A 72,089-nucleotide genomic window follows, 5' to 3' on the forward strand; every position below is an offset into this window, starting at 1 on the left:
TGAGCTGATAATTTAACTACTTTGGTATATGTCTTCTTATTGATGTGATTATGTAAACTTTCTAAACAATGAAACGCTAGTTTGCCTTTGTAACTCATAGCATCTTTTAACCATTTCAGTTCAGTTCAGTCGCTCAGTCGTGTCCGACTCTTTGCGACCCCATGAATCGCAGCACGCCAGGCCTCCCTGTCCATCACCAACTCCCGGAGTTTACTCAGACTCACGTCTGTCGAGTCAGTGATGCCATCCAGCTATCTCATCCTCTGTCGTCCCCTTCTCCTCCTGCCCCCAATCCCTCCCAGCATCAGAGTCTTTTCCAATGAGTCAACTCTTCACATGAGGTGGCCAAAGTACTGGAGCTTCAGCTTTAGCATCATTCCTTCCAAAGAAATCCCAGGGCTGATCTCCTTCAGAATGGACTGGTTGGATCTCCTTGCAGTCCAAGGGACTCTCAAGAGTCTTCTCCAGCACCACAGTTCAAAAGCATCAATTCTTTGGCGCTCAGCCTTCTTCACAGTCCAACTCTCACATCCATACATGACCCCAGGAAAAACCATAGCCTTGACTAGACGGACCTTAGTTGGCTAAATAACGTCTCTGCTTTTGAATACACTATCTAGGTTAGTCATAACTTTTCTTCCAAGGAGTAAGCGTCTTTTAATTTCATGGCTGCAATCACCATCTGCAGTAATTTTGGAGCCCCCCAAAATAAAGTCTGACACTGTTTCCACTGTTTCCCCATCTATTTCCCATAAAGTGATAGGACCGGATGCCATGATCTTCGTTTTCTGAATGTTGAGCTTTAAGCCAACTTTTTCACTCTCCTCTTTCACTTTCATCAAGAGGCTTTTAAGCTCGTCTTCACTTTCTGCCATAAGGGTGGTGTCATCTGCATATCTGAGGTTATTGATATTTCTCCCAGCAATCTTGATTCCATCTTGTGTTTCTTCCAGGCCAGCGTTTCTCATGATGTACTCTGCATATAAGTTAAATAAGAAGGGTGACAATATACAGCCTTGACGTACTCCTTTACCTATTTGGAACCAGTCTGTTGTTCCATGTCCAGTTCTAACTGCTGTTTCCTGGCCTGCATACAGGTTCCTCAAGAGGCAGGTTAGGTGGTCTGGTATTCCCATCTCTTTCAGAATTTTCCACAGTTTATTGTGATCCACACAGTCAAAGGCTTTGGTATAGCCAATAAAGCAGAAATAGATGTTTTTCTGGAACTCTCTTGCTTTCTCCATGATCCAGCGGATGTTGGCAATTTGATCTCTGGTTCCTCTGCCTTCTCTAAAACCAGCTTGAACATCAGGGAGTTCACGGTTCACGTATTGCTGAAACCTGGCTTGGAGAATTTTGAGCATTACTTTACTAGCATGTGTGATGAGTGCAGTAGTGCGGTAGTTTGAGCATTCTTTGGCATTGCCTTCCTTTGGAATTGGAATGAAAACTGACCTTTTCCAGTCCTGTGGCCACTGCTGAGTTTTCCAAACTTGCTGGCATATTGAGTGCAGCACTTTCACAGCATCATCTTTCAGGATTTGAAACAGCTCAACTGGAATTCCATCACCTCCACTAGCTTTGTTTGTAGTGATGCTTTCCAAGGCCCACTTGACATCACATTCTAAGATGTCTAGCTTTAGATTAGTGATCACACCATCATGATTATCTGGGTCGTGAAGATCTTTTTTGTACAGTTCTTCTGTGCATTCTTGCCACCTCTTCTTAATATCTTCTGCTTCTGTTAGGTCCAGATCATTTCTGTCCTTTATCGAGCTCATCTTTGCATGAAATGTTCCCTTGGTATCTCTAATTTTCTTGAAGAGATCTCTAATCTTTCCCATTCTGTTCTTTTCCTCTATTTCTTTGCATTGAATGCTGAAGAAGGCTTTCTTATCTCTTCTTGCTATTCTTGGAACTCTGCATTCAGATGTTTATATCTTTCCTTTTTTCCTTTGCTTTTCATTTCTCTTCTTTTCACAGCTATTTGTAAGGCCTTCCCAGACAGCCATTTTGCCTTTTTGCATTTCTTTTCCATGGGGATGGTCTTGATCCCTGTCTCCTGTACAATGTCACGAACCTCATTCCATAATTCATCAGGTACTCTATCTATCAGATCTAGGCCCTTAAATCTATTTCTCACTTCCACTGTATAATCACAAGGGATTTGATTTAGGTCATACCTGAATGGTCTAGCGGTTTTCCCTACTTTCTTCAATTTGAGTTTGAATTTGGTAATAAGGAGTTCAGGATCTGAGCCACAGTCAGCTGCTGATCTCATTTTTGTTGACTGTATAGAGCTTCTCCATCTTTGGCTGCAAAGAATATAATCAGTCTGATTTCGGTGTTGACCATCTGGTGATGTCCATGTGTAGAGTCCTCTCTTGTGTTGTTGGAAGAGGGTGTTTGCTATGACCAGTGCATTTTCTTGGCAAAACTCTATTAGTCTTTGCCCTGTTTCATTCTGCATTCCAAGGCCAAATTTGCCTGTTTCTACAGGTGTTTCTTGACTTCCTACTTTTGCATTCCAGTCCCCTATAATGAAAAGGACATCTCTTTTGGATGTTAGTTCTAAAAGGTCTTGTAGGTCTTTATAGAACCGTTCAACTTCAGCTTCTTCAGCGTTACTGGTTGGGGCATAGACTTGGATAACTGTGATATTGAAATGTTTGCCTTGGAGATGAACACCATTTAGGTGATCATTAAGCATTTTTTGAGGGAGAATGAATAAATTAACTAAAGGTATAGAGTATAATGGGCTTCCCTGGTGGCTCAGTGGTAAAGAATTTGCCTGTTAATGCACAATATGCAGTTTTGATTCCTGGGTCAGGAAGATTCCCTGGAAGAAGGAAACAGCAATCCAGTCCAATATTCTTGCCTGGGAAAGCCCATAGAACAGAAGCCTGGTGGGCTACTCTCCATGGGGTCACAGAAGAGTCACACATGGCAGTAACTAAACGACAAAAACAACAGTATGACACAATGCTTCCTCCTCTCCGGAAGTGCTCTGATTCTAGCTGTAAGATCACGTGTGTACAGTGCTGCTGAAGAGGGGTTTCTAGAACAGAAAGCTGAAGCTCCTCCTGAGACTACAAAGCATGAGGAGGGAGTCATGACAGGTGCAGGGACAGCTGCAGAGAAACCTTTCACCCACCTCACAGTTTTTCTTTCTTTTCCCAACAGGATGATGGCAACTCTTGTCTCATCAGCCCAGTCTCCCCTCAGGAACTCATATCAAGTAGGCAGAGACGACCAGTTCAGCAAGGTCTTAGCTCTTAGTCACAAGGGGCTCTCAAGCGCCTTAAGATTAAGGTGAGGAGCCAATCCCTCTTGGAAAGGAGTCTGTTATCACCTTTGAAGCAACTGACTTTCAGAATAATTTTAGAAAATTTGTCTGTCCCACTGTGGGATTTAGCATCTTCTTGAGTTCTGACTGCCTATCAGACATCAGACATGTATATTCCATAAACATGGCAGCTCGATGACAATTTTGGACTTGGTAATGGACCTGTCCCACTCTAGCACTTTTTGACAGCCCTTCGGACAGTGTAACTGGAGATTTTCAGAAACATCCTTCTACTTCCCTGCTTGGTCCTATCAAGGGCTGATCTCTTGGTCATCAGTAAATAGGAGTCTTTATGGTCCCAACCATCTCTGGAAGCTGGCTTGACACCATAATATGCAACTCCATCTTGACCCTAAGATGGTACTGGGAGCCTCACATCTTTAAATTTCACAGCCTTGAATTATGTGTAAGTTAAGGACTGTTTTAGGGAGCTGAACACAATTTAACAATCTATTTCATATCTTCATTTGATCAGAAATGCAAACCTATATCTTCTAAATTAATTTTCTGAACTTTTCTTTTTTTCAGATGAGGTCTGTTTGAAGAAGTATTTTTCCAAGTTGTCACAATTAATTCACATTTATGAAATATTCTCATTGCATTTCTTTCCATAAATAGGCAAAGGAGTGAAATGATCATCATTATTCCAATTTCTCATGACCTTTTCCAAATGTCTTTAAAGATATGTCTCTGTTCTGAGTCTTGATCTGAAATGGGAAACTCCTTTATATTGTCAGTAATAATGGGAACACAAGGGCAAAACTGGCAGTCACAGTCTCTCCCCAGACTTCTAATTAACAAGTGCAAACTTAACCTTTCAAACTTTAAAATCAGTATTTTTCAAACTTTTAAGTAATTGCTTTTCAAACTTTAAAATAGTAGATAAATGTTGGCAATATCTTGATCTTTCTAATATGAAAAATATCTGAAGTAATCTCTATTAAAAACAGAACAAAATCTGTCAACTTATCTAAACCAGTGAATGCAAACTGGCTGACTAATTGAAACAAATTGATCAACATCAAATATTCTATTCAGTTATAAATTATTATTGGTCTTAATAATTAGGGTAATGTATGGAAAGAGCTCACTACTTAAAAAATACTGATAATTATCATTGTAGCATTTTTGGTTTGAACCGTGCATCATGTAGGATCTTAGTTTCCTGACCAGGGATCGAACTCATGTCCCCTGTATTGGCACATGGAGTCTTAACCACTGGACCACCAGGAAAGTCCCTGCAGTATATATTTTAACCTCTCTCCACATGTGGTATCTATAGTTTCTTCGTAAATGAAAAGAACAAATTAAAAAATAAAATCAGAGAATAATGATAGTGAGGAAGTATTTTGAAGACAAAACAGAATTTTTTTCTTTCTAATTTTAAAAAATTTAAGCACAGTCATAATTCTATTTGTTTTTTTTTTTTTTTTTTTTGAGGAGCCTCCATTCTGTTTTCCACAGTGGCTGCAGCAATTTATATTCCCAAAACAGTGTTAACAGGGTTCCCTTTTCTCCAAATCCTTACCAACATCTATTATTTGTTGACATTTTAACAATAACCATATTTACAAGTATAAGGTGTTATCTCACTTTGATTTTGATTTTCATTTCTCTGATGATTAGCTATGCTGAGTGTTTTTCTCATGTGCCTATTGGCCATCTGTGTATCTTCTCTGGAAGAATATTTGTTCAAGCAGACAGGCCTGAATTTTAATCTGTTGTTTTACTGACTAGAAGTGTGACCTTGAGTCTAAGCTTCCTCATCTTCTAATTGATTTAATAACATATATCTTATAGTAGTTGAATGGGGTCATATTTTTTAAAAAGCCCATTATTGTGCCAGTCACATAAAAGCACCTTATAAATGGTACTTATTATGCAATCCCAACTAAATTCCTATAAATATTGCAATGGAAATGGAAAAGACAAAAGTTTTGTTAGTACATTGTATTGTTATGTACACAAAAAGGCAAACTATTAAAGACTGCATTTGAATCAATTTTAATGAGGTGGATGAAACTGGAGCCGATTATACAGAGTGAAGCAAACCAGAAAGAAAAACACCAATACAGTATACTAACACATATATATGGAATTTAGAAAGATGGTAACAATAACCCTGTATGTGAGACAGCAAAAGAGACACAGATATATAGAACAGACTTTTGGACTCTGTGGGAGAGGGAGAGGGTGGGATGATTTGGGAGAATGGCATTGAAACATGTATAATATCACGTAAGAAATGAATCGCCAGTCTAGGTTCAATGCAGGATACAGGATGCTTGGGGCTGGTGCACTGGGATGACCTAGAGAGATGCTATGGGGAGGGAGGTGTGAGGGGGGTTCAGGATTGGGAACTCACGTACACCCATGGTGGATTCATGTTGATGCATGGCAACACCAATACAGTATTGTAAAGTAAAATAAAGTAAAAAAAAAAAAAAAAAAGTGCATATGGGCTGTGTTTCTCACTCATGTTTTCTCAATAGACACTGCTTTCCTTGTGCCCTCTGTTGTCCTTCAAATATGTTGATGAGTAAGAGTTTATTTTAGCAAAGTAACCTTTACTTGAATAAAAGAAAATAAAGGCAATGATCACAAAGAGAAAGCTACATATGTATATTGTGAGTAAAAATATCCTTTGAGAAATCCTTTTATTGAAGCAAGCCACGGCACCCAAGTGCTATGCGTTGTTGCCATTGCTCCCTCTCTCCGTCTCTGACTACTGTTGTTAATGGATAATAGGGATTTTAAATTCCATGACATTAATCTTGAAATAATAGCAGCTCTTGCAGCTGACTTGGTTAAAATAATGTAATCATGCTGAAATTCAGTTTTGTATTCATTTTTATTTGGTTTCTTGAACCACACATACAGAGGTAAACAGAGAGTATATATCAGATGACTTATGATGACTGAGTTTTTTCACTGGAATACTTTTCATAGTTTCTTAGATTCTGCAGATTTTTTTAAAGCTTTTTGGTTAGTTCTTTATGTTAAAGGGAAATAAAATATTAATATTCTGACACTTGTTAAAATGAACGGAAGACTTTATTCAAGACTATCATGACAGGTGTGCTGTGACAGGGGAGAGAGAACACTCACAAAGATAGTTGGGGATTTATACCCAAGGGGCAGAGTAAGGGGGCTGGGTGGGTGGAAAACTCCCAAGAGAAGACCTGAAGGGTAGTGGTTCTTGCTAAAGTGACCCAACAGGATTCTTGCTAAAGGTCGGTCTTATGCATTAAATGGAGAATGAGGAACTTGATCAGATATGGAAAGTGGGAGAATTATTGGTAAACCTGGAGATAAGGTTGAGACCTAGAGGATCCTGCCTACAATTTGGTCAATGAGAGAGTTTTGTCAATAAATGTTGCTGTTTTCAGTCTTTGTCAAATTATTTCAATATCAGAAGATGCTGCTGTTCTGTTCCTTGGTCAGTTGCTTCCTCTATCTCTCTGGTTTTCAGCTATGCTTCTTTGGAAAGAGCATGTTCCATGTAATTGAAGGCCTGCATGAATATACATTTCTCTAGAGGTTGAGTTGCATGCATGCAGGCATGCTAAGTTGCTTCAGTTGGTTCTGACTCTTTGCAACTCTATGGACTGTACCCGCCAGGCTCCACTGTCCATGGGATTCGCCAGGCAAGAATACTGGAGTGGGTTGCCATTCCCTCGTCCAGGAGCTCTTCCTGACCCAGGGATCGAACCTGCGTCTCCTGTGTCTCTTAGCTACTTCCAAATGTCTGAGGGCTTCACCTTTCCAAAGCTATCTTAAACCAAGCCAAAGCCTAAGGTATGTTAGACTACTCCTACAGTGTGAGCTATAGACTACAGAGCAGTACGAAGGCTGATCAACTTCAGGTTCACTTTTAATCTGAGGATGTAGCACTTTTGTGTCTCAGATTATTTGAAGCTGTTGTTCTACTAGAATCTCTCCACCAGTGCAGAATCTTTATATATATATATAGGCTCTGCTGGGTCTTACTTGTTGCGCACTATATCTTCGATCTTCATTACAGAATGTGGATCTTTAGTTGTGGCATGCTAATTCTGAGTTGTGGCATGTGGGATCTAGTTCCCTGACCAGGGATCAAATTGCACCTTCTGAATTAGGAGCATGGAGTCTTAGCCACTGGACCACCAGGGAAGTCCCCCTGCAGATTCTTTGATTTCTGTCCCTTTGCCTCGGTTGACCACCAAAATGAAAATTCAGACATGATAGTATTTGCAAATGTCCTCAGGGCAAATGCAACTTTCCTACTCATTTCTCTCTCTATGATTCCTGACACTTTGACATATAATACCTTCCTTTGGTGGCTCAGATGGTAAACAGTCTGCCTGCAATGTGGGAGACCCAGGTCTGATCCCTGGGTTGGGAAGATATCCTGGAGAAGGAAATGGCAACCCACCGCAATATTCTTGCCTGGAAGACCCCATGGACAGAGGAGACTGGTGGGCTACAATCTGTGAGGAGTTAGACACAACTCAGTGTGAAGATAATTTTTATATTTTATTTAACCATTTTTGCTCTTTCTCAGGGGGCGATTTGGCCCTGATTTTTTGAGGTATGAATTAAAGTGTTTATCTTGGACATTTACAAAAGCTTCTTTTTGTGCTACAAACATTTTATCACGTATTATAACAGGTAGATTTTTATTTGAAATAATTCATTTACGATTGACAATATGTCTGTGATGTATTATTATTTTTATCCTCATTTACAAATAAGAAAAATAGGGCTTATGAAGATTAATTGACTTCAGAGCCATTAAATAACCTGCTCATTGTTCCAAAGTTAGTAAATCTAAGAACCAGATTTCACACTTCATGACCTGATTCTGTCATTATATAAGAATTTTCAGAAAATTTCTAGTTTTTTAATTAGGTAAGGGTGAAGAAATTTGTAGGAGCAAAGAGTGAGAACTGTACCTATGCAGCAACAATTAATCAGTAAGAAGATGCAAAATAAGGAAAATGTCAAGAGTAGTTCAATAATGAACTAGATATTTCTTTTGCTTCCTTGAACTGTAGTATTATTATTCAGTTGTTGAATCCATTTGTGATATTGATTATTGACTGTTAGCTTCAGGACTGTCAATGTCCAAGTCATAACCTTAACACAAGTCTGTCCCTACTTCTTGAAAGAAACCTCTTTCCCAGTAAGACAGTCCTCTTGACTTAAGTGGTATGAGTCTTGCCTTCCTCTTGGGGAGCCAGATGTGATTACTTCGTTTACTCTTAGTTCCTAATCTTGACATTTGACAATGACTTTATTTGTTTCCTCTAATGCTTCATATCACCCATCTTGACACTACATGAAAGCTTGATGGTTTCATTCTCATTAAATTTTGCCCTTAAATGCTTTGGGCTTCCCAGGCGGTGCTAGTGGTGAAGAACCCGCCTACCAATGCAGGAGATGCAAGAGACACAGGTTTGATCCATTGGTCAGGAATATCCCCTGGAGTAGGAAATGGCACCGCATTCCGGTATGCGTGCCTGGAAAATTCCATGGACAGAGTAGCTTGGCAGGCTATAGTCCATGGGGCTGCAAAGAGTCTAATACAACAGAACATCTGTAGATATTATATATATATATGTATATTTAACACATATTAAATACTTTGGACGTTTTTTCACCCATGATCATCCAATCTGTTAAATCCATACCACAAGAGGTAAACAATCCAAAAAGCATTGTCTTAGATTGATTCCCTGGATGAGACATGGGGTGATATGCTGAAGGTTTGGAGGGAGTATGCCCAGGAGATAAGTTTTTAAGGAATTGTGGAAGACAGACCAGGGCAGACGGAGAACCTATCTACTGTGGAGCTGCAGCTGAGTCCTCAGCCCCTATTGGGAGCTGTGGACTTGGATGATCCTTTAGCATTTTCCCAAATTGAGGTTCAGAGGCTTAACTTTTATACTCCCACATAAGCCAGTCATTGAGCATGGCTAGAGTGGGCAAAACCCAGGGTGAGGTGGTTACAGGCAACCAGCTGGGGGGTTTCCTGTGAGGACACAACTGTGATGCATTAGCTGTGACCTGAGTGTCTTGGTTCTGGTGATCCTGGTGCAATTTTCAGAGATCCTCTATAGCAATACAAAATCTAGAAGGAAATTAGCTAACATAGAATAGAAAAATGTATGAGAATTATACCCGGGACATAAGAAGTCCCGGGTATAATTCAGGAATGCATCATTATTATCAGTTGGTATTGTCTGAGTCCTTCATGAGATGCCAACCACGTATAATCCATGGACTTCTTATCCTCATTCACTAACATGTGCTCCCAATGGGCATATAACTCTGCTTCACACTTGAAAGTTACTTGAAATTTCATGTTTTGTTGTGAAACTTTTGTGAATTTTGCATGATTACTGAAAATATTTGTGATTGTTTTAATATAAAAGCAGTGCTTTAAATAGTTTGCCAGTTTAATTATTTAATTTTTCTTCCTCAAATTTTCTAATAAATTACTCATTGCTTATGCTGAGGCTTGGAGTAGACCCTTGACACTCCATTATAAACCTTCACTATACATGAAGGTATAGTGAACAATTCTTCTGAGTTTGAGAAGAATGAATAAGGCAAAATTAACAACGATAGCAGTAAAAATTGGAGTAGCAGTTGTAATGATAATAGTGCCCAACATTTGTACAATGTGCTGGAATTTTCAAAGTGAAAGAGAGTATAGCATAAGGATTATAGAAATAGATTCCAAGTCTAAAGAGACTGTGTTAAAATCCCAGCTCAGACATTTACAAGCTGTGGAAGTCTTAAAAAGTTGCTTAACCTCTCTGGGTCTCATTTTTCTCAGCTTTAAAATGTGGATTCTAAGAAACCCAGATCACCTGGTTGCTTTGGAAAAAGGATGAGTTTATGTCTTTAAAACATTTCAAATAATGCCCCCAGAAGAACACTCTTTAAAGATTTGCTTTGTAAGTAACACTATTTCAAATCCTGTTTCATAATGTTTACAAGTGAACACTATTTAAAAGTTGGCTAAATACATACTTCAACAGATCCTCAAAAGCAAGGTGGTAAGACAAGAAATAGTCATAATTCATGGATGGAAAGAGTAGAGCATAATAGTAGTTAAATTCCTTACACAAGCTCATACAGCTTATCAGTGGAATATTTAAGTAAAGTTTCTGTTCATTAAAATGAATCTCTCTCAGTTTCTTAGAAATCTTGTTTTTGAAATAGCAACTGCAAACCTACTTTGATGAGCCAGGTAGGAAGAAAAGGCTCTACTTTTAAAAATTATGGCAACAGAATTTAGTTTATCACGCAGTTGTCAAAGCAATACTCTAGACACTGAAAACATTTGGCCTACATAATAAATGGTTTATTCAGTTTAATTAACTTCATGGGAGTAGAAGGCTGAGAGAGAAAAAGAAGCATCCTTCTCTACAAAAGAAACACAGAAATAAAAATATTTCTGTGTATTGTATATAGGCTCCCCCAAATCCTTTGTGGCTTAGAATAATAGACTTTCTTTTTTAGAACTGGAGGGAACATTAGACATCTAATACACCAGATTTATAGAATGCCAAATTGAAGTTCAGAAAGGTAAAATAAGTTTTCCAAAATTACGATGTTAATTAGACACAGAGCTGGTATTTAAAATAAGTAATTCTTACTTCTAGGGTATAATATTTCTTCGTTACAGGAATATCAGCTATATTATCTCCAGTTCTTTCCACAAAGGAGACTCTTAAATCAGTCTCAATTTTAGACCTGAATACTCCCACACCTGCAGACCAAGCAGATAACAGCTTCAAAAAAAAGCTAATGCAATTTGCTTTTCCACATTTACAGTCAGATTAAAATATAGGTATAGTTGTTAAAAAAGACATCTTTATTCCTCTGTGCTACACACACTGAAACAAAGTTAGATCATTTACTTTGTCCTCCTTTTTCTTACAGCTTCATGGGCTGACCATACTAATTTTGTTTAAGGAAAGCAATTACTGAAAAGTTCCCTTAGACCTGCAAATTTAATGGCCTATTTCTATAGTGCATGAAAGAAAACTCTTTGTGGAATTATAATGTTAGTGTATTTGAAGTTATCTTAAAAGGGTTTAAAATCTTCTTTCCCTATGAGAAGAATATGGAAGACAGCATCCGGGCTAACTGGTGCTAAGATAAACAATGATTTCCCTCCTTCTAGACATGACTGTCATGCTGTCTCCTTCCATTGCCAACACAAACCTATACCCAATTAAATCTATTTGATTGTATGAATTGACGCTTATGTTTAGTGACTGAGAACTTGAAATAGAAATGATCTTGTTTGGGCAGTGCAGGAGCAGGGGACTAAAAAGGAAGATGTAAAGGATGGAGAAGAAGGATGGATGGAATGTGGAGCCTATTCCAAATTGGTCCCGTAGCTTAGTTTCGAACTGGCTGCATAGGTGATAGAGCGACAGGGGCAAAGACAATATCATAAGGTTGGGACTTTGAAGACTCTGGGCATGAGTGGAGCTGCTTCAGGACCCGAAAGACAAACAGTGACCCAGAGATGTGGAAGTTGGTGGTGTTTCTGAGCTGAACCCAGAGCCAGGAGCCCAGCATCAGGAACCTCCAGAAGTAACCTTCATGGCTGGACAAGGCATTCCCATGATGGGCAATGGGTGCTGTGAGACCCTTCAGATTTGGTCAGTAGCTGACAGGGGAGCCAAACTAGGAGAATAAGGACAGGACAGACACGTGCTGGTAGTTTGATACGTTTGAATGCAAAGGAGGCATACTGTCGTTACTCTTGAATATGACTTGGAGACACTTTGAGAGAGGGCTAACATCCTATTATTTCACAGATGAGAGTACTTGATGCAGTAGCCAATCAAAGTATATATTTCAAGTTACCCAAAGAGATTCCATCATTGCCTTCAGTTACTCTTACAAGTCTCAATAGACTATGTAATCCATCATAGAATAAGAGTTACACAGTCATAATTGGCAAGGAATTATTTTCATATCTGTATATTCACATATTGTATTGCTGATGTTAGTAGCTAGGTGATGTCCAACTCTTTTCGGAACCCCATGGACTATAGCCCACCAGTCTCTTCTGTCCGTGGGATTTCCCAGGATGGAAGATGGAGTGGATGGAGTGGATTGCCATCTCCTTCTCTAGGGGATTTTCTTCAACCGGATTGAACTCACATCTCCTGCATTAGTTGGTGGATTCTTTACCACTGAGCCACTAGGGAAGCCCCCAACATATTGTATACATGCAATTAATACCATCACTTCATGGCAAACCACTCCAGTATTCTTGCCTGGAGAATCTCATGGACAAAGGAGCCTATCGGGCTATAGACCAAAGGGTCACAAAGGGTCAGACATGACTGAGTGACTATACTCAATACCATAAGCTCCAGCTCATTTAGTTTCCCTCAATGAAGGGATATTGCTACAGTGTGTACTTAACTTTTCTTTTCTATAATCACTGTTTTATCAGTTCCAAATTCTCACTACAGTAAATAAGTCCTACTTATTGTAAGCCCAAAGCAGTTTCTTGGTAACTCCCACTCTTGGATCTTACTTCTGCCCTTAGCAGCAATAAACTTACTCTTCTGCATGGTATTTGTGCAAGTATTTGAAGATAGCCCTTGGGTCCACCTCCATCCTGCATTTTCATTTTCCCACTCCATCTTGTTCTTCAACCACACTATATCTGGGGTCCTTACCCTTCACTATCTTAGTCAAGTTTTTCCTTACACTTATTATTTATAGTCTCAATATAGCATTTACACTGAGACTCAAGATTTCAAAGTAAGCTAACCTTAAGGTATTTTCTCCCTTAATAAGAAGAATGCACATCTCTTCTTTCAAAAATAATGACCTTAAATAAATAGAATACTGAATCAGTGAAAGAAGTGGAATTAACAGTAAATTGATTTATAATCTCAGCAGCTGCCTTCTGTGAAAGAGAGTGAATGAAGGGAAGTTTAAAGTGCTTACTGAAAACTTGAAATACATCAATATGCTACTCAGGAAAATCCTGTGGGGTAGGTATTATAACCTCCATACAGAGGAGAAAAACTGAGGTTCGGAGAAGTTTCATAACTTGACCAAAGCACACAGCTGGCATATGAGAGATCCTGAATCAATGTACATATATGTGTTCATATATGAATTCACACACAGGTTTCTCTAACTCTATCTGGTACTTACTTTTCCCAGTTCTTGCTCCTCCAGCCTCAAGGATATTTTAGGAGGGGGGAAAGCCGCTAAGACAGCTCCTTTTATCTTAAATCTCACCTATCCTAATTTAAAAGATAGAAGTAAGAGTCAGTAGATATGGCAGGACAAATTGTCCTCAAGGCATAGTACAGAAGAGCAACAATTCTAAGATGATTAGGGAGTTTTGGGTAGCTCTAGTGGTAAAGAACCTGCCTGCTAATGCAGGAGACGTAAGAGACATGGGTTTGATCCCTGGGTTGGGAAGATACCCTGGAGAAGGAAATGGAACCCCACTCCAGTATTCTGGCCCAGTGAATCCCATGGACAGAGGAGCCTGGTAGGCTGCAGTCCATAGGGTAACAAAGAGTCAGACATGACGGAAGCGACTTAGCACAGCAGACATATTGTGGTAATGGGTGGCAATGGCTCCATATAAAGATCTTGCGGTCAATTTCTATACACAAGTATTTTCACATAAATTTATATCCTCTGTCTTGCACATGTGTAGTTTTTTTTTTGAGGAGATGAGAACCAAATACCAACAATTACTTCAATTCCTATTAGGCGTCAGTATTTTTCCCCCCTCTTTTAAAATGCTTATTTGTCTGGCCTGTTCATTCTTCTAGCCAGTGAATTTATTATTTATGTCAGCATTACATCATCCATATATCTGAGCATTCAGGGTCTTCCTCCAGCCTCTGATCTAAATCTTGAAATGGATGTAATGTAGGGCAGAGAGGTTTTACAGCTTTCTCTACCCTGGCATATACATAATAAAGATCAAAATTGAAACGATGAAAGGCTTCCATGAAAGCATGCTCACTGGAGGAAATCTCTCTAGAGGGACAAACATCAATGTTCCCTTCTACCCTATCTCAAATGCAAAAAAAAACAACAAAAAAAACCAAAAAACCACAATCCCCCATAAACCAAAAAGTGTAGCAAGTAAACTAACCTAATATCATATATTATCATATACATCATGTGTATTATCATATCTAACAAGACTCTTACGAGAAAGGTAATATTAATTTTATATTACTGCTGCTACTGCTACTGCTAAGTTGCTTCAGTCCTGTCCGACTCTGTGCGACCCCATAGACGGCAGCCCACCAGGCTCCCCCATCCCTGGGATTCTCCAGGCAAGAACACTGGAGTGGATTGCCATCTCCTTCTCCAATGCATCAAAGTGAAAAGTGAAAGTGAAGTCACTCAGTCGTCTCCGACCCTCAGCGACCCCATGGACTGCTGCCTTCCAGGCTCCTCCGTCCGTGGGATTTTCCAGGCAAGAGTATTGGAGTGGGGTGCCATTGCCTTCTCCGATATTACTGCTAAGTTAACTAAATTTCATAGAATGTAAACAAATCCTTTGACATCTTTTATCAGACCCTGATTACAAGACTGGTTTCTGATACGAAGTCCATACTCTGAAGCACTACTCTCTCTAAATACTTGTCTAAGTCTTCTGTGTTCCTCAGTTGTGGACAAACTTGTTTTTCTCCTCAGCCTTTCCCTTCACTCTGTCCTGCCAGCATTACCATCACTTTCTAAAAATGAACTCCAGCTACCAATACAAATCTTTGAATATGTTCAGAATTTCTGTATTGGGATCCTTTATGTAAACTCTAAAAACTCCATGGTTTTGATAGCTTGCAGTGAACAGTGTCAAATTCTTGATCTCTGAAGAAGATTTAGCTTTGGGACCAGGGACCAGGCTTGATCACTCAACAGTTTTTGTGTAGCAGAGTTTTATTAAAGTGGAAAAGGGACAGAGAAAATTTCTGACATAGACATCAGAAGGGGGACGGAGGATTCTCCCCTTGCTAGTGTTAGCAAGGGAGTTAGACAGTTTTTTTTTTTTAATTGGTTATTACAATAAATCAAAAGAATGTCTCAAGGTTGTAAGGATCTTACTAGACCCACTCCCACAATATGCATTTTAAGATAACAGGATTAGTCAGAAGGTTTTCAGGAAGGAGAAATGTGTCCTCAAGCAGGATACATTTATTGTTATATAATCCTTACTAAGGAATGTAGAAAAAAATGGTCCTTTAGTCCTCCTTGAGAATTCCAGACCTGTATCTCCTCCTTGACAGCCCCAGACCCTTTTGTCCTCCTCTGGGACCCTGGATTTCTCATCAATCTGCCTAGGAATTGACTCTCTCATTCCCTCCTTTTCTTTTAGGAGAATTATATTGCAAAGGGAAAGGGGTGTCATTTTCATTCCATAACTACTTCCTGCTGTTGAGGGGCTTTGTCCCTAGATTGTTGAGGCAACATATTCTCCTAACCCTCCTGTGGAAGGTCTCTGATACAGGGGCCTCATGTAATAGTTGGAGGAGGCTATGGTACTGGTAGGAGCCTGGACAAATATTTGTAATGTAAAAGGTTTCAGACCATTAGAAACAATTCCAATTACACAGTTACAGATGTAGGGAGCAAAGAGTAAAAACAGAATAATTAGAATTATTACAATTAAGACGGTTTTTACCATGGGGAGGTAGTTAACATTTTTCAAAGTGAGGTGACTGAGGCTTTAGGAGCATCCATAGCCTGAATGATTGTATTCATGTGTTTGGTAAAGTGAGTAACATTAGTACTCTTACCTGGTATATATGTAAAACATCGGGTATGAATAATGGCACAAGTTCTTCCTTGTGCAGCCATTAGAATATCTAAGGCCAATCTGTTTTGTAAAACCACCTTTCTAATTTGTATTTGTTCAGAATTAAGGGCTGAAATCGCTTTTTGAGAATCTTGTACAGCCTGTTGAGCAAAGTTAGTCAGAACATCAACTTGCAGCATAACATCTGCAGTTCCCAGATAGGGAATGAATATTGCAGCTGGATAATCATACCAGTGAAATACAAACCTTGCCCAGTGAGTTTAAGGTGTGGCAGTTTGGTAGGCTTCTCTGGAAGCTCTGAAAATATGAAGTCATGAGTAAAAGTTAGACTTAGGGGGCATCTCCCTATTCAGCCAGGAGGAAGCCACGCCCATAGGTAAGAACCACATATCCAGAACAGCCAATTTGGAGCAAGCCAGTGTGACTGAAGGATCTAGTCTCAATCAGTTCCTGGCCAGGAAAACGGAGGACCTAAACTGGGATTGCAAAACACAAGAATGATCGTATTGTATACTTCTTGAGGCAAAACCCCCAGTTGTTTCCAATCATTATAATCAAGTTGTTGACTAACTTCTGGGGATGGCTCTATTTGTTCCCCACATATGGAAGCATTAGATAGTAGGCATCCCTTTTTAGGAGTTAGCCATATGACCTCATCCCATATTTGATAAACATCAGTTAGAAAACCACCAGATCTAGACCCATTTACTTCCTTATGTGCAGCAAAATAGTCATTAAACCAAGTTAAAATCAAAATTAAAAGTCACATTATGTCCATAGTTAAGGTACAATGTATCATACCAGTCCCTCTTAGGATTGGTAAATGTCATCACAGAGTTGAAGAAAGTCTCTTCCTTGAAGTGGAGAAACCCACCATGGGAAGACTTCAGTTGATGAGTGGGGAGAGTGCTCTGCAGACCCAACAATTGTGTCGATTGTGGACTGTGGCATAGGAATGAGTGCAGGACAGGAAGGCATTGTCCTGAGGGTCAAATGGCAGACTCAGTACTTTTGGAGTCAGCAGAAGCAAGCCCACGTATATTCTCAGGCCCATCTCAGTTTCTGGCTCAGACACTGGCTTGTTTGACTCAAAGGCTGGGTCAGGAGTTAACCTTCAGGTAATGTCTGTTGAGAAGGCTGAAAGCTGAGTCATAGTTAATTTTAAGGCTTCAGGATCTATGACAATATCTGTGCTCAAAAACAGTCTGTCATAGAGACAGTTCTTTCTTCTTAGAGGCAGTTTGAGTCTTCATTAAAGCTATGGGGAGAACTTTAAACCAACTCTCTCGTGTTACCTGAGTTAGCTTATGCAGTTGCCTCCTAATAATGTCATTAGCCTTTTCAACTTTTTCTGAAGATTGGGGTCTCCAGAGACAGTATAAGTAATATTCTATTCCTCGAGCTTTTGACACCCCTTGAGTTATAGCAGCTGTAAAGACAGAGCATTGTCACTTTGAACTTTAGAGTTTAAGATCCCACCTACATCATGAGAAGTCAATGCTATAAGATGTTGCCCATTAGTAAACTTATGATCTTTAGGCATTAGTAAAATGATAGTAACAATTACTCTTGAACAATGTGGTCATAGCCTTTATTTTCAGTAAGGAACCAAACTTGGATCCTATGGGAAAGTTCAAAGTTGGAGCTTGCAAGAAAGCAGTTTGAAGAGCCTTACAAGCCTTTTGAGTCTCTGGGGACCAAACCAGCTTGTCGGTTTGCACTTGCTGAGTCTCAGTTATAAGTTTATATAAAGGCTGGGCAAGTTCCTCATAATCCAGAATCCAAATGCAGCAATAGCATGTAATGCCCAAGAATCTTCTCAATTTTCTTAAAGTCATATTTGGCTTGTTTAGGAATTTCAGACAATAAACTATAAGGATTAGGCACTTATTATTCATATATTTTGAACAAGCATCCATTTATCACTTGACATTTTTATACCCAAAATAGGAGTGTTGCATGGACTGTGATAAGGAATTAATAGCTCTTGTTTCTTTGAATTTTTAATGATGGATTTTAACCCTTCCTTAACCTCGAGTTTCAGTGGATACTGCTTTTGATGTGGAAATAAGTGTGGGTGTTTTGAGCTTGACAACTATAGGAATAGCATTTTGTGCTCAAACCACAGATTTTCATCAGCCCACACTTTAGGATTTACATTTTGTTCAATTAATGGGAGAGAAAGAGTAGGCTCCGTAATTGTGAAAACAGAGGCCTGGACAGTGTTCAGTACATCCCTCCCCAGAAGGAGTGAGAGACTCTGGCACAATTAGAAACTCGTGAGAAAATAGTACAGAGTCCCAGTTGCAGCTTAAAGGATGACTGAAATAATAGCATTTGGGTTGTCCAGACAGCCCCATTACAGTAGTAGGTTGGGAGGAAAGCAGACCAGGGGCTTCAGTGAGCACAGAGAAAGTTGCCCCAGTGTCCAAAAGGAAATCGACTGATTGCCCCCCCCCCCCGTTATTAATAACCAGGGTTCCTCAGGTGTAATTAGGATGGGAACTTGTGTGAGGACCACTGGGGAATCATGAGTCCTGATTACCTTGAGAGTCTGAGCCCTGGGACCTACACTTTGGAGGGCAGTCTCTTCTCCAGTATGGTCCTTTGCAGATCGGACATGGAGCCGGGGGTGGCTTAGATGCCTGAGGGCAATCCTGCTTGAGATGCCCCCCCCCCTTTCCACAATAATAACAAGCCCCTCCCTTTTCACCTGGGTCCCTCTGGGCATTTTTCTCAGGCTATTTCGAGCAGGTCTAACACCCATGCTGGGGTTTCAGCCTTTCCCTGGTCTTTTTTTGCCTCTTATTTTCCTCCTCATATTCTCTACTCTAATATACCATCTGAGCCAGTTGCCAACAGTTTTTTAAAGACTGATTTGGCCCAAACTCCTGGTTTCATAACTCACGACAAATATCTGGAGCTGACTGAGTGAGAAATCTATCTTTTAAGATCATTCCTCCTCTGCACTTTTGGGATCCTCTCCTCCAGGTAAACTTGCGGAGAGTCTCCTAAAGTCTATCTAGGAATTTATCAGGAGTTTCCTTCTCTCCCTGTTCTATGTCAGCCAACTTAGCATAATTTAAAGTCTTAGTGTGTGCTTGCTTGATTCTTTCAAGAATACATCTGGCAAAGTGGTTCTGATCCCACCTTTCTTTAGCCATGTCACAGTCCCAGTCTGGCTCTGACATGGTAACTGCTTGGCTACCAGTAGGGAGGAGGGCTATTTTGTGTTCCCTCTTTCTCCTTGTCTCATGTTTAAGCCATTCATCTCCAAAAGTAGGAGCTTCCCCAAAACTCAAGTTTTCAAGTCAGGAGTCGGTGTCTATCCCAAGACATACATTACATCTCTCCAAGAAAGCTCATAAAGTAAAGCTAGTCCCATAAAGGCTTCTATCTACTTCTTGGATCCTCTCGATAGTCTCGACCACAATTGTTACTGTTTGAATTTCTACCGAGAAGAGGCAACCCCCCTGGAAGGGTGCCCTGACTCTCAGCCGGTGCATTTGGGAGCCCCAGATACAGGGGCAAAGTAAGAGGACAGGAGGCAGCTGAAGGTTTCACACCCAAATTTGCACCCTTAGGACATAAGTCTGGCATGTCTCACAGAGTGATAAAGAGCAACACATATGTCATTTCTATCCATTTCTCTTGTTTTCTACAGAACTGGTCTAGTTGTAAAACAGTAATAATTGAGATCCTTCAACAGGTCAGTGTTCCCTGTCTTCCAAAGGATACTGTGGCCATTCAGTATCACAGAAGAAGACCAGGTGTGTCTTTTTAAATTCTGGAGATCAAACTTGTCCCAGTTTTTCTTTTTTTTTTTTAATACATTTTAAAGAAGTGGTTTTGGAACTGTTAGCTCCCATCTGTAAGAGAGAAAAAAGCAGCGTCCACAGCTGTGGCTTCTTTCCACTGGAGGCATCCCTCCCTGCTCTAGATGGGGGTGTAGATAGACTTTCCACCGAAGCTTTCGCTGGTCAGACTTAGTCTGTCCCTTACCAATGCAGGCGCCTTACTCTTTTCTCCCAGTTCTTCCACCGAGGCAGAGTGGAGATGCACCAGGGGTAGAGCTGATGGCATCCCAGATTGATTTAGTTCCATACCACCAAGACCTTTGTTTGATCTTCCCTTTTCTCTGATGCCACTTGGGGTGGAGCAGAGTAGTTTTTCCAGAATGTTTCCTAGGGGACTAGAGGGGGGAAAGCTAGGACACCTGGGGAAGCATCCGTCTTTCATGTGCCCATGCACATTCCCGAGTGCAGTCCTGACCGCAGCGAAAGTGGTGAGTCATAAAGGGATGAACAACAACCAAGATGTCCCTTCTGAGTGACACCATGCCATATAGCAAAAGAGGTGGTGGAGGGTTGGCCAGCAAGGAAAAGGTGATTTTTGTCCTCAAGCTACTAGGGCCAATCCTTCCAGGTCATTCCCACAGATTCCACAGAAGGGATATCTAAGGAGTTGAAGCAGAAGCCACTGGAGAGCTTCCTCTGGTCCTCTAAGAGCCAGTGCTACCAAAGGAAGAAGCCCATTGCACTTCCGATCTGGCCATATCCTGCAGTTCCCAATCTGTGTCCTGCAGTGCTTCTATCCACACAGATGGGAGGCACAGCATGACAAAGACTCATGTTCAGATTACTGGCCCTTGAGACAGGCAGCCCAGAGAGTAACCTCTAGCCTGAGAGATGTTCCTGTAGCTAGAGTTCTGCCTAGTTCCCGGACTTGATGCAGGAGCTGGAGTTCCACCTTGCTCCATATATGCTCCGAGTAACTTTCTAGCAATGCTTGCCTAGTCTAGCGAGGCTAATTGCTTCCATACATGGGGTCTAAGTAAAAGTGCATAGTAAGAGCATGGATCACAATTCCCCTGAAGGCCTATGATCCAATAGATTAGGTTAGTAGTTCTAATTCCCCACACAATTACCAAATGGTCAAAGGGTCCAGGAAAAGGTGACTGAGAAAGGAAAGTTCGGTCCACATGCTTTGCCCATCTCTGGTTACACCCCTAGCAGGGACCTTGGGTGTCTCTTGGCATTAGCAGGATGGTATAAACCCCCAACAAGGCTCCCCTTTCTGGGGCTGCCTTCAGTTATAACAAGGCACTGCAAAACTGCAGACAAGGTCTCATCACTTGCTTTGCTCATGGTGTGTCATTTTTTCACACAAGCACATCGGAGAGTTAGTAAAGTAAAGCAGAAAACGTGCATACTGAGAAAGCAGAGAGTCTAGAGCTCTGAGTGTTCTTACCTTGTCCTGAAGATCCTGGATGAGCCCCCAAGATGATCGCTTACAGTGAATGGTGTCAGATTCTTGGTCTCTGAAGAAGATTTAGCTTCAGTACCAGAGACCAGACTTGATCACTCAAGAGTTTTTGTATAGCAGAGCTTTATTAAAGTGTAAAAGGGAGAGAAAAAACTTCTGACATAGACATCAGAAGGGGGATGGAGAGTGCCCTCCTTGCTAGTGTTAGCAAGGGAGTTATATAGCTTTTTAATTGGTTATTACAATAAATCAAAAGAATGTCTCAAGGTTGTAAAGATCTTACTATACCCACTCCCACAATATACATTTTAAGATAACAGGATTAGTCAGAAGGTTTTCAGGAAGGAGAAACATGTCCTCAAACAAGATACATTATTGTTATATAATCCTTACTAAGGAATGTAGAAAAAACCTTTGGTCCTTTCCTCCTCCTTGAGAATTCCAGACCCGTATCTCCTCCTTGACAGCCCCAGACCTTTTTCTCCTCCTAGGGGACCCCAGACTTCTTATCAACCTTCCTAGCAATTGACTCTCTCAGTTTTATGTCAAGGTCTGTTTCTCTAAACATAATTGCTTTTTAAAATTGAATTAAAGAATAGTTCACCATCACAGATACCACTGAATGTTTTCTTCGGTGGGATGTAAACATTTTTAAGGGTTTTAAAAAGTGCAATGACTTTTTATCTTTGGGAGATGGTTTCATTGTGTTTCTTACTGACAGATGGAATAGCTTAACGATTCTTTCAAGAATGTATGGTTTAGAAGACAAATCCATACCATTGTATTGGATTTTTCTGGTAAAATTTGGGTAGTTTTCCCCCAACATACTTAATACTGTTGCTAGGAATTGCATAAGCTACTTTAAATGTAGTGATAGGTTGATTACTTAAGTGAGCAATGGATGCTGTGGGAATAACAAAAAAATAATAAAACAAGAACCCATCCTCAGTTGGAGGAGATGCATAGTCACCTTGTGATACTAGACAGTTACACATGTAAATAAAAGGACTATAAAATGAATGCCAACTAAACAGTTGTTCAATTGCATATAATGACAAATCTATGTACAAACTAGAATACAGCATTTCAAAAATGTAGTTGTTTTTGACATTATTGTTGACTGAATCATGGCACTTATTTGGGTTGGCTAATTATCAACAGCCCGATTTTGAAATGATTTCTGAATTAGCCATTAAAATGCAAACTTCATTGTTAAACTTTCTGTCAACTATTGAATATAAAATTTCCCAAAGAAGAGACTGGTTTTTGCAGAAGTGTGTTACAGCATTGCCCATTGTCTAAACTTTCATCCATTAGCTTAAATCATAGGGCCCTATACAAATGAAAGTATGCGGTTGAAATTTACCAGATATTTATGTGCAAAGAAACACTAAACAGCAAACTTGAGCTGGTATTTGAAGCAAACGAAGTGAACTAAATTTGGGTCCTGTTTGTCAGAATCGCTTGCTCCTTAGAAGGAAAGTTATGACCAACCTAGATAGTATATTGAAAAGCAGAGATATTACTTTGCCAACAAAGGTCCGTCTAGTCAAGGCTATGGTTTTTCCTGTGGTCATGTATGGATGTGAGAGTTGGACTGTGAAGAAGGCTGAGCACCAAAGAATTGATGCTTTTGAACTGTGGTGTTGGAGAAGACTCTTGAGAGTCCCTTCAACTGTAAGAAGATCCAACCAGTCCCTCCTAAAGGAGATCAATCCTGGGTGTTCTTTGGAAGGACTGATGCTGAAGCTGAAACTCCAATACTTTGGCCACCTCATGCAAAGAGTTGACTCATTGGAAAAGACTCTGATGCTGGGAGGATTGGGGGCGGGAGGAGAAGGGGATGACAGAGGATGAGATGGCTGGTTGGCATCACTGACTTGATAGACATGAGCTTGAGTGAACTCCAGGAATTGGTGAGGGACAGGGTGGCCTGGCGTGCTGCGATTCATGGGGTTGCAAAGAGTCGGACTCAACTGAGCGACTGGATTGAACTGTCATTCACAAATCTAATTATTATTTTATTTATCTCCTCTTATAAAATTGCAAATAGAAGATCCACTAACACATTTGACCTTCATATGTGTGCATCAATCTCACGTCTTCCTTTCCTGAATACAGATTGAGATTTACTCAAAGTCTCATATATCAATAGTCAAAAATGATATGAGATTGAAGGCAAAAGGAGAAAGAGGTGGCAGAGGATGAGATGGTTAGATAGCATCACCAACTCAATGGGCATGAATTTGTGCAAACTCTGGGAGATAGTGGAGGACAGAGGAGCCTAGTGTGCTGCAGTTCATGTGGTCACAAAGAGTCAGACATGACTTAGTGACTGAACAGAAACAACAAATTACTGTCATTCCGAGTAAAATTGTCATGAAACTCTCAAGTATTGAATGTCCCAGTTATTCTTTCTTATCGGTCTATCCAGTAATTATAATACATTGACAAGTGTACACTAGCTTGTGGGAATAACATAATAATGGACACATATCACCATATTATGGGATAAAATTGGGAACAGATATTTCGGGGTTAGGATGTATATCTCTGAGTTCTTGAAGAATATAGAAGTGCTTTTTAAATTTTGAGTGACATAGAGGCTGTTTCACCAGAGTTGTTCCTTCATCCCCTGAGTCTTTATACGTAGGAAGACTATGTGCTGGATCACAGTCTTCATCTGTTGGATGAATAAACTGATTCCTGGAGAGGCGATGTGCCTCTCCCCAGATCATGCACCTGTTTCATAACAGAACCAGAACTAAACCTGAGCTTCTTTTTCAGTATAACAATAACTACTATTTATTAGAATCTTTGTATATTCTCACACTTTACTGACTATTTCTAATTATGGCACCAATTCTTTACTGTATGTATACGTTGCTGCCACTGCTGCTGCTGCTGCTAAGTCGCTTCAGTTGTGTCCGACTCTGTGCGACCCCATAGCCGGCAGCCCACCAGGCTCCCCCGTCCCTGGGATTCTCCAGGCAAGAACACTGGAGTGGGTTGCCATTTCCTTCTCCATTGTATGAAAGGGAAAACCATATTATAAATGAAGAAACTGAGGCACAGGGACTTTAAACAACTTGTCCAAAGTCAAGCAGCTGGTGGTTCAAACCAGATCTTTAAAACCTTCTGTTTTTACTACTCTCAGGGAGAGACGGGTAGCAGCCTGGGGGTCAGTGGCATTTTCTAGTGTTCTCTCTGGAAAGGGCTCTAAACTAGATTTTATTTATTTATTTTTTTTTTTAGCAATTATTCGCTCCAAAGCCAGTCTCAAAATTTTTGTGTTATGTTTCTTATCCCTACTTTGGTTCCATTTTGTTTTGGTTTCTTGGCATTGTAACAACACTAATGCTGTAACAGTGGGCTTATCGTATCGGTTATTATCTTCACTAAGCAGTTGAGATTAGGACATTTTTGGCTAAATTTACACTTGAATCAAAATGGTCAGATAGTTTATAACTACAATGAAAACTACATGTTTTCATTCTCTTCTACACATGTGACATTTTGCATTATTTTTTACAACATATTTGTATGTATATACATATTTGTAGCAACTATCAAAATTACTGACTAAACATTAAATTAAATGCTGTTCTTCTCTCTCTGTGTTTAATGTTCGGTTTTCTATAACTGTTTTACCTGCCCATTAAAAGAAAAAATCAAAAATGTTCATTTGCATTCAGATGTTGCTTGCTATTTTCTTTTCAGTTAAACATGCAAATTGTCATCATTGGCAAATTGACTATACTGCAATTAGATGGAAATCATGTCTTTTATTCAATTTTTCAAAAGCGTGAATGTCTCTTCAACTTTCCAAATACATTTCCCCTTTTTCTGTGTCTCAGATCTTGTATGATTTTTGTAATCATTTTTTTCTAATTGCTTTTTTTTTCTTTCTCCCACAACTTGCATCAAGCTGTGCTTTGGAATTGGATTTAGGGTTTTTTCTTTTTTTTTTTTCCTAAGGTGTTTGTGGAACATCAATGATGCTGTATAAAATACAGAATAAATGTGTCCCAAGAGAATTGACTACTATTTTAGATTTTAAAAAGACAGCGTCAAGAGACCAAAACCACTGTTTTAATGGAAAAAATATTTCTTCTTTGGAGCTATTTGGATATCAGTTCAGTTCAGTTCAGTTCAGTCACTCAGTTGTGTCCAACTCTCTGCGTTATACTCAGGATCATTTAGCTAGCGCTAAAATGGCAACCCCGGAGAAAGCGATGGCACCCCACTCCAGTACTCTTGCCTGGAAAATCCTATGGATGGAGGAGCCTGGTAGGCTGCAGTTCATGGGGTCACTAGAGTTGGACATGACTGAGAGACTTCACTTTCACTTTTCACTTTCATGCATTGGAGAAGGAAATGGCAACCCACTCCAGTGTTCTTGCCTGGAGAATCCCAGGGACTGGGGAGCATAGTGGGCTGCTGTCTATGGGGTCGCACAGAGTTGGACACGACTGAAGCGACTTAGCAGCAGCAGCAGCAGCAGCAAAATGGCAACCCACTCCGGTATTCTTACCTGGAGAATCCCATGGATGGAGGAGCCTGGTGGGCTACAGTCCACCGGGTCGCAAAAAGTCGGACATGACTGAGCGACTTAACTAACTAACTAACTGATTGAGTATCCTCTATGAACTTTTAAGCTTTTCTTGCTCTAGCTTTTGTTTTATTAGAGCCACAAATTTTGAGTGTGCCATCTCTGGGGTTGCACAGAGTCGGACACGACTGAAGCGACTTAGCAGCAGCAGTAACAGCCCAAGTCTTGATTCCTTAGCCCTCAGACCTTCTCTCTTTATGTTTTCACTCTTATAGTTTTCTTCCCACTCTACATATGGGTCATCTCTAACCTTGACCTAAATTCTAGCTTTATATGTCTACAAGTTGCTAGGGTGTATTTTTATTGGACAGTTAAGTTCAGTTCAGTTGCTCAGTCGTGTCCAACTCTTTGCTACCCCATGAACCACAGTACGTCAGGCCTCCCTGTTCATCACCAACTCCTGGAGTCCACCCAAACCCATGTCCATTGTGTCAGTGATGCCATCCAACCATCTCATCCTCTGTCATTCCCCTCTCCAAGTCTCTCCCAGCATCAGGGTCTTTTTGAATGAGTCAGCTCTCCACATCAGGTGGCCAAAGTATTGGAGTTGAGTGAAACTCAACATCATTCCTTCCAATGAAGACCCAGGACTGATCTCCTTTATGATGGACTGGTTGAATCTCCCTGTAGTCCAAGGGACTCTGAAGAGTCTTCTCCAACACCTTGGACTAAAAAGCTCTAAGCTTGAGGCTTGGATTTTTTATTTTTTATGATTGTAGTCATTGATAAAGAATGAGATGAATCTCTGATGCCTATTCAAAACAATCACTATTCTTGTTTTGCTGACTCCTTTGGAGGAAGCCAGTTCCATTCACATGCAAATTTTAAGCTGAATCATATAAACTCATTTCCAAAGAAGTAAATATAATACATACATCATTGCACCCCCATGCTTTTGATTTTGCTTATTTTTTTAACCAGAGTTAAAATATATAACATAAAATTTACTGTTACAACCATTTGGATTGGCATCCAATTGCTTTGTAATGTTGTGTTAGTTTCTGCTGTACAATGTAGTGAATTAGCTGTCTTTATACATATATCCTCTCCCTCTTGACTCTCCTTCCCATCTGCCTATGCCATCACAGAGCCCCGAACTGAACTCCTCATACACTCTACAGCACAGTAGTAGCTATAAGCACTTTATGTTTACCAGATCTCTGTTAACTTTTCCTCTTGCAAAACTATCTGTGGAACAATACTGTGTCTTTTCCACCCTCCCCCAGCACCTGGCAACCAATATTCTACTTTGTGTTTCTAAGGGATGATTATTTCAGATGCCTCATATAAGTAGAATCATGGAGTAGTGATCTTTTTATGCTTGATTTATTTCACTTGACACAAAGTCCTCAAGCTCCATCCATGTAGTAGCATGTGACAGGATTTCTCTTCTGTTTTTAAAGTGAAAACTCTTTCACTGTATGTTTATATACCAGAGTTGCTTTATTCATTCATCTGTTGATGAACATTTAAGTTACTTCTACCTCTTGGCTATTTTAAATAGTCCAACTATGAATACGGGTGTGCAAAAATCCTTTTATAATTCTGTTTTCAATTCGTTTGAATATATACCAATTAGTGGGGTTGCTGGATCATATGACAATTATATCTTAAAGGTTTTTGAGAAACCTGCATTTTGTTTTCTGCCGTAGCTACATCATCTCACATTCCCTCCAGTGGTGCACAAAGAATTTGATTTCTCCACATCATGGCCAACACTTGCTATTTTCTAGGTTTTGATGGTGGACATCCTCATAGGTGTGAAGTGATAGCGCATTGTGGCTTTGATTGACATTTCGTTTACAATTAGTGATGTTGAGCATTTTTTCATGCTTGTTGGTCATTTGTATAACTTCTTTGGATAATTCTTTTTTCAAGTCCTTTGTTCATTTTTTAATTGGATAACTTTCTTTTTGTTGTTGTCATTGAGTTTTAGGTGTTCTTTATATATTCTGAATATCAACCTCTTGTCAAATATATACCTTATATATATGGTATATATAAATATATAAATATACTTTTGTTGCCTGTATTTCTGGTGTCAAATTCAGTTATCTTATTTATATTTGTTAAGAAAACTAGCAAAAATAATATAAATACTACTTAAAATTCACTGAGAACATTAAGGATTAGATCAGGTCTTAGAGTGGCAATGAGTCACACCTGAATTAATGCTATACTTGTGTTTGTAGCAATGAAGTTCTAAATGAAAGGAAAATTACAAGATTACATTATGTACATGGTAGTAAATTTTAAATGAAGAAAGAGAAAGGAAATGAATGAATGAAAGAATGAAGAAGAGAAAACAAATGTCTTTCCTGAATTAAAAATGATGATCAAACAGAGTAATGAAAGTAGAAACTTTTATGTGTATGTATATATCTCTACATAGGTGGATATTCAGGAGGTCCAATTCCAAGTAATAAAATTGCCCTTAAATTGCCCTTAAATTCAGGATGAACTATATAGTTAATAATACTCAATTTTAAAAATTGAATCTAGAAATTAAAAAACACATGCTCCTTGGAAGAAAAGCTATGACCAACCTAGACCATGTATTAAAAAGCATGAGAGGCATCATTTTGCTGACAAAGGTCCATAAAATCAAAGCTGTGGTTCTTCCAGTAGTCATGTACAGATGTGAGTGTTGGACCATAAAGAAGGCTGAGCACCAAAGAACTGATGCTTTCAAACTGTGGTGCTAGAGAAGACTCTTGAGAGTCCCTTGGATGGCAAGGAGATCAAACCAGTCAATCCTAAAGGAAATCAATCATTAATATTGATTGGAAGGACTGATGCTGAAGCTGAATCTCCAACACTTTAGCCACCTGATATGAAGAGCCAACTCATTGGAAAAGACTCTGATGCTGGAAAAGATTGAGGTCAGGAGGACAGGGGGTGACAGAGGATGAGATGGTCGTATGGCATCACTGATTCAATGGACAAGAGTTTGAACAAACTCCAGGAGACAGTGAAGGACTGGGAAGCCTCCTGCTGCAGTCCATGGGGTGGCAAAGAGACATGATTTAGCAACAATAACAATCACTTCAAGTTGTTGGGAAACTGACGAAATTCTTAAGAATGTTCAAAACAACCTTGCTTACATTCCCTTCTTTTTAACTCCTTCCCCTTGAGTTTACATTAATATTTCCCCCAACTACTTTAGCCTTTTGTTGTTCTGTTGTTCAGTCATCTCTGATTCTTTGCGACCTTTAGCCTTTACCTGCATTACAACTCAGGAAAATCAAATGACTACTAGCAGGATTATGTCTTCATGTTGTGAAGTACAAAATATTTTATTTCTCCCTAGGTTGCCACTTTTTTTGTCATTTTCATTTTTTTTTCCGCCTAATTCATTTTAACCAGCTATGTACCAGGAATGAGGTTATCAGAGCACATATGATCTCTGTCCTTATGGATTAGTAGCATGGAAAGTGCATAGGAAAAAAATATATGAAGCAAATAATCTCAAAAATGTATAAATGAGGAGTATGATAAACACTGTGATTGAAAAAAATAATGCCAAGGTAATGGATTAGGGAGTTCATTTAATCTGAGGAGTTAGAATAGACTTCCCTGAAGAAAAGTGATTTAATCTGTATCTGAAGATAAACTGGAAATATCTGAGCAAAGTGGTTGTAAGGAAAACATTGAGGGCTAACAGATGACAGGCCATGTCTAAAAGTCTTGATATGTGAAAAATCATGGCACTGTAGTGATTCCTATGCTTTCTAGGAGAATGAATGGATTGTGAAGAGAGCATAAATGAGAGAGGAGAGAATGGTTAACAGGCTAGCAGGAGATGATATGAATTTGGACCAGAATAGTGGAAGCTTTGGAGATGGAAAGATGAAGACAGCATAGACATATTTAAGAGAGAAAATAGAAAGTAATTAAAGACAGATATTTCATGGGAGTGAAACAATCCATTTCAAGGTTGATGCCTATAGTTCCACCTTCTAAATTAAATGCATAGTTCTCTCCTTTGCTAGGAGAAGGCAACCTCAGATAAGAAGCAGTTTTGGAGAAACTATGATGAATTTACCTTTGGACTTGCTCCATTTGAAGTTTCCTTTAGGGCATCTAATCTGCATGTGGAGAGCAGGTGATTGGATAGATGATCTGCACTCAGATGAAAAGCCCTGCCTGACAATAAAGCTTTGGGAGTCAAGATCATCCAAGGATCTTTGGGTGAGGAGTTAATGGGAAAAGCACTTAGTTAAAGAGTATGGGGTTTGGGAAAAGGCCTTCAGATATCTAGGTGTACAACACAGGTAAAAAAGGACTGAAGGGCACTGAACTGATTCTTACGCTTTTTAGTCTTGAGAATTTGTTTGCTGTTTTTCCTTTTTTGTTGTTTTTGTTGGCTGAGTCAATGACAGCCAAATTCTCTTCTCTTGATGGTTCCAGCTTCCTTCTGTCCTTCAGAAGTCCAATTCTTTCGTGCTTTCTACATAGTAAGGTGGTTAGGTGGTCACCTATATTATTTCAGGGGATTGTAGCAATATCTCTGCTCTGAACTTTACTGGTGAATGAAGTATTTATTCACTGGCTTGTTCTTTGGCTGAAGACTTGATCATCCTCTGTTAACATGAGAAACTCATTGGAGTTGTAACTTTTTAGTCAACAACCATTTAGTGATCTTTTAATTGGAATGGATCTATAAGATCATTTCCTGAAAATGCATTCTAATTGATAATTATTTCTTCTCTGATGTCATTATTAAGGGGAAAAGATTGAACATCAAATTCAGTATGAAAGATGCATACTTATTAATCAATTTTCTTTGTTAATTTTTCCCTCTTTGCAGTTTAATAGATAATTTTTCTTTTAAATTCAAAGAATAGAGGCTCTAGTGTGAACTGGGCTTGGTGGTTATCTTTTTGAGATGTAGAAAAATCTTCGAATCAATAATTTTTATCAGCTGCCGCTTAGCCCACTATTATTCTTAAAAAAATTTCAGTGAAAAATTAAAAGATGGATTTTCTCTGGTGGAAAATCTCCTGTACAGAATACTAGGCATGATTGTTTACATTTTTCTCTCCTATCATCCTTAAATAGAACATTAAAATGTGGTGTTTATTTTTCTAAAATGATGCTCAGTGGAGTTGTAGGAAAGATATTGTGTAATTCAAGGGCATATCATTGATACAAACTTACATCATAAAGCTTTCAGCCAAGGAAATTAAGATAATTTAAAAAAATAAAAACTATGTTTCATCTGAGTGCTCTATTCCACTATCTAGACCTCACCTTGATCCTCCTTCTGTCTCTTAACCTCACTTAAGGATTATTAAGACAATTGGTTATGCAACTGTCCTCCCTTCTTGAAAGGCTTTAAGCAGCTTAAGTAAAATGATTCTTGTTCCTGAAGAGGTTTTTCATTCTGTATGTAACCTCCCTCTGATATTATTATAACAAACTAACAGAGGAGAAAATTCAGGGTCAGAGGGGAAAATTAAAAGAAATGAACTTCCTTTCCATGTTGTAGAATAGATCAAGCGGCTGTCTATTATTCCTCTGGCTTTTTATGTCTTCATTTCAGGAATTTCAGTAGTAGTTAAGACCGTTTAATTTTTGTGTGGGTCCATTTAGGAAACACACACAGACAGTGAACCGTCTTTCACAGAGTGTATATTAAAATTCTCCATAGCCTCTGGAGAAAAGCACAGAGTTGTGGAGAGAGCAAGTGCTCAAAAACATGTTCCGAAATTCATGTTAATGTAAATGGGTGGATGAGAAACTAACATGAGAAATGATACAGTTTACAAACATGATTACTTAGACACCTGATGGTCAGTTTTCCTTCACATTTTGCCTTTGCTTGATGGGATTTCTTATTTTCATAATAATATGTGTATGAAATTGAATACAAACATCATCAGGTGTTGCAAAAGCAAGGACTTAAAGTATTGAGTTGTCAAGGAGTGGAGATCATTCTTCATTCAACTCAGAATCTGCAGCCACTTTTCCTTTGAAGGAATTTGCCAGTGTTGGTTGTGGGTTAAAAAGACTAAGAATCTGGGGTTGTGAGAGCAAAGGATGGTTGCTGCAGGACAGAGAAAACAGATAGCCCAGTGGCAGTCACATCAGGCTGAAGTGAAAAAGAAGGAAACCTGAAATTCAAGGAGCCTCAACACTTAAGCTCATTTCCCCTTATGGATACTATGGATACTTTAACAGCATTCCCAAGTGTGTCTGGTGGGAGTGATAATCCTTTAAGTAGAGAGGGGAAGTTCATGCAGTCTCAAGGGGCTTAACAAGCAAAACCTTCCAGAGGCAGGGATCCTAAGAAAATGAAAGGCAAGAACTGAAAATTCTTAAAGGGAATGATGAACTGAGAATGATCAGCAGCAACCCCTAGGCCCCTGCCTTTTATTTTCTTAGGGGCACATATCCATCTGAATGCAACTGAAAATTTCCTGAATTTAGGAAAAAACATCAATTTACATTTATCAAACCACAAGTTGGATAGTTTATAAGAAAATCACACATACACACATCATGATGAAAATGCTAAAAACCAAACAACATGAGAAGAAAGAAAACCATTGCACATGAATATTTGCCAAAAATTCTTACATAGACCCCAGCCATTTTACTTTAATGTCTCTATTTCATGCCTTCCCTAGGTCACTGGTAACTATTGGAGAATCAACAATCCCTCCAAAATTTAATGTATCAGTGTGTGAGTGTGTGTTATTGTTAAAACATGAGAAGAATCGTGCAACTTTGGCTGAGGTGCACAAATGGAAGGTGATTATGAGCAGGGGTGTAGCGAATTAAAATGTATTAAGAGAAAAACTAAGGATGATAGGATCTGAGGAATGGAATTTTTCACCATCCCCACCATGCAATTTTAGTCTACCCACCCAGGATATGAGTTCATGGTCCTTAACATATTGTGAAGTAATTCACGTCTTTGATAATCTTATGGAAATAATGGACAAAAATTTTAGACAGTTTTGGAAAGAGAGTGCCTGTCATCTTTGAAATGAGTAAGCGTCAAGTCAAGGCTATGGTTTTTCCTGAGGTCATGTATGGATGTGAGAGTTGGACTGTGAAGAAGGCTGAGTGCCGAAGAATTGATGCGTTTGAACTGTGGTGTTGGAGAAGACTCTTGAGAGTCCCTTGGACTGTAAGGAGATCCAACCAGTCCATTCTGAAGATCAGCCCTGGGATTTCTTTGGAAGGAATGATGCTAAAGCTGAAACTCCAATACTTTGGCCACCTGATGTGAAGAGTTGACTCATTGGAAAAGACTCTGATGCTGGGAGGGATTGGGGGCAGGAGGAGAAGGGGATGACCGAGGATGAGATGGCTGGGTGGCATCACTGACTCAATGGACGTGAGTCTGAGTGAACTCCGGGAGTTGGTGATGGACAGGAAGGCCTGGTGTGCTACGATTCATGGGGTCGCAAAGAGTTGGACATGACTGAGCAACTGAACTAAACTGAACTGAAGGGTCAAGACTTTCAAACAGTGAATCTTAGTGAAAATTTTTATAGACAATAGGCCTTGAGAAGAAGGTGCTATTAAAAACTGGATCCTACTTCATTCCAAGTTATTTTAAACATCAGGATAAGTCATATACTGACTTCCCTGCTGGTCCAGTGGCTAAGACTCCATGACCACAATGCAGGGGGCCTGGGTGTGATCCCTGGTCAGGGAACTAGAACCTGCATGCTGCAACTAAGACCCAGTGCAGTCAAACAAAATAAATAAATACATTTTTAAAAGAAAGCTCAGCTATTTGAAATATAGACTTGTCATTCACAGCACTGATAAGACTAGCATCATCTCCACAGAGTATAGTTGACGTAAAGACTGCCAAAGTCTTATGGAAACTGATCTATGCTAAGTGAATTTGATCCCTAAACTTTGTGTCTACATAATAATTATATTGGTATATACACATGTAAGCCTATGAGGGTGAGAAAGACAACAGTGTATGCATGTTGACTTCAATTTTTCTTAAAGAAAATGTATGCAACATGCAGACTTACTCAAGGGATTGTTTGCATAATCATGAAACACGATTTTGCATTCTAGGTTATGAATACCAGTAACACAAATAGAGTTCCTAAGAACAATTTTCATTTTGGAAGTTGCAGATTGTGATGCTGAGAATAAAAGGTGAGATAATGAATGAGTCTCTATGCATTCTTACTTGACCTCTGTCTGACTACATGGAGAAGTCACTGTGCAAGGACTCTTGTCAACTCAAAGGCCAGTAAGGTTATCATGACCCACTTTATTCTGTGTCTTTCCCAGCAGCCAATGTATGTTTTAGCAATATGAGCCAGGATGACAGTGGTTCTAAGACCAAAGAGGATCTTACATCGAAATAATCCTGTAACAACTGCTGGAAACTCAGCTCCTTCCTAAGTATTTGTCACATGCTTATATGTAGGAAAATTGGGAACTCCTTAACACTGACGCTTAAAGATAAATTTTCTATGAAAATTGAAAATTTCAATGCAAGTTTTATTTTCTGGGCCCAAATAATTAGCCATAGATATAAGTAAGTTCTCAAGTGAAAAATCTTACACATGAGAGCAGTACCAACGTGGAGTTAAGTTTATCTTTCTAGAGCCAATTCCACTAGAAGTTCTATTATCATCTTCCCTAGTACATATCAGATTTGGCCCTAAAGCAGACAAAATATCTGCTCAGGAGTTATGGAGAACAGTTATGAGTAAGACAACTATGTGGAAGATCAGATGTGTTCTTTATAGTTATAACCCAAGCAGAGATGATGAGAAAGCAGGTTAATTAAGTAATAGAGTATATACAAGTGTGTAGAGTGTATTAACTAGAAACTAAAACTCCTGAGAAATCTGTATGCAGGTCAAGAAGCAACAGTTAGAACTGGATATGGAACAACAGACTGGTTCCAAATTGGGAAAGGCTATATATTGTCACCCTGCTTATTTAACTTCTATGCAGAGTACATCATGCAAAATGCCAGGCTGGATGAAGCACAAGCTGGAATCAAGATTGCCGGAAGAAATATCAATAACCTCAGATATGCAGATGACACCACCCTTATAGCAGAAAGTGAAGAAGAATTAAAGAGCCTCTTGATGAAAGTAAAAGAGGAGAGTGAAAAAGTTGGCTTAAAGCTCAACGTTCAGAAAACTAAGATCATGGCATCCGGTCCCATCACTTCATGCGAAATAGATGGGGAAACAGTGGAAACAGTGGCTGACTTTATTTTTGGGGGTTCCAAAATCACTGCAGTTGGTGACTGCTGCTATGAAATTAGAAGATATTTGCTCCTTGGAATAAAAGTTATGACCAACCTAGACAGCATATTAAAAAGCTGACATTAATTTGCCAACAAAGGTCCATCTAGTCAAAGCTATGGTTTTTCCAGTAGTCATATATGGATGTGAGAGTTGGACTATAAAGAAAGTTGAGCACCAAAGAACTGATGCTTTTGAACTGTGGTGTTGGAAAAGACTCTTGAGAGTCCTTTGGACAGCAAGGAGATCCAACCAGTCCATCCTATAAGAAATCAGTCCTGGATATTCATTGGAAGGACTGATGCTGAAGCTGAAACACCAATACTTTGGCCACCTGATGTGAGGAACTGATTCATTTGAAAAGACCCTGATGCTGGGAAAGATTGAAGGTGAGAGGAGACGGGGACAACAGAGGGTGAGACGAGTGGATGGCATCACTGACTCAATGGACATGAATTTGAGTAAACTCTGGGAGTTGGTGATGGACAGGAAGGCCTGGTATGCTGCAGTCCATGGAGTTGCAAAGAGCTGGACACAACTAAGTGACTGAACTGAACACTTAATGATGATAAAACTGAAAACCAATCATAATAAGCAAATGAAATCTAATCTTGAATTTAATTTAGCTTTCTTATAATTCTAGAATGTTACAAGCTTTCTTATTTGAAATTAATGAGGGTTCATACTGTTTAAATAATGGTAGAGGGATAATTATTAAAAGAAAATACATTTGTTGTATGTGAAAAATTGATCAAAAAACATTGCATAAGAATGTATTAGTTTGCTCAGGTTGCTATAACAGAATGTCACAGACTGGTTGGCTTAAACAGCAGAAATTTACTTCCTTGTAATTCAGGAGGCTGGAAGTCGAAGATCAAGAGGCCAGCAGTGTTGGTTTCCAGTGGGACCTTCCTGGTTTACTTGTTCTGAACTAAAATGTCCTTTTCATTGTGCTTGTATGTTCCTTGTGTCTCTTCCTTTCCTCTTAAGGACAATTCTATTGGATTAGGACCCCACTCTTATTTAACCTTAGTCGCCTCTTTCAAAGTTCTGCCTGTAAATCAGGTACATTGGGGAATCAAGGCTCCAATGGGTGAATTGAGGGATATTCAGTCCATAGCAAGTGGATGTTAAGTAAAATATGACTCAAATAAAAATTTAAAAATTTAAATTATCTGGAAAGGATATTATCCACCTGGAAGGAGGTTGCTTCACATCATTTATCTCTAGGTAGTATGAAAAAAGATGATATGATTTTTATAGTATTATTATTATTTGATCCCTCTGGTTTTTTCCCCCTTAATTTCTCTTCAATAGGCATATATTCCAGGTATGACTTCAAAAGGCAATCAGTGTAGTATAGTATAATGCACAGCATTTCACCTGTTATTAACCACATTTAAGAGATCAGTGTAGTAATATGGCATACTCAAGATCAGATTTCCAGGAGTAAGTGTTGAAACTTTTTTAACATATTATGAGGCCATCATACATCTTATTATGATAACATCTTGAAATGAATTGTCATTCAGTTGTGTCCAACTCTTTGAGACACCATGGACTGTAGCTTGCCAGGCTCCTCTGTCCATGGGATTCTCCAGGCTAGTATACTGGAGTAGGTTGCCATGCTCTTCTCCAGGGGGGTCTTCCCAACCCAGGGATGAAACACAAGTCTCCTGCATTGCAGGAGTCACAAGAGACTTGGGTTTGATTCCTGAGTTAAGAGGATCTGCTGGAGGAGGGCATGGCAACCCACTCCAGTATTCTTGCCTGGAGAATCCCATGGACAGAGAAGCCAGTGGGCTACAGTCCAGGGGGTCACAATGAATTGAACATGTCTGAAGCGACTGAACATAGACTTGAAATGAAGACAGTTCGGACAGAGAGACACGGATCTGGTGGGTAGATGTACATTCAAAGACATCACTGGCCCTCTATCCCAGCACACACATTTTGGTTTCATGTTTCTGTTGAAATCTTCTCCACTGGTAGCAGATATTTTGTGAAGCAAAACTCTTTTTTTGTTGTTGTTTTTGAAGAGGAAAGTCAGAAATTAGGTGGGAAAAAGATAGGAAGAAGGGGCTAGGAGCTAAAAAAAGATGAAGACACAAGAGTCACCTTTCTGATTTTTTTTAATCTGTTGAGTTGAACTCTGTCAGCATGAATCATTTTAGCCATCCATAGGTAGTATTTAAGAATTCACAAGCCAACATTCAGAAAACAAACATCATGGCATCTGGTCCCATCACTTCATGGGAAATAGATGGGGAAACAGTGGAAACAGTGTCAGACTTTATTTTGGGGGGCTCCAAAATCACTGCAGATGGTGATTGCAGCCATGAAATTAAAAGACTCTTATTCCTTGGAAAAAAAGTTGTGACCAGCCTAGATAGTATATTCAAAAGCAGAGACATTACTTTGCCGACTAAGGCCCGTCTAGTCAAGGCTATGGTTTTTCCTGTGGTCATGTATGGATGTGAGAGTTGGACTGTGAAGAAGGCTGAGTGCCGAAGAATTGATGCTTTTGAACTGTGGTGTTGGAGAAGACTCTTGAGAGTCCCTTGGACTGCAAGGAGATCCAACCAGTCCATTCTGAAGGAGATCAGCCCTGGGATTTCTTTGGAAGGAATGATGCTAAAGCTGAAACTCCAATACTTTGGCCACCTGATGTGAAGAGTTGACTCATTGGAAAAGACTCTGATGCTGGGAGGGATTGGGGGCAGGAGGAGAAGGGGACGACCGAGGATGAGATGGCTGGATGGCATCACGGACTCGATGGACGTGAATCTGAGTTGGTGATGGACAGGGAGGCCTGGCATGCTGCGATTCATGGGGTGGCAAAGAGTTGGACACGACTGAGCGACTGAACTGAACTGAACTGAACTGACGCCTTGTGATACAACTTTTGAACTAGAATATCAATAATAAAGGAAGGTGTGTTACAATATGGCAAAGGTACACCACACTGCAGGGTATGCATGGAACATTCTCAGAGTGGGTTTACTTTAATGAAAGATTTTGGAAAATGTACTGTAAACCACAGAAAATACAGCTCTATTAGAGGCTTAGGATGGAAACTACATAAGAAGTTTTAAATAAAACTTGAAAGAAATTTTGTTTTACAGGTAAATCTATTGTCTTATACTACCAGATATCTAATACATTATTATAATTATTGTACAGTGCTGTGGTGGAAATATCAGAGGCCTCTTTTCATTCATTCCATGGGGACAAAAATTCGTTCCTGAGGCACAGAAAAGTCTTAGCTATTGCAATGGTTTGTGTCTCTCCAAAATGTCCCAAATATTTAAATAAATACACAGTCTATCTGTGCTATTAATTCATTGGTGGAATTAGGAAAAATATTTAAAACATCCCCTTGGCAGGAGGCAATAAAAAAGGTTGTAGAAATACTGATCTATTCAGATCAGTCACTTGGCATTATTTGACTAGTTGACTTTTACATTTTTAAAATTTAAAGTCAGTAGATTTTGTCCTCTATCTATCCTACCTATAGTGGAAGATATTACAGAGAGATCTGTAAGGTAGAATAAAATTGAAAAAAGATTGATATTGTTAATATAATTTGTTAGAGCAGAAAGGAAGTCACTGTACATGGATTGAACTGAAAATAAAAACAAAACAAAACTACAGACTATAGAGGTTTTGCCTTAATTGGCCATAAAGTGTTTCATGATCATGATTTCTTTACTTATTAGGGTTCTTTATTATTGATTAGATGTTAGAGAAAAAAACTTTATGGGAAAATACTCTGTTATAACTGAGAAGTTATAAACAATGAAGTTAATATAAATGTAGAAAGAAATGTATAATCATTGCCCACTGAATAAAGGCATTAATTTTTAATCTTTAGAGGAATGAATATGGTTGATAAATATACTTAATTGGGAAGTAGCATCCAACTCATGGAATTGCTAAACCATTAAACAAAAATCAGCTAAAAGGATGCTAGTGTTGGTTCTGAAATCATTTCACCTCTTAATTTACACTAACTTTTTCATATAAATATAGCAGATGATATTACTTCTTTCCTTTTAGAAAAATATGCCATATGAAGGACCCTTAAAGATTAATTGCTTAATTTTGTTGGTTTAACATGCTCTAGGAGAGTGCCATGACCATTTTGTATATTACAGCCTGATGAACCAAAGTGTTTTGACAACCCTTTACAATTTGAGTCACAGGGGGTTTAGAAATAGGCTGCTTTCCAAATCTTATCTTGATAAATGATTTCTCTGTTGAAGATGTGATTTATAAACGTGAAATATCTTTCTTTCACTTATTGGCCACCATGTTTGTCTGTGCCCCTCAATAATAGTGGGCAGTATATAAGAATGCAGTGTCCGTAATATGGTCCTTCCTTGTCCCAGTGTCCAGCAGTGGGGTTTTGTGGCATGTACCATAAAAAGGCTGAGGCCCTCCTATCTTAGCCATGCTCAGGCTGCTGCTTTGCAGAAACAAGTGACTCTACTGCTCACGAGGCTCAAAATTCACAGATGCTTAATCAACTCAGATTACAGGCTTCAGGCAGAGATTACCTCCCTTTTTCCAACAATATTCTCTTCCATCTCTGATGACAGACTGGCTGACTTTACTCAGAGTGTTGTTTTCTCCTACAGTGGGCTGTTGATAAAGGCCACAAGTAGCTACGTACTATTTCTTCCAATAAGCCTGAGACATTTTTCTGTTACTGTGATCATAGCAAGCAACTGTATGACCAAATATTTAATCCTGGAATAATAAAGACCACCAGATTTGTAGACTACAGTATAAGCATTCTTTCTATTTGCTGTTTGACAAAGTGGCATATATGTTTTGCATTTTTAATCATATTACATATTTGTGGTAACTGGGAAATTATAGATTTCTGTTCCAAAACATAGGTGTATTTTAATTGTACAAGTTAAAGAGACCTGAACTAACACGTGAACTTAGAAAAATGTTGGTGCTTTTGGATCATTCAAGACATAAAACAATCATTGTCTGCTTTTTGCTGTGTAATAAATCCAATATTTTGGTGTTGACAGGATGAAATTACTCTTTTTGAATCATAGTTTTGCTAATAAACTATACATGCCATGAAGAGAAGAATTACATCTGCTTTGTTCAACAGTACAATTTCAGCATTCAATACAGTGCCAAGGACATAGTAAGGCTTCAACAAATATCCATTCAGTTAGTTTCAACAGAGAGATACCATGATGTTGATATCAGAAGAAAGATTAGCAGAGATAATGTTATTAGTTAAATTAGCTTTACCAATTCAAAACTAAACCCTTTTTAGTTTTATAGCATTACATGCATTGTTATGCTTTGTGATTTTCGTTATTAAGTTGATAAATTTCAGGCTAATATCTTTACTCCTTTCTCCAGTTTTTATAAAATCTCTCTTGCAACAGTCTTCTACATTCTCATTCTGAGTATGTAAGAACACCTAAAGCTCTTTTTTTCAAGGAATTAGTCACTTAGTTTTAATTTTATATCAAAATAATACATAAAATGGTATATTAAAAACAAAAATAAAATGATACAGAAGAGCTTAGGATGAAAACAGAAAAGCTTATGCTGCAAAGCAACTGTCTCTGGCTTCATCCTTCCCACTTCTGTTTTCAGTCCTTGTAGTGATCTCTTTTAGCTATCATTTTAGATCTTCTAGGAGTTACCTCCAAATCAAGGGGATTCATGAAGAATTACTAAATAAGAAACTGTCTTTGGTAAAATATTCTCATTTTCTTCCTTTCACTTTTCTAAGCACTTAGTACTTGGCACTTAATTGGCCCTCAGTAAATATTTACTAAATATATTGAAAACTCATGACAAAAAAAAAAAATGTCAAGAGAAAAATGTTATATTTATCCCCAAAGTAACACTGAATTCTCTTGAGACAGAAAATGTCTAGGAAGCCAGAGGACAAAGGTATACAAACTCCCATTGGTGATGTGATTGCTCATTACTATCAGTCTCAGCACAATTTAATGGAATATAATCCCTCCCCTTCCACAAGAGTGATAATGTGATAGGATCCAAGGGTTTCCGGTGTTCTTTTATGAAATGCAACTGAACCCAAAGACAGTAGCAGCTGGACAGTGAAGATAACCTAATGACTGCACTGTTGAGCAGGTAGTAAACATTTTCTCATTATTTTTAAAACTATGAAACAAAATTTTAAAAAGCAAAGAACAAAACCAAAAAAGCAGCACTCATCGCCCTAACATAGTGACACAGCTTTAAACAAAAAAAATCAAAAACAAAAATAATCCAATTTTTCATTGTGATTAAATTTGCCATCTTTCACGCTGGTTACCTAGCCAACATTTTGAATGTATATTGTGGTTCATAGTTCTGAAACATGGTATTATATGGGGAAAAAAGCCAGCTTTTACTCCTTTTAACTTCTAAATCTGTCATCTTGCAAGTTGTATCTGTTTACACCCCAAAGTGTTAGTGACTCAGTTGTGTCCGACTGTTTGTGACCCCATGGACTGTAGCCCACCAAGCTCCTCTGTCCATGGAGTTCCCCAGGCAAGAATACTGGAGTAGGTAGTAATTCTCTTTTCCAGGGGATCTTCCTGACCCATGGATAGAACCCAGGTCTCCTGCATTGCAGGCAGATTCTTTACCATTTGAGCCACCAGGGAAGCCCCAAATCTAGTAATTAATTCTATTTTTTAAAGACTGGAGACAAAACATGTTCACATCCATATATTTATATGGACCTGAGATAGATAAAACACATAAAATATGTTTTTTACAGCTTTTTCCCCTTGAGTTGGAAATTTGTTAATCCTCAAATATAGCTTCCTGTGTGAACTGAAGCCTTAAAAATAGCTGTGAAAAGAAGAGAAGTGAAAGGCAAAGGAGAAAAGGAAAGATATACCCATTTGAATGCAGAGTTCCAAAGAATAGCAAGGAGAGAGAAAAAAGCCTTCCTCAGTGATTAATGAAAGAAATAGAGGAAAATAACAGAATGGAAAGACTAGAGATTTCTTCAAGAAAAGTAGAAATACTAAGGGAATATTAGATGCAAAGATGGGCCCAATAAAGGACAGAAATGGTATGGATCTAAGAGAAGCAGGAGAATACACAGAAGAACTATACAAAAAAGATCTTCACAATCCAGATAATTACGATGGTGTGATCACTCACCTAGAGCGAGACATCCTAGAATGTGAAGTCAAGTGGGCCTTAGGAAGCATCACTGAACAAAGCTAGTGGAGGTGATGGAATTCCAGCTGAGCTATTTCAAATCTTAAAAGATGATGTTGTGGAAGTGCTGCACTCAGTTCAGTTTAGTTCAGACACTTAGTCATGTCCAACTCTTTGCGACCCCATGAGCCACAGCACGCCAGGCCTCCCTGTTGATCACCAACTCCCAGAGCCCATGCAAACCCATGTCCATCGAGTCGGAGATGCCATCCAACCATCTCATCCTCTGTCGTCCCCTTCTCCTCCTGCCCTCAATCTTTCCTAGCATCAGGGTCTTTTCAAATGAGTCAGCTCTTCGCATGAGGTGGCCAAAGTATTGGAGTTTCGGCTTCAACATCAGTCCTTCCAATAAACAACCAGGACTGATCTCCTTTAGGATGGACTGGTTGGATCTCCTTGCAGTCCGAGGGACTCTCAAGAGTTTTCTCCAACACCACAGTTCAAAAGCATCAATTCTTCATCACTCAGCTTTCTTTATAGTCCAACTCTCACATCCATACATGATGACTGTAAAAACGATAGCCTTGACTAGATGGACCTTTGTTGACAAAGTAATGTTTCTGCTTTTTAATAGGCTGTCTGGGTTGGTCACAACTTTTCTTCAAAGGAGTAAGCATCTTTTAATTTCATGGCCGCAATCATCATCTGCATATGTCAGCAAATTTGGAAAACTCAGCAGTGGCCACAGGACTGGAAAAGGTCATTTTTCATTCCAATCCCAAAGAAAGGTAATGCCAAAGAATGTTCAAACTATCACATACAGTAGCAAAGCAGTGCTCAAAATTCTCCAAACCAGGTTTCAACAGTATGTGAACTGTGAAATTCCAGATGTTCAAGCTGGTTTTAGAAAAGGTAGGGGAACCAGAGATCAAATTGCCAACATCCGTTAGATCATCAAAAAAGCAAGAGAATTCCATAATATCATCTTCTGCTTTACTGACTATGCCAAAGCCTTTGACTGTGTGGATAACAACAAACTGGAAAATTTTTCAATAGATGGGAATACCAGTGCACCTGACCTGCCTCCTGAGAAATCTGTATGCAGGTCAAGAAGCAACAGTTAGATCTGAACATGGAACAGCAGACTGGTTCCAAATTGGGAAATGAATAAGTCAAGGCTGTATATTGTCCCCCTGCTTATTTAACTTATATGCTGAGTACATCATGAGAAATGCTGGACTGGATGAAGCACAAGCTGGCATCATGATTGCTAGAAGAAATATCAATAACCTCAGATATGCAGATGACACCACCCTTATGGCAGAGAGTGAAGAAGAACTAAAGAGCCTTTTGATGAAAGTGAAAGAGGAGTCAAAAAGTTGGCATAAAACTCAACAGTCAGAAAATTAAGACCATGGCATCTGGTCCCATCACTTCATGGCAGATAGATGGTGAAACAGTGGAAATAGTGACAGACTTTACTTTTTTGGGCTCCAAAATCACTGGAGATGTTGACTGCAGTGATTTTAAACACTGCAGTGTTGACAGCACTGCATTAAAAGATGCTTGCTCCTTGGAAGAAAAGTTACAACCAACCTAGACAGCATATTAAAAAGGAGAGACATTACTCTGCCAACAAAGGTCTGTCTAGTCAAAGCTTTGGTTTTTTCAGTAGTCATATATGGATGTGAGAGTTGGATTATAAAGAAAGCTGAGTGACGAAGAATTGATGCTTTTGAACTGTGGTGTTGGAGAAGACTCTTGAGAGTTCCTTGGACTGCAAGGAGATCCAACCAGTCCATCCTAAAGGAGATCAGTCCTGAATATCCATTGGAAGGACTGATGCTGAAGCTGAAACGCCAATACTTTGGCCACCTGATGCGAAGAACTGACTCATTAGAAAAGACTCTGATGCTGGGGAAGATTGAAGGTGGGAAGAGAAGGGGATGACAGAGGATGAGGTCGTTGGATGGCATCAACGACTCTATGGACATGAGTTTGAGTAAACTCTGGGAGTTGGTGATGGAGAGGGAAGCCAGGCGCCCTGCAGTCCATGGGGTCACAAAGAGTTGGACTCGACTGAGCGACTGAACTGAACTGGACTGTGTGAACTGATCCCTCCAAAATGAGGCAGCCAGTTTCCCTCTAGCTTCCATGCTGATGGCTGTACTCCTCTAGCATCACTAGCTCTACTTTGTCTTGTAACTCATTTTGCTTTTTGTGCCCTACCCTCACTTGAATTTTCATTAATATTTAGCATTTAATAAAATTAGGTGTTCAGAATGTTGTAAATAAAGACATGTTTTCAGAACATAAGCTTGATCTATATTTGAGTAAATAAGCTAATAAGTGAATGGATGTAAATTGATAAAAAACAGCACGTAGAACAAAACCTCTCAAGCAGAGAGCAGAAAGAGAGCATTATATGTGGTCTCAGTGAGATTATTCAGAAGCATCTCAGAAAATGAGACTAATATCTTTTACCTCATTGCTTTGTAGGGCCATATTGGCAATCCTATTCTGCTATGTATAGAATATTTGAGATTCAGTTATATGCTATGTTTGGAACCTAACTATCATGTACTGTCATCACCTGAGTGCCGAGACTGAGTTTGACTAGCAGAGAATGGGGCTGGGGTTCTGTCCTGGTCATATGTTTCGAAGAACCATCACCCTCTGCTTTACTAGGCAGGCCCTGCACTGGAAAGAATGCCTGCCAATGGCTCATGATGATGATACCACAGAAGAAAAACGTATTGGTCTATTGGAGTAGGTTGCTACTTTAACTTAACAAGTCAGAATATTTATTTGATTGTGTAGAATTAGGTGTACACGCCTACATAGAATATTGCATGGAGAAGGTAGGGTAAGCTTGCCAAGAAGCAATGTAGAATAGAATAAGCACAAATTCAATATTATGGATACCACAGGGAAACAGACGGAATATAAGCATGAATGTTAGGAAATGAGCCTTGTGGTCCTTTCTTCTCAACACAGACTGTATGATTTTGAGAAATTCACCCAACAAGCTGAACCTCAGAGTCATCACATATAAAATAAGAGTGGAACAGAGCATTCACTAAATAAACTCTATATATCTATAGAGTCATAACAGAATAAAGGCAGAGTTTATATAATTTTTTGACACTGGATGCCAGAAAACCTTTAATCTAGTATCCAGGATTGGAGCTAGCTAGAAATAGTATTGAAGCAGCCAACGGAATGTTGATTGAAAACTATAGTCTCTATTATGGAGAAAGAAGATTGATTTGTCTTGAAGTAACTTTGGAGATGTGGCAAATTGGTCTTGATTAGGGACTTATTGCCTGTTACCCTTTTGAACTTCCACACTGGGTGATTACAGGTCTTCTCCATTTACACTGCCAAAGTTATCAGTCCTCAAGTCAACATTTATGCCTCTGAGAGAAATGGAGGCGTCCTGGAATGGATCTTTCACTCCGGAGTCCTTACATGGAGCTGACACTTATTTCTGAATTTATCTACACCTAAATTTGTTTGAGATGGTTCAGCTGTTTAAACGTTTTTACTTTGTAGTGGATTTTAAGGTGTTCATTTTGTTTTTGTATTTTATGTGATATATATTTATAACCTCCATGTGTCACTCACTACATGCATTCAAAAGCAAGATATATATCATCAATATCTTGATAATATCCATGTGCTTCTCCTATTTTCCATTGATGTCTTTTTAAAAGTAATAATTATTCTAAATCATGTGATGGTCAGTGCTTCTTTTTTATTCAATAATGTTACCATATCTGTATCTATAAACAATATATTCTTTACTTTGCTTGATTGTGAGCTTTATAAAAGTGGTACCACAAACTCTAAGCTTTTAAAATTTGCTTCAATCAGTCATTATATTTCTGAAATTTACCCATCTTGTTTAATGTATTAATAGTCTGTTCATTTTCAATGCTGTATAACATACCACTGTGTGACTATAGTAGAATTTGTACATTCATTTACTTCTTAACTTAGGACCCCTGCAATACGGTATTACTGTCACTAGATTTTGGATTGTTTTATCTCTTTGTTCTATAAAACAATTAACAGTGAACATAATTGCATAAGATATTGTATATGGTTGTGCAATAAAAAATAAACTTATTTACTTTGATAGGGGAAGTATAAGACTGTCCAGGTCACAATAGACCATCTCACTCAGGCCTGCTTTTCTCATTTATTCTCTTCCCTAAAACCTCATGGCATTGAAGAGGGGGGTGGGGGTGAGGGCTAAGAAAATTATGTATGGCAAAACCAATACAATATTGCAAAGTAATTAACCTCCAATTTAAATAAATAAATTTGTATTTTAAAAAAGTAAAAAATTAAATTAAATTAAAAAAAAGAAAACCTAAATGGCCTGCTGTTAATGGGTTTTAAATAAGGTTTGCTTTTCTTGAGAGAACTCACTCTGGAGTGAAACTATAGTAATTTAATCTGCCGCAGGATGCAGCATGCTTGGGGCTGGTGCATGGGGATGACCCAGAAAGATGTTATGGGGAGGGAGGTGAGAGGGGGGTTCATGTTTGGGAATGCATGTAAGAATTAAAGATTTTAAAATTAAAAAAAAATGTTATAAAAAAAAATAAAAAATAAAAACACTAAAAAAAAAAAATAAACAATAGCAGCACAAACATTATATGATCACAGCAGCTTGAAAGATGCAATTTTGGAAATAAAGAATTAAAAGTTGAATGCTCCACAATGGACATGAAATTGATGGTCAACACAAATGTACTCTCTGGATCATCAGCTGCCAAGTAAACTCATTTCCTGATTCTGGCAACAGGGTCCTTTCGAAATTCTTGGTGGCTAAACATTACTTTCTTAGAGAAAGATGGCAACCCACTCCAGTATTCTTGCCTGAGATCCCATGGACAGAGGAATCTGGCGGGCTACAGTCTGAGTGACTAATCAACAACCACTTTGCATCATTACAAAGGAGAAGCAGGTAGAAGCGAAGGAAAGTTCCACTCTGCCACGTGAATTAGTTGATGCAAGGAAGGCATGATCCCGCCTTACCTTCATTTGGAGGTTGTTTCAAGTTCTAAAACCTGAAGTAATTTAACTTCAACATACTTGGGCCAGAGTTGCTGGCATATGCCTAGCAATTAACATATGAAATTTTTATTTAGTGTAAGGAAAAATATCTCCCTGATTTGGCTGAATCTCAGATACTAGTTCAGTTCGGTTCAGTTCAGTCGCTCAGTCATGTCCAACTCTTTGCGACCCCATGAATCGCAGCACGCCAGGCCTCCCTGTCCATCACCAACTCCCGGAGTTCACTCAGATTCACGTCCATCGAGACAGTGATGCCATCCAGACATCTCATCCTCGGTCGTCCCCTTCTCCTCCTGCTCCCAATCCCTCCCAGCATCAAAGTCTTTTCCAATAAGTCAGTTTTTCGCATGAGGTGGCCAAAGTACTAGAGTTTCAGCTTTAGCATCATTCCTTCCAAAGAAATCCCAGGGCTGATTTCCTTCAGAATGGACTGGTTGGATCTCCTTGCAGTCCAAGGGACTCTCTAGAGTCTCCTCCAACACCACAGTTCAAAAGCATCAATTCTTTGGCACTCAGCCTTCTTCACAGTCCCACTCTCACATCCATACATGACCACAGGAAAAACCATAGCCTTGACTAGACAGACCTTAGTCAGCAAAGTAATGTCTCTGCTTTTGAATATGTTATCTAGGTTGGTCATAACTTTTCTTCCAAGGAGTAAGAGTCTCTTAATTTCATGGCTACAGTCACCAACTGCAGTGATTTTGGAGCCCCCCAAAATAAAGTCTGACACTGTTTCCACTGTTTCCCCATCTATCTGTCATGAAGTGATGGGACCAGATGCCATGATCTTCATTTTCTGAATGTTGAGCTTTAAGCCAACTTTTTCACTCTCTTCTTTCACTTTCAGCAAGAGGCTCTTTAGTTCCTCTTCACTTTCTGCCATAAGGGTGGTGTCATCTGCATATCTGAGGTTATTGATATTTCTCCCGGCAATCTTGATTCCAGCTTGTGTTTCTTCCAGTCCAGCATTTCTCATGATGTACTCTGCATATAAGTTAAATAAGCAAGGTGACAATATACAACCTTGACGTACTCCTTTTCCTATTTGGAACCAGTCTGTTGTTCCATGTCCAGTTCTAACTGTTGCTTCCTGACCTTCATACAGATTTCTCAAGAGGCAGGTCAGGTGGTCTGGTATTCCCTTCTCTTTCAGAATTTTCCACAGTTTATTGTGATCCACATAGTCAAAGGCTTTGGCATAGTCAATACAGCAGAAATAGATGTTTTTCTGGAACTTTCTTGCTTTTTCCATGATCCAGCAGATGTTGGCAATTTGATCTCTGGTTCCTCTGCCTTTTCTAAAAGAAGCTTGAACATCAGGAAGTTCATGGCTCATGTATTGCTGAAGCCTGGCTTGGAGAATTTTGCGCATTACTTTACTAGCATGTAAGATGAGTACAATTGTGCACTGTGGCTCAGATCATGAGCTCCTTATTGCCAAATTCAGACTTAAATTGAAGAAAGTAGGGAAAACTGCTAGACCATTCAGGTATGACTGAAATCAAATCCCTTATGATTATACAGTGGAAGTGAGAAATAAATTTATGGGCCTAGATCTGATAGATAGAGTACCTGATGAACTATGGAATGAGGTTTGTGGCATTGTACAGGAGACAGGGATCAAGACCATCCCCATGGAAAAGAAATGCAAACAAGCAAAATGGCTGTCTGAGGAGGCCTTACAAATAGCTGTGAAAAGAAGAGAGGTGAAAAGCAAAGGAGAAAAGGAAAGATATAAGCATCTGAATGCAGAGTTCCAAAGAATAGCAAGAAGAGATAAGAAAGCCTTCTTCAGCGATCAGTGCAAAGAAATAAAGGAAAACAACAGAATGGGAAGGACTAGAGATCTCTTCAAGAAAATTAGAGATACCAAGGGAATATTTCATGCAAAGATGGGCTCGATAAAGGACAGAAATGGTATGGACCTAACAGAAGCAGAAGATATTAAGAAGAGGTGGCAAGAATACACAGAACAACAGTACAAAAAAGATCTTCACCACCAAGATAATTACGATGGTGTGATCACTCATTTAGAGCCAGACATCTTGGAATGTGAAGTCAAGTAGGCCTTAGAAAGCATCACCATGAACAAAGCTAGTGGAGGTGATGGAATTCCAGTTGAGTTATTTCAAGTCCTAAAAGATGATGCTGTGAAAGTGCTGCACTCAATATGCCAGCAAATTTAGAACACTCAGCAGTGGCCACAGGACTGGAAAAGTTCAGTTTTCATTCCAATCCCAAAGAAAAGCAATGCCAAAGAATGCTCAAACTACCACACAATTGCACTCATCTCAGATACTAACAGTTTTATTTTTTGGTTCATTTATTTCCAGCTTTCATGTTGCATTCAAATATGTGAAGGTTTAGGATGTGGAAAAGGAGGGGAAAAAAAAGCGTAGTTTAGTAAACTCTCTAATCCTCTAGCTATATCTTCTAAAATGGAATTTAAAGTCACCATGTAATTATAAGTGGAGTCCAAGTCAGAGCAGGAAGTAGAAATGCAGCAAAGAGATGGTCCTCTTAGGCAAATTCTTCTGGAGCTTCTATAAGAAACACAGCTTCCATTGATGGAGCACTTTGGTATCCTCTCTTATTCATGGGGGATATGTCCCAAGGCCCCCTATGGATGCTTGAAACAGAAGTTGTTCAGACACTATACATACTATGTTTCTTTGTATACATACATACCTGTGATAAAGTTTAATTTATGAATTAGGTACAGTAAGAAATTAACAACAACAATAATAAAACAAAACCAATTATAACAATATGTATAATAAAAGTTACATAAATGTGGTCTCTCTTTTTTTCACCCAAAATATCTTGTTGCACTCACACTTCTTGTGATGATGTGAAATGATACAATGCATACATGGTGAGATGAAGTGAGGGAATGACATATGCCCTGTGACACAGAACCAGGCAGCGACTGACCTTCTATATGTCAGAAGAAGGATCATCTGCTTTGGGTGATCCTGGGTCATCAAGCCATGATAATGTGGATGGTTGGATGTCAGGAGAAGCTGATGTTGATGGTTGGGGAGCAGGATGACATGCGATTTTATGACACTACTTGGAAATGCATACAATTTAAAACTTATAAAACTATTTCCGGAATTTTCCATGTATTGTTTTTGGACCATGGTTGGCCATGGGTAACTGAAACTTTAGAAAGCTGAACTAGAGACCAGCAGGGGGAGGGAGAGGAAACTACTGCATTCTTTGGTGAGTCTCGATAGTTTCCATTCGTGCCTTCCATGCTGTGTTGTCAAAGGAAGGAACACCCAGACTGATAAACCGTAAGCTAGAAGAAACAATATCAGAAACCCACAAGCAGCTCAGTGTCAGAGAAAATGACAATTCAAACAAGCCAGTTGATGCTTGTGAGATATCTACAACAAAGAAAATGTGTTTGTTATATCCCATAAAAACACCAGTCTATTTAATATTACTGTCAGGCTTAAGGGGGAAAAAAAAAAAAATATATATATATATATATAGTTGAGAATGCACTAATATAAACCTCCCTAAAGAAAAGTAAGAACAGAAGGATGCATTAACTACAATAACATGCTCTGTTCCTTTTCACCTTTCAAGGGAGTTATTGGGAAGTTCCTATTACCAAGAATTAATAGTCTAAATAACAATCCCAAATTTTGTACTGAGAAACTTTGACCTCCTCTTAACACCGTTAGAGGAAATTCTCTGTGGCTACCATTCTATGAACAGGTGTAATACAGAAGTGGGATTCTTGTACCAGAGTGAGGGTCAAAAGTATTGGATTAAATGTAGAAATGTATCTGGTTGAGGGTGGGGTGCTTTACCAGTGATCTTCACACCTGTGCTCAAATTGAGCTCTCACTAAAATGATCTGTGAATCATCCTTTTATAGTTGAGGAACCAAAGCATGAAGGCATGGGAAGGTGAGGTTGTTCACTGTTAATCTGTGATTGAACGATGATTAGATTCCAAAGTTCTCGACTCCTAGTCCAGTCTTATTTACATGACACTATCATATTTGTCCTAATTCATTTCACTTAAATAAAGTTCACTGAGGCTGTTCCAGATATTGTGGACAGGGCTCTCCTTTGAGAGAAACAAAGTCCCTATCCTCAGGACGCGATCAAAAGTGGAAATAATCTGAGTTTTGAATTACATGTATTTAAGTTTAAATTCCACTTGTGAGACTTACTATGAGACCTTGAACTAGTGACTCAATCTTTTGGTACCTTAGTTTTCTTGACTAGTGCTTACAGAGGAGGATGCTATATGTCTCATAGAGTCATTTTAAGGATCATAAATAACACATGCTAGAAACATTCCACAAATGTCTGGTGCACAGTACCTCTTCAGTGAAGGTCCTCTCATGGAGAATATGACAATTAATAAGGTTACTATAAGGCCAAGAAGAATGAAATGAGTATCATATGGAGGTACACTGAGTGCCATAGGCATCGGAGAAGGCAATGGCACCTCACTCCAGTACTCTTGCCCAGAAAATGCCATGGTGGAGGAGCCTGGTAGGCTGCAGTCCATGGGGTCGCTAAGAGTCGGACACGACTGAGCAACTTCACTTTCACTTTTCACTTTCATGCATTGGAGAAGGAAATGGCAACCCACTCCAGTATTCTTGCCTGGAGAATGCCAGGGATGGGGGAACCTGGTGGGCTGCCATCTATGGGGTCGCACAGAGTCGGACATAACTGAAGCGACTTAGCAGCAGCATATATACTGTGTAAAATGCAATTGGATGGGACTTTCTTGGTGTTCCAGTGGTTAAGACTCTCTACTTATGACAGAGGGTGAAGATTTGATCCTTGACTGTGAAACCAAGACCTCACAAGTGGGTGGTGCTGCAAAGGGAAAAAAATGCTATTCGATGCAGTTTCCTCTTTTAGAATCAAAGACATCAAAGTACTGAAAGAAATCTTGTTCGTAAGCCCACTACCTTTATATCATTTCCTATCACTGCCTCTAGACTTGGGCTGTATTCCCTGTCACTCTCTCATATTCCGTCCCTTATTTTATTTCCTGTTTATGAGTTACATGGAGCAGATTTTCAATGTCATTTCCTTGAACTCTATGAAAACTGCCTTAGTAGCAGTATAAGGAGGTTTATTGGAAAGAGTATGAAAAACACTGATAATATTATTTGATACAGTCTTCTTTTCATTCCCTATATACCTGTCTTCAATATTATGTAGATGTAGTCACTATCATTATATAGCAGAGAAGTATCTGTGATATTCATATGTTCCCTGAATATCAATTTCTAAGAGCAAGCCAAATGTATATAGATACATTCCTCTAATGCTTTTATAGCTTTTTATTTTGTTGAAACAGCTGTTGTTGCCCCATGAAAGACTTAAAGGAAACATTTTATTTTTTAGTGTATTTTTCTACTTACAATATTCTTTTTGCCTTGGTGCTTATTGTTAACAATATTTGCATAAATATATATTACTATCTTTTTAGTTTCTATTGTTTCTCTCTGAATCGTATTCCCCACACAGAGTTATCATCTTACATTTGTGGAATCATCAGATGCTGTGAAATATATCATGAATTTAAGGCACTAATGGCTATCGGGAACTTCAGGATTTCTTAGCAGTAAATAAAACCACAGACTTACGTGCATAAAAACATTTAAAGTCACAGTTAAATCAGCAGGACTCTGTTTGTCTCTCTCTGATCTTTCTGTTAAGCTTTCTGACTCTCTTAATATTACACCCACGTGTTACTATCTGCTAATTTTTCAGCTGAATCCTAGGGGTATAAATTGCTCCATAGTCTAATCCAAGTCAAATAAAGGCCCTTTTCACGGGGTAGTTTGGAGGTTGGTCTTTTTTCTGACTTTAGGAAGGCTCTTCTTAGTTGTCTCTTTCCCTGGTTCTTTCTGGTCAGCAAGGTGACTAATGGGTTAGCCTGTTACTTTCATAGTGGTATCAGAATCTTCTTGATTGCTTACCATCAAAATATTCATTGTATTCAAGAGTGATTTTAGATTTGAACTTCTTACCCTCTGTTTCAAACTGAGTTTAAGAGTATTCCAGATATCTCTGTTTTTATGGGCTACCTCTTTAGTAGGAAAAAAAAAAATCTCTGAGCCACTTTTCTGGAACTGGAGGGAAGAGTGCCACCCCTGCTGATGAGCAGGGCATTGAGTGGTGGCAGCAGTTTCTGGCCTTCTGGGAGCAACTGTTCTGGCATAGAATCTATGTCCTGAATGATCTGGGTTAATGGCTACCAGGGCTCCAGTATCTTTAGTCTTATTGTGCCTGGGAAAGAGCTTCTACCCTATCAAAGGGGGCTGGATAGAGAATAGAACTAATACTAATCCCGTGGCAGTAACCACCAGGGGTTTAGCCTCTGCAATGGCTTTGGCCACTGAAAGTGAGAAGCTGACTCATTGGAAAAGATCCTGATGCTGGGAAAGATTGAAGGCAGGAGGAGAAGGGGATAACAGAGGAGGAGGTGGCTGGATGGCATCACTGACTCAGTGGACATGAGTTTGAGCGATCTCTGGGAGATGGTATAAGACAGGAGACTTAGCATGCTGCAGTCCATGGGGTCACAAAGAATCAGACATGACTTAGAGACGGAACAACAACAATGCAGGCTGAGGCTGGAGAGGATGAGACATGCCTGTGGCCTGTCCCTATTAGTGAGATATCATACTACTTGATGCGAATACGAGGGGAGAGAATGGTTTGTTTTCTGGGTCAAGTACATCAGGAGTGGAGATTCCATCCTGCTAAGCTGGAGAAGGTGGAAGTAGGAACAAGGCACATGAAGTGTTAGAGATGCTTCTGTTCTTACTATGACTTAATAGATACCTTCTTGAATCAAAGTTTTCTCATATGCTGCATACTCTCAGGAAAATTTCCAGAGACTTTAAAGGAGCACTATCATTGCTATTTTAAAAATAATTCTCACTGGTTGTGTTTGCTTAACTGGAGAACATGTCTGTAGAGCCCCTCAGGCTGCCATTCTAACAGTAACAGCTTGCTTTTATAAATACGATTTTTTATTTTTTTAGGGCTTTAAGTATCTGTGAAACATCTTGTTAAAGGCAGAATTATTAGATCTCTTCTGATCAACTTTGGAGTCAGTAGCACAGACATGAGATTTTTTTCCCTTTAATTTATATGAACCTGGAGAAGAGCAGAGAAATAGCTCCAAAAGGGAATGAAAAGACTGAGCCAAAGTGGAAACAACGCCCAGTTGTGAATGTGTCTGGTGATGAAAGTAATGTCCAATGCTTTAAAGAACAATATTGCATATGAACTTGGAATGTTAGATCCATGAATCAAGGTAAATTGGAAGTGGTCAAACAGGAGATGGCAAGAGCGAATATTGACGTTTTAGGAATCAGTGAACTAAAATGGACTAGAATGGGTAAATTTAATTCAGATGACTGTTATATCTACTACCGTGGGCAAGAATCCCTTAGAAGAAATGGATTAGTCCTCATAGTCAACAAACAGCCTGAAATACAGTCCTTGGTTGCAATCTCAAAAATGACAGAATGATTCGTTTCCAACGCAAACCATTCAATATCACAGTAATGCAAGTCTATGCCCCAAACACCAGTGCCAAAAAAGCTGAAGTTGAACAGTTCTATGATGACATACAAGACCTTCTAGAACTAACACCAAAAAAAGATGTCCTTTTCATCAAAAGAGACTAGAATGCAAAAGTAGGAAGTCAAGAGAAACCTGGAGTAACAGGCAAGTTTGGCCTTGGAGTACAAAAATGAAGCAGGGGAAAGGTTAACAGAGTTTTGCCAAGAGAATGCACCAGTCTAAAATACATACACTCTTACAAGAGAAAGCTCTAAACATGGACATCACCAGATAGTCAACACTGAAATCAGATTGATCACGTTTGCAGCCAAAGATAGAGAAGCTCTATACAGTTGGCAAAAACAAGACCAGGGGCTGACTGTGGCTCAGATCATGAGCTTATTGCAAAATTCAGACTTATGTTGAGGAAAGTAGGGAAAACAATAGACCATTCAAATATTATCTAACTCAAATCCCTTACAATTATACAATGGAAGTGTCAAACAGGTTTTTGGGATTAGATCTGATAGAGTGCATGAAGAACTGTGGATGGAGCTTCGTAACATTGTATAGGAGGTGGTGATCAAAAGTATCCCCAAGAAAAAGAAAGGCAAAAAGGCAAAATGGTTGCTGAGGAGGCCTTACAAATAGCTGAGAAAACAGATGCTAAAGGCAAAGGAGAAAAGGAAAGATATACCTATTTGAATGCAGAGTTCCAAAGAATAGCAAGGAGAGATAAGAAAGCATTCCTCAAGTGATCAATGCAAAAAAATAGAGGAAAACAAGAGAATGGGAAAGACTAGAGACTCTTCAAGAAAATTAGAGATACCAAGGGAACTTTTCATGCAAAGATAAGCTAAATAAAGAACAGAAATGGTATGGACCTAACAGAAGCAGAAGATATTAAGAAGAGGCGGCAAGAACACACAGAAGAACTGTACAAAAAGATCTTAATGACCCAGATAACCACGATGATGTGATCACTCACCTAGAGCCAGACATCCTGGAATGACAAGTAAAGTGGGCCTTAGAAAGTATCACTAGGAAAAAGCTAGTGGATGTGATGGAATTTCAGTTGAGCTATTTCAAGTCCTAAAAGATGATGCTGTGAAAGTGCTGCACTTAATATGCCAGCAAATTTGGAAAACTTCAGTGGCCCCAGGACTAGAAAAGGTCAGTTTTCATTCCAATCCCAAGAAAAGGCAATGCTAAAGAATATTAAAACAACCACACAATTGCATTCATTTCACATGCTAGCAAAGTAATGCTTAAAATTCTCTAGGCTAGGCTTCAACAGTATGTGAACTGAGAACCTCCGGATCTTCAAGTTGGATTTAGAAAAAGTAGAGGAACATGAGATCAAACCACCAGCATTGCTGGATCATTGAAAAAGCAAAAGAATTCCAGAAAAACATCTACTTCTACTTCATTGACTATACTAATGCCTTTGACAATGTGGATCACAACATATTGTGGAAAATTCTTAAAAAGATGGGAATACCAGACCGCCTGACCTGCTTCATGAGAAATCTGTATGCAGGTCAAGACGCAATAGTTAGAACCGGACATAGAACAAGAGACTGGTTCCGAATTGGGAAAGGTGTACGCCAAGGCTGTATACTGTTACCCTGCTTACTTAACTTGTATGCAAAGAACATCATGCGAAATGCCAGGCTAGATGAAGGACAAGCTGGAATCAAGATTGCTGGGAGAAATATCAATAACCTCAGATATGCAGATGACACCACCCTTATGGCAGAAAGTGAAGAGGAACTAAAGAGTCTTTGGGTGAAAGGGAAAGAGGAGAGTGAAAAAGCTGGCTTAAAACTCGATGTTCAAAATATGAAGATCATGGCATCCAGTCCCATCACTTCATGGCAATAGATGGGGGAATAACGGAAACAGTGACAGACTTTACTTTTTGGGCTCCAAAATCACTGCAGATGGTGACTGCAGCCATGAAATTAAAAGAAGCTTACTCCTTGGAAGAAGATCTATGTCAAACCTAGATAGTGTATTAAAAAACAGGAACATTACTTTGCTGACAAAGGTCCGCTTAGTCAAAGCTATAGTTTTTTCCAGTACTCATGTATGGATGTAAGAGTTGGACCATAAAGAAGGCTGAGCACTGAAGAATTGATGCTTTTGAATTGTGGTGTTGGAGAAGACTCTTGAGGGTCCCTTGGACTGCAAGGAGATCCAAACAGTCCATCCTAAAGGAAATCATGCCTGAATATTCATTGGAAAGACTGATGCTGAAACTGAAACTCTAATACTTTGGCCACCTGATGAGAAGAACTGACTCATTGGAAAAGACCCTGATGCTGAGAAAGATTGAGGGCAGGAGGAGAAAGGGACCACAGAGGATGAGATGGTTGTATGGCATCACCAACTCAATGGACATGAGTTTGAGTAAACTCCAGGAGTTGGTGATGGACAGGGAGGCCTAGTGTGCTGCAGTCCATGGAGTCCTAAAGAGTCAGACAGGACTGAGCAACTGAACTGAACACATGATAGTTCTTTATTTACTTTAAAGACACCTCATTATCTTCTGTCTTCTTTTCTTTTCAGCACCTTATTTTCTGGAACTACCACATGTGTCAGGCTCATTCTTTGGATTCACTGCCCCAGCCTTAGGATCAGTGATTTATCTAAGACGCACTTTTTCCGTTTATTGGAGTGTGATCTCGGTGCCAGGTATATTTATTACTACTGGGCTCATTATTTATAGGCTCTTTCAATTGGCAGGGCAATTTTTTCTTTTAAAAATTATTTTCTACTTTCTACTGCAGAGTAATATACACCTGGAACTTAAGTTCATATGACTTACTGATATAGAGTCACACCATACCATTAAAATCACTTTCAGAATGGAATTTGACTTGCTTATTTTGTTCTGTTATCAACTAAGAGGAATTTATCCACAAAATCAGGGCTGTTTAGGATAAGCTATTTTTCTCCCCAGAACTATCCAAATATCCTGTTCCAATATTTAAGAAAATATCTCTTAGTATTTTTTTCCTTATACTGAATGGCTAACAACTGTGCTAAATATTTCTCTTTATTGTGGAATTTTTATAAAAGCAGAACTATGAATGGACTCAATATTCAAGACAAAAGTAATGACAGGAAAACAAAAATCTCATTAGAAAAGAGCTACCTGGCAAAAGCATACTGACAGAAGGAGAATGCCGGAATCCAGAAAGGATAACAACAGGGTTCTGGAAATAACAACCACTTTCATTCTTGTTTAGGAATAAAACATAATAACAACAACAAAAAATAAAACATATTAAAGGCAGTGACTGCAGTGACTGGGGCGTGCATTTTTCTAGTGAGAACATCAGAGCTGGGAGATATGAGTGCCAAAATCTGGAGGGGAAAAAAGATATTGGTGGTTGAGATAAATGGCTGCTATCTATGGTAACAGGTCACAAATTGTTAGAAAATCAGTTCAATAATATGTGAAGGGAAATGAAACAATAGCTCCAATAAAAGAATGACCTAAAATTGTGCCCCTATTAGGTTCTTTTATGTTTACATTAAAAATGATCACTTCTTCATGTTGGGGTTAAAAATTATAAGTTATACAGATGCTCAAAATGTTAAGGTAAGAAAATCTAAAGATAGATTAGTATTTCTTCCCAAATTACAATCAAAGCTAACTTAGCTTTCCAGCTTTCCAGGTGTTTGCTTATGGGTTCTCCATGTAAATCACTAATAAATCAGGGTTGTTTCCCTACCATAGAAATGCATCTTCAGGATATATCTTCACATGAATTTAAATGGAAGTGTACTTTAAATAACCAACGACTCAGGGTTGCTTGATGACAGAGATTTCCATTTTTGGCTTTTTAAATTTCCGTTGAAAAGCTTACTAATGTAGATGACGCCTTATCAATTATGATGGCCTCCTTCTCAGTTTCCAATTTGTTGGGCTTCAGTGAGTGCCTCTAAAGTGAAATCAGTGGTTTCATGAGAGTCATTAATATTTGCCTTTAATGACTTCTCTTTAAATATAAAATACAATTTTTCCAAATGACTTTCAATTAGAAGCTCAATGACTCTGCTTGTAAAATTCCAGGGCCTTTGGGAGGACAACTGGTTTCTAAACCAACAAATGAAGCAACTCTGAGTTGTGTTTGAGCCTTTCAAAGGCTTTGTACCTTCTTATTCAAAGTGGAGAAGGCTGGGAAGTGAGAGAAACAATCCTTAAAATCATTTCAGAGTGTATGTTTTATCTTTAAAATTAGTTATTGCAATGACTTTCCTGGCTTTTACACTGATAAGCATTGGAATGTGCATTAAATAGGCTTCAGCCTAGGCGAGGACCCATGAGAACTGACCTAAGACCCTCTATGATGTATCAGATGTCTGACATATATTGTGACTTACTATCACAAACATAATTCAAGGGAACTCTAATTATTCTTAATTTACAAAATAAGGAAACTGACTCACAGAAATTATTTATCTCTAATTTTATAATGGTCCAGTACCCATTCACTTTCTACTATATGCAAGTGATAGGTTAAACCCACTTAAGTTTTATTCTACACTTTTGGCAAATAGAAAACATTTTCATATTTTCACTCTAATAGCTATGATCTTACTTTCCACCAATACTTAGAGTAATTGCCTTTCTGTTTTGGCTCACAATGAAGTAATCATATCTATGGCAAACAGAGGAGGTAATAATGATTACATTAATAACACAAAGGGGACAAAACTACTGGAATCTCACCTTTAATTTCTTGTGTATTTTGCCTTAAAAGAATATTTTAAGGAGCCACAAATCCAACATCATTAGAATAGCAACGTGGCACTGCCAAGCTGTTGGGTTTTAACAAAATAAAAAAAAAGTCACCAATCAATTTTTTAAAAATCACTGATCCTTTTGTAAAGTCTTATTTTTGTCTTTGTTTTGTTAAAAGCTGTTACAAATTTACATGAATTTGTGAATCAATTTACAAACTAGAACTGGAACTAGTTTACATTTGGGTATGTGTGTATAAATTGCTCAGGCATGTCTGACTCTGCGACCATGGACTGTATTCTGCCAGGCTTCTCTGTCCATGGAGTTCTCCAAGCAAGGGGTAACCATCCCTTCTCCAGGGGATCTTCACTGAGGCACTTGTGGATAATAAACAAACTCTAGTGCGCTGAGAATGGTTTCCTCTATATTTGGACTGAAATGGTGTCACCACTACCTAGTAAATGAATGAATTCCTCTTGATAAGGACAACTTCCTGATGAACAGCATCAGAGTTAAGGAGACTTAACATCCTTGCTGTTGGACATGTGTGCATGTTAAATTGCTTCAATTGTGTCCAACTCTTTGCGACCCTATGGACTGTGGCCCACCAGGCTCCTCTGTCTCTGGGGATTTTGCAGGCAAGAATACTGAGGTGGGTTGCCAGCTCTCCTCCAGGAGAGCTTCCTGACCCTGGGACTGACCCCACATCTCTTACGTCTCCTGCATTGGCAGGCGAGTTCTTTACCACTAATGCTAACTGGGAAGCCTGACCTTGGACAAATTGTAGCAAAGATGAGGAAAATTATAAAGAACAAAAGTGAGGAGAGGTTTATCACAGCAGTTTAGGGCAGGGCTTCTCCAGGGGCTCAGCAGCAAAGAATCCGCCTGCAGTGCAGAAGACAGAGGCTCAGTCCCTGGGTCAGGAAGATCCCTGGAGGAGGGCATGGCAATCCACTCCAGGGTCCTTGCCAGGAAAACCCCACGGACAGAGAAGCCTGGTGGGGGCGGGTACAGTCCATGGGGCTGCAGAGTCAGACACGACAGAAGCGAGTGAGAACACACAGCCAGCCAGAATACACGATCACTGGATGTATTCTGTCCATCGAACAAGGGGTAAAGGAGAGACTGGTACGAAAGGAAGAGAAAGGCCAAAGGAAGGGCTCCCTCAGGGAATCCAGCTGAGAGAAACCCCCGACAAGGGGAACCATAACTGACATACATACACTCTAATGGGTAAAACATATAACTAGCGGGAACCTGCTCTATAACACAGGGAGTCCAGTCTGGGATAACCTGGAGGGGTAGGTAGAGGAGGTAGGGTGGGAGGCTCATGAGGGAGGGGAGATATATATATATATAAAATTATGACTGACTTGTATTGATGTACAGCAATGATCACTACGACACTGTAAAGCAATTATTCTCCAATTAAAAAAAAAAGATTCCTAAGATTTTTAACCCTAAAGGAGAAATACATACAATTTTCGAAAAGATTAGTCAATTTCAAAATTTCCAGACCTGGGTGAAAAGTTGATCTTAAAATTAAGGTTTTACTTCTAATTATGAAAATACAAGCAGCTCAGCAAAATATCAGGGAGTGATGAGAGCATTTCACAAAAGCAACCTTTTCTGGTGCAAAGTAAATTTCTGAACTAGTCTTTCAGTAAATATGGTCCAATTTTCCTTCATACCAGTTTTTAAGAGTTGTCACAATTTTGATAGTCTACATAAATGGTATTATATAAGTAGTGTTAAAATTATAACCGTATTAATTGCATGCAAGTTTTCTAGAAAAATAATCTTCATAAAAGCATCCGTTTTAGACACCTCTGTTGAACCAACATACCGACTCCATCTATAAGAGCGCAACTATTGGAATTAGCTGCTTTGATAAGAATTTTATCTTCCATCCTTTGAACAAGTTATTTGCCTTCTCTGCCTCCATTTCCTCAACAGTAAAATGGTATCGTTATATTTCTTAACTCATAAGATTGTGGCAGTAATTAAAAGAAATGCCTGAACAGTGCTCGGTACAGTGCTTGGCATGTAATGAACACTCACTTTATGTAAGCAGTAATTATTGTTGATGGTATGGATTACTCCAGGCCCCCAAAGGAAGTGTTAAATGTAGTCGTAATTCTTTAATGCTATGGAGTTTTAAAGATCTGGGTTTAAATTATGACTCTGTCATCTAATAATTCAATGTCTGTGGCAAGGACTTTACTTCTTAAAGTTTCTTCATGTATAAAATGGTGATTATGGATAAACTACTTCCCAGTGATATCAAAATCATGGCATATGTTAGTGTACTTAAGGCATTTAGTATTGTGCCTGACTCAAACAGGTAGCAGTTACTGAGACCAGTATCTATCCCAGGGAGAAAGAGATTTTTCTTGCCTATTTTAAACACTTAAAAGCAGTAGCTCATTACAAGGAAAGTTCCTTGATCTTTTGGCATTCTTCTTATACTCTTCACAGTAAACCATAACAAAACAAAAAAGGAAAAAAAAAAAAAATCTAAAATGCTGAAGCCAGGGAAGTCTCATATCTTCCTCTCCTTTTGCTCATATTCTCTTTTTCTACACTTAGAACCAAAATGAAGTTGAAACATTCATGGCACGGTTTTGGTGCAGGTGATACTCAAAGGTCATGGCATCTGGGTTCTATATCTTGCGTTTTTCTCTTAGTGAATGGCTACCCCTTCCTGATGCCTACTTTGTGCTCTCAAGTAATTTCATTCTCTCTCTTTCTATCCCCATCCAGCCTTGTCCTCAGAGCTCCCCTCTACGCCACCTTGGAGTAAAACCTGATAAAACCACAAATGTTGAACTTTTCAAAGATATATGCATTCGTATGGGAATTAAAATCATACACTTAAGAAAACAAAGCAACTGTAATTCAACAAAGATTTAGAATTCAACTTGGTATCTGCCGGTAAGGAGGCACCGGGACTTCCAGTAGTCCTTGAAGATTACACGTGCATGCTTAGTCCCTCAATCATGTCTGACTCTTTGCAACGCTATGGACTGTAGCCCTCCGGGCTTCTTTGTCCATGAGATTTTCCAGGTAGAATACGGATGTGGGCTGACATTTCCTCCTCTAGGGAATCTTTTTGAATCAAGGATTGATTCCTGCATTGGCAGGTGGACTCTTTACCACTGCCATCAGGGAAGCCCCCTTGAAGATTTTATCTATGACTAAAATTTAACCTGTCTCAATGAGTATGATAAAAGGGACTTCCCTGGTGGCTCAGATGGTAAAGCATCTGTCTACAATGTGGGAGACCCGGGTTCAGTCCCTGGGTTGGGAAGATCCCCTGGAGAAGGAAATGGCAATCCATTTCAGTACTATTCCCTGGAAAATCCCATGGACAGAGGAGCCTGGTAGGCTACAGTCCATGGGTTTGCAAAGAGTCGGACACGACTGAGTGACTTCACTTTAACTTTCACTAAGAATGAGTATGATAAAAGCATCAGAAGTGTGTCATAGGAAGAGTATAAATTGCCAGAGAAAACACTAAATGGCCTTATACCTCATCTCGTTTTTCCCCTCCCCGTCACCATTTGCTTTCCATGCTACCTGGATCCTAGATTTGACTTCTGTTTCCTTCACCTATGGGCTTCCCTCGTGGCTCAGATAGTAAAGAATCTGCCTGCAATGAGGGAGACCTGGATTTGAATCCTGGGTTGGGAAGATCCCTAGGGTAGGGCATGGCAACCCACTCCAGTATTCTTGCCTGGAGAATCGCTGTGTACACATGCACCTGGCGGGCTACAGTCTATGGGGTCACAAAGAGTTTGGACGTGACCGAGTGACTAACTACACACACACACTCTATCACTTAGTTGCTAAACATAAGCAAGTCCAAACAAATCATCTAATCCTCAGCTTCCTTACCTTTGAAATGTTTATTTATTTATTTTTTCTTAGATGGGGGGCAGAAAATTATTTTATGTATGGGAAAACACTTGTCAAATATTAGCCAAGTAATTATTTTAGGACAATGCTTTTCTGATTTGATTCAGGCACTCACTATGTATCTTAGACATGACCCCTTTACTTCTAAAATGTTCCAGTCTTAGTCTTCATCCTCTAATAGAAAATTAAGTAAGTTCTTTGTAAAAGCACTCTGTAAAAATGATTCCAGACTTCAAAAATCAGACTCCACATTATTAACAAGTGAGTGTCATACATTATTTGAAAATACGTTACTGTGAAAAGTGTGGCCTGCTCTTTGTCTTCCTCATTTATGTTATGATATTTTCAGTAATTCAAAAATTTAATTATTTTTTCTTTTTTCAATTGTCCAAGAAACTCTAAAGGAGCTTGTATGGCCCTCCTGTAGGGGTACAGCTGCTTAAAATGGAAAGGAACTTCTCCAGACAGAAGTTTATGAAGTGGAGTTTCTCTGCATTTAATTTCCTCTGGAAGGTAAGCACTTCATCAAAGTTTTTTCACCAAGCTTTTGTTACAGCTATATTACTTCAGTTTAGGCCTGCCGTACTAGGGAAAGATAAACAGATTCATGAATTATCTTCAGTGTATATGTTTAATCAAGGGAGTGACTGTGATCTTGACTGTGTATTAGACTTTACCTTTTAAAGATTGCTTAGTTTTACAGTTTACTCAAGGAAGCAGTTTTGAATGGAAATGCCTTTGATCAAAGCATTAATGCGATACTCAAGTTTAAACTAGAATCAAGTCTAATGGAATTTTCTATTCTTTCTTTTCCTGTCATAAATAATAATCACCCATTTATTATTTAAGCATATGACACTTATTCAATTCAGGTCTGGCATAAGCCTATGAAGCCAGGCACGTAGTACTGTGGGGGATCTTAAATTAGCCAATCATGCTCCTTACTTAGCAGATGAGGGAAATGGTGCTCAGGAAAGCTGAGAAGTAGTAAAGGATTTTTTCCAAGGTCACAACAATTCCTGTTGTTACAAAACTCTGCAGCAATGCCTCCTTGTTCCTTTTTGGGCATCTCCAATGGCTTCTGCCCCTTCGGACCATGTTTCTCTTTTCAGATTGCTGTCTGGTGTTGTTATCAAGCCCTTAGAATATACAGAAGCTTTCAGGTGATGCAATATATTCAGGACTTTCCTTCCTTGGTCTTTATCAGGAGATATTTCTCCCCTGTTTTCTTGACATATTTCATTATAATGAATAAATGACTGATGTTGGATTGGATGCTATGATGGTTTCCAGGCAGCATGGTCTAGTGTTTTAACTTTTAGGACCCAAATATGCCTCCAAGTGACTTAAAATATTAGCTCTCCGAGAGTCCTTTGGGTAGGTAGCACTCCCAGGTACAATCCACTATTATTGTTTCCTCCAGCTGCATATACAGTTGTCAGCATTCCTCAATAAGCTACAAAGAACAAGATTTTGCCTCTACTCCATTTTCAATGTTCGATATAAATGCATGACCTTATTCATAGATGAGTTTTAAAATATTTTTATCAGTGATGCATAATCAAATCCTAAAAAAGCAATCAAGCAATGAATTAATTCAAATGGATTCCACATAGGCTGTAAGCAGTGAGGAGGGGTATTCAATCACCATCTTTTCCTTCATAGCTCACCTTTTAAATTCTTTTTCGGAAAAAGAACATGAGAGAAATCATTTAATTCAGGGAGAAGAAAATGAAAAGGAGGAGAAAAAGGTTACTATTTATAAATATTGAGGAAGATAAAAGAAATAATGCCTTTATGGGAACTTTTACCGATGCAAATTTTGATTCAATACAAGGCATACACTTGTATTCAGGAAAAAAAATAGACAGCACAATATTTTTTACTTTTATTTATCTATTTATTTTTGATGTGGACCGTTTTAAAGTCTATTATTTTTAACAATTTTATGTTTGGAATTTTTGGCCACAAGGCCTGTGGGATCCTAGCTCCCCAATCAGGGATTAAATCCACACTCCCTGCAGTGGAAGGCAAAATCTTAACCACTGGAAGGCCAAGGAAGGCCCAACTCAATGCAAAATGGTTTTGAACATTGTATAATATCAGAGAAGGTCCATGTGGAGCTGGGACTTCCATCCCTAGTTGCCCCTACCCCAAGTATTAGGAGAGTCCTTGTGGGTAGTTGGACATTCACCCCCATCTAGCAGTAATGAGATACCCTTTTACCTCCCAGCTGGTGTGAAGTTAGAGGTTGACTGAAGAATCAGGATTTTCACCACTTCCCAGAAATAATGATGTCATCACACTGTTCAGTTCAGTTCAGTCGCTGTCATGTCCAACTCTTTGCGACTCCAACAATTGCAGCACACCAGGCCTCCCTGTCCATCACCAACTCCCGGAGTTCACTCAGATTCATGTCCATCGAGTCAGTGATGCCATCCAGCCATATCATCCTCGGTCGTCCCCTTCTCCTGCCCCCAGTCCCTCCCACCATCAGAGTCTCTTCCAATGAGTCAACTCTTCGCATGAGGTGGCCAAAGTACTGGAGTTTCAGCCTTAGCATCATTCCTTCCAAAGAAATCCCAGGGTTGATCTCCTTCAGAATGGACTGGTTGGATCTCCTTGCAGTCCAAGGGACTCTCAAGAGTCTTCTCCAATACCACAGTTCAAAAGCATCAATTCTTCTTCACAGTCCAACTCTCACATCCATACATGACTACTAGAAAAACCATAGCCTTGACTAGACAGACCTTAGTCAGTAAAGTAATGTCTTTGCTTTTGAATATGCTATCTAGGTTGGTCATAACTTATCTTCCAAGGAGTAAGCGTCTTTTAATTTCATGGCTGCAGTCACCATCTGCAGTGATTTTGGAGCCCCCCAAAATAAAGTCTGACACTGTTTCCACTGTTTCCCCATCTATTTCCCATGAAGTGATGGGACCAGATGCCATGGTCTTCATTTTCCGAATGTTGAGCTTTAAGCCAACTTTTTCAGTCTCCTCTTTCACTTTCATCAAGAGGCTTTTTAGTTCCTCTTCACTTTCTGCCATAAGGGTGGTGGCAGTGGCTAAAAATGGAAAGGAGATTGCTAGAAATCTCACCCCCTCTAGGAAGCAACAAGGAGCCCCTCCCCTCACGTTTCAATGAAAGCCAAGAGGGAACCTGGTCTTCTACGTCCACCAGGTATTAAAGAGGTAGTGACTTAGGGGCCTATGGGACTGTGTTTCAATTTGTAGATTAAAACTGCAATGTGATGTCACTGACGACAATCACTGGAGAGGATACAGAGGGTTAGAATCATCTATATACTGCTGGTAGGAATGTAAACAGTAAAGCCATTTTGAAAAACAGCTTGACAGTTTCTTTAAAAACTGAATATGCACCTTTCATGCTGCTGCTGCTAAGTCACTTCAGTCGTGTCTGACTCTGTGCAACTTCATAGACAGCAGCCCACCAGGCTCCGCCATCCCTGGGATTCTCTAGGCAAGAATACTGGAGTGGGTTGTCATTTCCTTCTCCAGTGCATGAAAGTGAAAAGTCAAAGTGAAGTTGCTCAGTTGTGTCCGACTCCTAGTGACCCCATGGACTGCAGCCTACCAGGCTCCTCCATCCATGGGATTTTCCAGGCAAGAGTACGCACCTTTCATATCACCCAGCAATTGCAGTGCTGGTCATTCATCACCGAGAAGTGAAGACATGTTCAAACAAAAACCTGCACCTAAATGGTTGCAGTAGCTTTTTTCTTAATTGCCTAAAACTGGAAACAAACCAAATAACTCTCAACTGTTGAATTAAATGGGCACATCTAAATTGTGGATTACTACTTACTAATAAAAAAGAACAAACTATTGACACGTGCAGCAACCTGTATGAACCTCCAGAAAATTATACCAAATGGAAAAGTGAGTTCCAAAAGTTTACGTACTGTATGATTCTATTTATATACAATTCCTGAAAGGGAAAGCTTTCAAGAAATGAAAAACAGATTAGTGGTTGCCAGGAATTAAGAAGGGGGATGGAAATCATGCCCAATATAAAAGGGCAACATATATAATCTCAAAGTGATGTAAGTGCTCTCTATCTTGACTATCAGTGTGAATACTCTGGTTGTGACACTGCTGCAGTTTTGCAAGATAATACCATTTACAGAAACTGGGTAAAATGTGTACAAGATCCATCTCTGTATTGTATATTACATATATATGTTATATAGACAATTAAATAGCTTCATGTACTATATAATCATCTAAAAATAATTTTAAATTTTCTATTATATATACATACATATACATATATTAGTATATATAATATATATAATACCTTTTAAAGTTTTCATTCTATATATCATATTTTAGGAAATCAGAACAACATGACTAATTTTGGATAGGTTGCACATTTTCCTCCAGAAACTTGTTCATGAGAACTTATCAGACTGACTGAGTTTAGTTACTTAATAAACCTTAGGCTGCCAGCCTCTGAATGCTACCTACTCGTTTCTATGAGTTAGCTATATTAAAATTGTTAACATGTGCATCATATATGTGAGCGAACTGAAAAATTATATATATTCAGGATTGACTAGTGGTTCCCAAGGCATCGCCTGAAGAACCCCTGGAGGACTCAGGCTATTTCAGGAATCCTCCAGGTCAAAACGATCTTCATAAACACTATTTACCTCTTCACTGTGATAACTTTTGCACTGATGGTGGGTAAAACCGCTGGAACTCTAACAAGAATCAAGATAGAGGCACTAAAGTGTTCTAGTAGTCATCGTATTCTTCACTGTGTGCATTCACAGAAATAAAAGTGTCAGTTACACTTAAGAACATCCGTAATGATGTGTGAAAAATTATTGATTCTATTAAAGTTTAACATTTGAGTAGATGCTATTTTTAATATTCCATTTGGTAAAATGAGAAGGGAGCATAAATCATTTCTGAGCAAATCTAAGTATGATCGTTGTCTCTAACAAAAGCACTGGTGAAACTCTTTCAATTCTGAATTGAGTGAACTGCTTTTTTCATGAAACATCATTTTACTTAAAAGAAAAACTGACACTCAAACTATAGTTATTCACACTTGGATACTAGGCAGACATTTTCTTGAAAAGAAACAAGAAAGTCTATCAGTTCAGGGAAAACAAATGCCTGTATTTGTTGCCAGTGATAAAAATTTGTGATTGCAAGTAGAAATTAAAATTTTGGAACATTTGTATCTGCTACTTTGAGTTTGGCAACTTTCTAAAACTTCTGATGAGATTGGTGGCAAAATGAACGAATGTGATTTTGATATTGCGGAATGAAATGGGTCAACACTCCAGTCTGTGTAGTGAACTACTATTTTACAACTGAGTGGCGACAAAATTAGGCATCAGTAAAAGCACATTTAAAGTGCAAGAGATCAATGGATTTTAATGTAACTCAATATGAAAAGTTAATTTACATTGTGACTAATCTTTAGGCAACTGTGGTCTCTGGTCTATTTTTGATGTGGCATCAAAGAAGAATGGCCACAATTATCTGAAAAAGCTATTAATGTTATCTTCCCTTTTCCAGTTATACATCTGTGTGAAACTGAATTTTTATCTACTTTTTACAGAACAATATATTGCAACAGATTGAATGCGGTAGCCAATACAAGAATCCAGTCAGTTTCGATTAAGTCAGAGAGTGGGAAAACTTGGAAAAAATAAAAAATAAAAAGTAAAGCAATACTACTTTCCTCACCAATTTTTAAAAAAATACACTACTTCTCATAAAAATCTGTCCTTTATGTTAACATGTAATGGATTTGACATTTTGTTTTGTTTTATTTTTAATTTTACTTTATTTTACTTCACAATACTGTATTGGTTTTGCCATACATTAACATGAATCCACCATGGGTGTACATGAGTTCCCAATTAAGATACATGTTGCAAAAAATTTCTTAGATTTGATTTTTAACACAACATTAAAATCATGTTAACATAAAATTTTAAGATAGAACATAGTTCTATGTAATATTTAAGCATAAATATAACAAACATTTAAAAACAATCTTGGAGTCTTCTACAAGTTTTAAGAGTGAAAGCCTCCAAGGATTAAAAGTTTCAGTACCACTGAGTTGGCTTATTGTTATGTGTGGATAAAACACATTGGAACACAGATCTCTATATTCCTGTGATAATATCAGTCCTTTAAAATATGCCAGTCTTACGTTTAGATCTTTAATCCATTTTGAGTTTATTTTTGTGTGTGGTGTTAGAAAGTGATCTAGTTTCATTCTTTTACAAGTGGTTGACCAGTTTTCCCAGCACCACTTGTTAAAGAGATTGTCTTTACTCCGTTGTATATTCTTGCCTCCTTTGTTGAAGATAAAGTGTCCATAGGTGTATACACACCAAGGAAACCATAACTGAAAGAGACACATGTACCCCAGTGTTCATCGCAGCACTGTTTATAATAGCCAGGACATGGAAACAACCTAGATGTCCAGCAGCAGATGAATGGATAAGAAAGCTGTGGTACATATACACAATGGAGTATTACTCAGCCATTAAAAAGAACACATTTGAATCAGTTCTAATGAGATGGATGAAACTGGAGCCGATTATACAGAGTGAAGTAAGCCAGAAAGAAAAACACCAATATAGTATACTAATACATATATATGGAATTTAGAAAGATGGTAATGATAACCCTATATGCAAGACAGCAAAAGAGACACAGATGTATAGAATGGACTTTTGGACTCTGAGGGAGAGGGAGAGGGTGGGATGATTTGGGAAAATGGCGCTGAAACATGTATATTATCATGTAAGAAACGAATCGCCAGTCTATGTTCAATACAAGATACAGGATGCTTGGGGCTGGTACACGGGGATGATCCAGAGAGATGGTATGGGGTGGGAGGTGGGAGGGGGGTTCAGGATTGGGAACTCATGTACACCGGTGGTGGATTCATGTCAATGTATGGCAAAACCAATACAGTACTGTAAAGTAAAATAAAGTAAAAAAATAAAATAAAATAAAATATGTCAATCTTTCAATTAAACGACTGAATATTTTAGTTTATCTATGTCTATAAAACTATTGGCAATATAGCTAAATACAATCTGCACTTGAAGCAGTATTGAATATACAAGTTTCCAAAGCTGTACAGAAACTGGAATGTAGGTAAAGTTTTTTCCATTTTCCCAGCTGTACTTTCAGGTTGTGTTGGCTGTAATTTGCTTCACCCCTTGTAAGGTAAGTTCTGTAAATATGGAAACACTCAAATGTGCATGAGAGTAAAGTGAATAGTGCAATGAGCCTCCATGGACTTAGCCAGCTACAACAATTACCAAATTTTGCCATTCTTGGTTCAATTATTACCTCTCCATTTTTTGCTTATTATTTAAATGAAAATTCCATATATCATATCTTTCACTCACAGATTCTTTAAGGTTCCTAACAGATGAAGGATGTTTGATAATAGAGCTATATATTTTAAATCCAGTACAATTCAGAATAATTTTTTATATTCATCTGATAGCTGATCTGTGATGAATAGTCCCTCTTGTTTTCAAAAATGTCTTCATAGTTTGTTTTCTAGTAATATGAGAATGTAAGAAAGTCTATATACTGAATGCAGTTTGCTGCTGCTGCTGCTAAGTCGCTTCAGTCGTGTCCGACTCTGTGTGACCCCATAGACGGCAGCCCACCAGGCTCCCCGGTCCCTGGGATTCTCCAGGCAAGAACACTGGAGTGGGTTGCCATTTCCTTCTCCAATGCATGAAAGTGAAAAGTGAAAGGGAAGTCGCTCAGTCATGTCCAATTCTTAGCGACCCCATGGACTGCAGCCTACCAGGCTCCTTCGTCCATGGGACTTTCCAGGCAAGAGCACTGGAGTGGGATGCCATTGCCTTCTTATACTCCTTAATTCATAGTAGTTCTCCTCCACCAAAATGCCTATTCTTTATGGAAAAAAATTGCCATATAAAATTCACCTCATTGTGTTTTTGCTCATGGCAACCTCTTGGTATTGTTTCAAATGTTCCTCTATTCCATTCATTTCCTGTCATCTTGATAGATATAGAAGCCTGGATAGATTCAGGGTCTTTTTTTTTTTTTTTTTTTTTTTTGAGGGAAGAACTGGAATAAGTCATAGGTGGAGCTATATATTTATTATTGCATTACACCAGTATAAATATTACTTTTAATAATATGGAGATTGAAAATAGGTTTTTCTTGGTGGGTTGGAAATCTTTATGGCATTATATTAAAAATTTGAAGAGTTAATGTTGAGAGAAAAGCCTTGTAAGAAATGTATTGTGTG

At 38.8% G+C, this 72,089-nt stretch overlaps 1 pseudogene; it reads right to left on the minus strand.

Moving 5' to 3' along the window:
• Positions 1-15,803: 15,803 nt before the first annotated feature.
• LOC105603734 (endogenous retrovirus group PABLB member 1 Env polyprotein-like) lies at positions 15,804-17,223 on the minus strand (annotated as a pseudogene).
• Between the last annotated feature and the right edge of the window lie 54,866 nt (positions 17,224-72,089).

Source organism: Ovis aries, chromosome 20 (assembly GCF_016772045.2).
Source record: "Ovis aries strain OAR_USU_Benz2616 breed Rambouillet chromosome 20, ARS-UI_Ramb_v3.0, whole genome shotgun sequence".
NCBI lineage: Eukaryota > Metazoa > Chordata > Mammalia > Artiodactyla > Bovidae > Ovis > Ovis aries.